The sequence below is a fragment of the Chlorocebus sabaeus genome, chromosome 20 (assembly GCF_047675955.1).
Source record: "Chlorocebus sabaeus isolate Y175 chromosome 20, mChlSab1.0.hap1, whole genome shotgun sequence".
In the NCBI taxonomy this organism is placed as follows: domain Eukaryota; kingdom Metazoa; phylum Chordata; class Mammalia; order Primates; family Cercopithecidae; genus Chlorocebus; species Chlorocebus sabaeus.
The window spans coordinates 3,429,897-3,500,174 of record NC_132923.1 but is presented as its reverse complement, the minus strand read 5'-3'; the positions used below and the strand labels follow the sequence as shown (position 1 = coordinate 3,500,174).

Here is a 70,278-nt window from a genome sequence, read left to right as displayed (position 1 = left end):
AACCCTGAATTCCTTATATTGCTTCCTTTCCTACTAGGAGAGCACAGAATGGTTTCTCTTTTCCTAATTGAACACCAACTAATATAAATAGGTAATAGGTGATCATTTTTAAAATTTTGCATGTGTATATATTTTAATGCTTTTACAATAAACATATTATTTTATAACATAGCAATAAGAGCTTTAATATGTGTTTAATATATAATGTCATAAATATTCTAATACACACACTGCAGAAGCTCAGAACAGGGACACAAAACACGAATTGGAGCAGGGAAAGCTTCCTAGAGAAAGTGGTCTGTTTCCAAAGTGAAACTTAAGGAAGCTGAGGTGTTGCTGCAGGCCAAAGCAGGGCAGGAAAAAAGCACAGCATGGGCACAGGCACATAGGAGAGCTCTGCTTCTCTGACTGACTGCACATTGTTCAGTGTGACAGGAAAAGCACTGCTGCAGAGGAATGAGGTAAGGTGAGGCTGACGGAAAAAGCAAGAGGCCTCATCTTGGAGGGCTTGATATGCCAGTCTGTAAATCTTGGGGGTTTGTTCTTGAAGACAATAAGGAGTTATTGAAGAACTGGAAAAGTAACTTCTGTGCTCTATAAAAGTCTGCGGATGCACAGAGGGGAAATGTGTAGAGGCCGAAATAGAGTAGGCCAGTCCAGGGATCCACAGAGATGAAGGTCCTAAGGAGGTTTTGGGGGGATGGGATTTGGGTGGGAAGAAGGCCTGTTACAGAGGGGAAAGGAGGGGCTTATGTGAAAAAAGGTTGTCCATGGTGCCTTCTTTCCCCTAAACTACAGGGAGGCTAGAGACATTTAAATTGGAGGATAATGACTGGGGCACTTTTTGCCTTGCCTGGAAAGGAAACTGATGTAAAGGTAGGTAGAGTAGGAAGCAATGTTTCAAGCATTCCTCTAGAAAGGAAATCTGGAAACCAAGCGCTTCCTTGGAACAAAAAACAGGAAAGGTACATGTACATTAAGCATGTTTTTCTTGGACATCTTTCTAACCTGTAGATAAAGCCAATGTTTTGTTCTAATCCAGGATTCTTAGGTGTTTCTAATTGACCTCAAGTTTTCACCCAGGCCAGTTAGGCCCCTTTGAGGCCTCTCTCTCTGTTGACCAGATCCTCCGCCCATAGCCCTGCTCAGCTAAAACTTCTCAGCTCCAGAGAAGAGACACCTGGAGATCTCCAACTCACCACCTCTGTGACCAGACCACTTTCTGGGTGCTACCGACGACCAAAGGAAAAACAGAGCTGCAGGACAGACAAGCCTTACACCAGGGCTTCTTAGTCATAGGTGTGCTTATGAGCCACCTGAGGATCTCATAGGTTGGACGGCCTGAGATTCTGCATTTATCACAGGCTCCCAGGTGACATCAACTGTGGATCACACCTTGAGAAGCACTGGTCTAAAGGTGGTGGAGGGAGCAGCCAGGAGTTTCGAAGGTGCCAAAAGGAAACCAGATGCTGACAGTTTGTGAGCTCCACTGGTTCATCATATTTGTTGCATCTGCACTGGAAAATGAACCTATGCGGCCTATAGTTTCAGAGACTGCAAAACTTAAAACAAAGGGGAAAGAAAAAAGCAATACAGCAGTTTAGAAACTTCAAAGGTTTAGTGCTGTGGTGAGCATATTGAAGATAAGAAAACAAAGTAAATAAAGGCAACTGTATTGGTTTTCTATTGCTGCATAACAAATTGCCACAAACTTAATGGCTAAAGAAACACCATTTATGATGTCAGTTCTGTAGGTTAGAAGTTGGCCACAGGTTAGCTGAACCTCTGCTCAGGGTCTCCTCAGGCTGATATCAAAGTGCTGGCCAGGCTATGGCTCAGCTGAGGCTCAAGGCAGCATGAACAGAAGTGAGAGAGTCCACCAAAATGGTTTTGATCACAGAAGTGCCTCTCCCCTAACTGAGTGCTCCCTCTTGATTCCACTCTCACCTGCCTTTGTTGAATGGCTTTTCAAAAACCAAAGCCTAGTCCCCACCTCCTTCCCCATCTGCAGCTCCCATGATGATAGCATCTGATGCAAGGCAGCATTCCCAACACCCCAACTTAAACTTTCAATGCGCTCCTGGGATGATCTAAGAAAAAAAAAAAAATTTTAAGTGCCATAAAGGCAATTGGCTTGTCAAAAGTACAAGAAATCAACTAGTAAATTGGGAGATTTCAGTTATGGTATGTTCTGCAACAGTATACGAATCACAAATTTTTCAACAAAAAAAAGAGAAACAAGGAAAAGCTATCAGTGCCATCTTGTGGAAAGACCTATATTAAAATGTCCAAGGTAATCTGGCCACACCCCAGACCATTTCAGAGCCTCTACTCTGAAGGCTGACACACATCCAACTGACATGAGGGTAGCTTCACTGTTTGTTTGCAGGTAATGGTTCTGGTAGAGGCTCCATTCTAATTGCTTGCTTCTTGTGCCGTGACCAATTGTTAAATAATTTGTATATCATCTCTAACCATACAAATACCACAGCAACCTATACCTCCAATACCATACACATACAAAACTCATGCCCAGACTACTCTGGTTGGTTCCCCCACAAAGCATGGTTCTCCAAATATGGAAAATTTGTATTAACCTATCACAACATCCCTGCATACACACTTAGACCACAACTGCTTACAGCATAATTCTTCCTTTTTGAATTAACCTTATTTTAATTGTATTTTACTTCTTGAGTTTATTGTAAGTTATTTTTCTTCTTTCCTTCAAATTGAATATTTTTATCTATATTAGCTGCATATTGCCGCATAATAAATTACCCCAAATTTGATGGCTTACAAGAATAAATATTTATTATCTCACAGTTTCTATAGGTAAGGAATTCAGGAGAGGCTTAGCTGGGTTGTTCTGGCTCAGGGAATCCATGAGGCTATAATCAAGATGATGGGTAAGTCATCTAAACTCTTCATGGGCTGGAGAATTCACTGCAACAATAGTGAGCCACTGACTTGATGGTTGGTAGGAGGCTTCAGTTCTTCACCACATGGATCTCTCCACACAGCTGCTTGAGTGTTCTCATAACATAGCAGCTGGCTTCTTCCCAAAGCTTCCCAAAGCTTCCCATGGCAGGTCTTCTTTCCAAAAGAGAACAAGGCAAAAATTAAGTATTTTTGATGCGGCCTAGGAAGTCACACACCACCATTTCCACAATATCTTACTGGTTACAAAAATCAGCCCTATCAATGTGGAAAAGGACTACGCAGGCATGAAAAGGCTCATTGGGTGCCATCTTGGAAACTAGTTGCCATGTGATTTCTTCTTAGGTTCAATCTCCAGATCATTGAATCTTAGGTGTGAAGTGTGTTTAGACATCAAAAACTCAGAACACTGAGGGCACTGAGAATTCTGACTGTAGTCCAAGGGCCACAGGAACCTGGACCCAAGCAATCCTTTGCATTGGTGGAACACAGGGACCTACCTGGAGGAATAAAGTCTCTGATTCCAATTGCACCCCTAATTGCCACTAGCATCAAGCCAATCAGGGAACTGGGGCTTCAACATGAACAAGAACTAAGTCAAAACATTCTTATCAGCTGGAAAAAGGGAAGCTGGGATACCCTAAAAATGATCTGTTGAGCCTTATTTTTTAAGTTCAGGGGTACATGTGAAGAATGTGCAGGTTTGTTACATATGTAAAAGTGTGCCATGGTGGTTTGCTGCACAGATCATCCCATCACCTAGGTTTTAGGCCCAGCACCCATTAGCTATTCTTCATGATGTTCTCCCTCCCCCAGTCCCCACCCCAGACAGGCCCCAGTGTTTGTTGTTCCCCATCCCCATGTGTCCATGTGTTCTCATCATTCAGCTCCCACTTGTAAGTAAGAACATGCAGTGTTTGGTTTTCTCTTCCTGTGTGAGGATAATGGCTTCCAGTTCCATCCATGTCCCTGCAAAAGAATGATCTCATTGCTTTTTATGGCTGTATTATATTCCACGGTGTATATGTACCACATTTTCTTTATCACTGATGGGCATTTAGGTTGATTCCATGTCTTTGCTATTGTGAATATGCTGCAATAAACATACAGTGCATGTATCTTTATAATAGATGATTTATATTCCTTTGGGTATATACCCAGTAATGGGATTGCTGGGTCTGCTGAACGTTTCATTGGACAGTAGACAAAATGGAAAGAAAAATCCCTCTCTTCATAAGACATTTCTGGTAGTTCCAACTCAAGCTTATCTTCCCCCCACTGACTTCTTTTGCACTTGTTTTTACTGCACAATTGGCTTTTTAATATGTATTATCTGATTGTCTTTGATGAGCAATTTAATACTTTATTATATGTCCTAAGAATAATTACATCAGAGTCTAAATCCCCCCCAAGGATGTTGTAAATTCCTTGAAGTCAGGGAAATTTCTTAAGCTTATTACTCAGCCCACTATCAGTGTCAATAGATTGTTCTCCAGGAACATAGCCCCTCCAACACACTCACATACACATGCCATCACACACATGCACACCACAGGAGCAATGCTCTATAAAGAACAAGCTTTATTTATCCCATTTCACAAAAATACTAATTAGACATAGCCAAGATCATACTGACACAGCCATTCTTTATTTAAAAGCATAGTCAAGTAAAAAATACACTTCAAAGAGATACTATCCAATACTCAACAGGGTCCTCAAACTTGTGCATTTAAAAAGAATTACAAACGCACATTGCCACGTGGTCTGACAGACTCACATTCACTCCTAGAAATGTACCTTCCCAGTCTTGCCAATGCATTCTACTTATTAATTTCCCATTCATTTGTTTATTTAACATTCTGAGCCCTGTGGTTCGGGCTCCATATTAGATGTGTGGAATTCAAAGATGGAACAATGCATTCTTGCCTCCTGTGCAAACAAATATCCTCAATCCAACGAAATTACTATACTGGTAAGACATATTTATACAAGGTGAGATGGGAGTACAAAAAAACAAAAACAAACAAACAAACAAAAAAAGCCTAAATCTTCCTGAGGGTCAGGTAACTCTGTACAGAGGAGAAAATGAAAGCAGGTCAGTATCATGTATGTGGGCAGACAAGGAGGTGGTTAGTTGCAGAAGTCCCGTTAATTGCAGAAGTCCAAACCAGGAAACCATCAGAGAGGGTTTTTCCTTACAGTTTGAGGCCCCCTGGGCCCAAGACAAAACATCAAATGGCACCCGTGACAATGGGACACAGCTTAAGGCAGGGACCCTGGGCCCTTTCCATCTGGGTCTGCTGGAAGGGAAGGGCAGAGCTTCCTAAAAAGGGAGCCAACTGGCCTGTCCACAGGGAGGCCCCAGTGGTTTGATGGGTGCACTGCTAGCCCTGCAGAAACCCACAAGAGGGAGAGAATCACTATTAGGGGACTCAGGGAAGAGGAAGATCTAGGTCTCCCAAAAAAATTTTCTCCTTCTGGAGAAGATGGGCTTTGAGCTGAATATCAAGAAGGCAAAGACGGGGCACATAGGAGGGCAGGGAGTGAAGTGGAAAGCTCCCTGATGAGTAGGGGAAGCAAAGAAAGAACAAGGCAAAGGGACTAAGAAGAGGTTAACTTATAAGAACAAGTGCGACCAGAAATCCTGAAGAGCAGTTGGATAGGGAAGAGAAGTGGGAGGTCAGGGGGTGGGGGGAAGAGGTGACTGGTGACTGAGAGGCCATGGCTAGGAAACAGAGAAAGGAATAAACTGGGGAGGGCCGGTAAGATTGATAGGAATTTATGTAGGAAATGAGAGTGCAAACAGGAAGGGCTTAACTAGGGCTGTGATTGTCTGGAAGGAACAAAAGGGGAGATCTGGCAGCTCCTGGAACCTGGGGAAAGTAGTTGTCTGGGTAAACGGTAAGTGTATTTCCCACAGGGTCAGAGCAGGCTTTGATCTTTAGGAGAAGACAAATTCCTTTCCATCTTGCTGAAGCCAAAGGCTTAAATGGTCAAACGTGTGTCATAGGTAGGTGCAAAGGGAAGGAAATATAATACACCCTCATGGCCAAGTGCCCTGGGCTTGGATCACTGTGTCCTTGGCCAAGTTAACCAACTTCTTTAAGCTTCCAATGATTCATGTACAAAAAAGATACAAAAATGCGCTTTCCTTCCAGAAAGCGCTTGGCACAGGGCCTGGTACATAAACAAATTCAGTAAGGGTTAACTATTTTCATAATTACAGTTAGTCTGCATCGCTACAAGCACATTACTCAAATGAGGATATGGACTGGTCAGATGACAGCGGAAACGGTGTTCAGATCTAGGACCCCCCACCTTGTAAGAACACCACTAATCAACTCTAGCCTGCTCAGGGGGCAGTGACCCAGAGAACTAGAAAACCTTCAAAAATGAAGAAATATGAAATACTAATAAAAATTAAGAAAACTCACAAGCGTTTAACCCAGATAATATTTGGGGACATGAGGGGGTTATGTGAAGAGAAAACAATGTTCCATTTAACTTTAGGAAATGGCGGTGTTATTAAAGATTTTGGCGGCATTAGTCATCATCCTTTGGTCAAGTTTATTAACCTCTCCAGTGCCTCTGTTTTCTCATCCATAAAATGGGATTCATTAGATCACCTACCTTATAAGATAACTGTGGCGATTAAATGAGTATGTGTTAAGTGCTTAGAAGACTATCTGGCGCATAATAAATGCTCAATAAGGCCTGAGGAGCAACTGGATTGACAGAAGTGGGGGTTGACTGTTGGTGCTAGTTATTATTACTATAATTATTACCCTAGGTAAGTTTTTAATAGTTCCAGCAATGAAAAAATGAGAATAGCCTCCTGCGCAGCAGTAATTCCCTCTCACTGGAACAGTTCAAAAAGTCGCTGATAACTACCAGTCAGTCATTAGAGAGCAGACTCCTCGTCCTGGGAGAAAGCCGATTTGTCATCTCTTAAACCCCAGGGCATCCAGCGTGAAGGAGGTGGAACTAGGCCGGCCCGCGGGGAGCCAGGGGCAGGCACTAGTGACGCAATGACCGCAACACGCCGCCAGGGCGCAGCAGAGACCGACCCCGGGTTGCCCCATCCGCAGCAAACAATTCCTAACTCGCTCCAGGTCTTCCTTCTTAGCTGAGTGGGTTGAACCACGCGGAAGTAACCCCGCCCATTATGATGATCCAGCCAATCACCGCGTGACCTGCTCGGGCGGGGAGGTATCGCGGCGCTTCCCTCGGTCGCTCAGAGCCTGGGTTCCGCGTTCCAGCCCCGCCCCAGGGTCTGGGCCAATCCCCGCGGCAGGGCAGAGCGTCCCGAGGGCGGCGCCCCGCAAACCACGTGGCCCGGGAGGCGCCGAGGCCAGGTAGGGGGTGGGTTACCCAGCTCGGAGCGGGCGAGGAGACGGGTAGGAGGAGCGGGGCTGGCCAGCCTCGCCCCCCATGACCCGCTGTTCTGTGCCCTCTCCCAGCGATGGGCGTGCAGCCCCCCAACTTCTCCTGGGTGCTCCCGGGCCGGCTGGCGGGGCTGGCGCTGCCGCGTCTCCCGGCCCACTACCAGTTCCTGTTGGACCTGGGCGTGCGGCACCTGGTGTCCCTGACGGAGCGCGGGCCCCCTCACAGCGACAGCTGCCCCGGCCTCACCCTGCACCGTCTGCGCATCCCCGACTTCTGCCCGCCGGCCCCCGACCAGATCGACCGCTTCGTGCAGATCGTGGACGAGGCCAACGCACGGGGAGAGGTCAGCGGGCGGGGTCAGCGCAGGGAGGGAGGGGCCTGGAAGGTCATCCGGGGACGCGGGCGGAGCTGGGGAGACCCGGCCTGGAATAACTTAACTGGGCTCGGGGAGGTACTGGGGGCAGACAGTAGGGCCGGGAGACTGGGAAGCCAGTGCGGGGGAGGGGGGCGCCAAACGGAAGGAACTAAAGAGAGGGCGAAGCAGTGCGAACTGGGCTTGAGGAGAGGCGGTGAAAACCAGCAAATACTGTGAGTTGAGAAAGAGAAGGTTGTGGACAGACACCTGAGAGAGGTGGGGGTTGAAGTCAGGTGGCGGCTGTTTACCATTTTTTTTTTAGAGTAAAGCTGCCCAAATATAACGAAACGTAAGTGGCTCCATGTAATGTTAATTTTTCTAGCAACCGCATTCTTAAAAAGCAAAGAAGCAGATAAAATTAATTTTGGTGATCTTAATGAGATATTTTCATTCTTTTTTCCACTACCTCTTCATACCCTGTTGCGTTTTTCACACTACATCTCAATTTGGACTAGCCACATTTCAAGTACACAGTAGCTACAGTAGCGGTGGCGAGTGGTTTCTGTATTGAACACCACAGGTGGAGGGCTGTGCGGAGGCGGGCAGCTCTTGAACCAGCCACTGCAGAGGCCTCCTAGCCACCCAGTGCAGGGACAGCCCTCCCTGACTTTGCTGCAGAGCCCTGGACCTGGCACAGAAGAAGGAGCTGTGGGGAGAACCAAGTGAGGGACAGGAGACAGTTGGGGCTGGGGGAGTTGGGCGCACCCATCGAGCTCCCTCTTCATAGGCTGTGGGAGTGCACTGTGCCCTGGGCTTTGGCCGCACTGGCACCATGCTGGCCTGTTACCTGGTAAAGGAGCGGGGCCTGGCTGCAGGAGATGCCATTGCTGAAATCCGACGACTACGACCCGGCTCCATCGAGACCTATGAGCAGGAGAAAGCAGTCTTCCAGTTCTACCAGCGAACGAAATAAGGGGCCTCAGTACCCTTCTACCGGGCCCTCACTCCCCTGCCCCATGTTGTCGATGGGGGCAGAGATGAAGGGAAGTGGACTAAAGTATTAAACCCTCTAGCTCCCATTGGCTCAAGACACTGAAGTAGCCCACCCCTGCAGGCAGGTCTTGATTGAAGGGGAGGCTTGTACTTTTTTGTTGAATAAATGAGTTGTACAAACCAGGGCACGTTGCATGGTACTTTATAAAGCATTCCCACACATCAACTTATTTCAGCCTCACTGTAGCCCTGTGATACAGGAAAGGCAGATGGGCCGTCTCTGTTCTTTGGATGAGGTGGCCAAAGCTCAGAGAGGCCCATCATCACACTTCTAGAAAGTGGAAGGATGGGCCAAAACAGCAACACAAGTCTTCAATCCCTTGAAGATGCTGAAATACTATGTATCTGTTCCCTGACAATATTCGATGTGTTTTCTGGGGGAGCTAGTCAATGAAAAGGATTCAGGTCCGGAGTAGCCTGGCCTCCTGGCATTCCCGGGTCTCTGATGCTCACAGGCCAGGGGGCCCCTCCGTGTAGGCCCACCTGCTGCACACGTGTCACCCTTGTTTCTCTGGGGGGAGAGACAGCCTGGATATCACACTCACAGATAACCACCGTCTCCACCTCCTCAGGGCTGGGCGTCTCTTACCAACCTCAGGTGCTGCTCAGCTCATCTGGGCTCTCTGGCCCATTCTGCTGCCCCACAATCTCAGACCAAAGGACTCAAGAACAGAGCCAATCTAGGCAGTTACACAGAGCAGATATTTAACAATTAAATGAAGAGTTCTAGGGCTCTAAATCTTGCCCATGTTTCTCAGATGTTATCTCCAGTTATCCCCTATTGGACCCCATTCTGCCCTCCTGTTGGGCCCTATTTTGCCAGCACCACTACACTTTTGACTTATGAGAGATGGGAAGAAGGGCATACATCCACCCCATGGACTCTTTGCTGTAGGTCTGCCTGAATCCCTGTGCTCTTTTCTGCAATAGCAGGCCGAATAAGATAGAAATACACCGTAAAATGTGTGAATTCCTGTATGTACCTGTATGAGTCCTGTTCGATCTGGAGGCCACACAGTGGAATGAGACATGATTCCTGCTCTCAGGAGCTCAGGCTGCTGGAGAAGGTGGGCACAGATAGAGTCCACCACAGACAATAGATGCTATTGTAGACATGTATTCCAGTTCCAGTAGAGACACAGAAGAGAGGGGAGTCAAGGGCTCCCCTGTAGATCTCATCTTTTGTGTCATAGACCAGAGACAGGCCTAGCCACCTGGTCCTTTCTGCTGCTTTCCACCTTCCACTACTAACCACCCAGTTCATCCCTGTCCAACTCAACCTTAACCAAGGGATATCAGCTGAAGTCTTGCCAATCTAAGGCCATAAGATACCCTCTCCCCAGTTTTCCTTTATTTGTCAAATCTGAGTGATAGTTCCTTGAAGCTTAGTCCCCACCTAGCTTACTCAGGTGAGGATGTCTCCCAAAGAGAAGAAATGCACACATTCCAGGCATTCCAGCTGCAACAGAGGAATGAGAACGCAAATAGAGGATGCACTGAAACCCTTACCCTCCTGTCACCAAAAGTTCTGTCTACCCTGCTCTCCCCCATCCACCCCTCCCCCAACAGTATGGCCCCATTCTGTTTAGAACATCTTCCAAAGGAGTGTGTGTGTGTTTTCGTGTGAAGGGAGTAGGGCATGAAGGGTGTGAATGGGCCACTTCCTGAACCCCTCCCCTCCAGTCAGGGATTACCAGGATGGAGAGAGATTGGGGTGTGAGGCACAAAGCTTCCCTGAGTTCCTGTCTCTGCTCTGATCCTCACCTGTTAGGCCATACAACCAATCCTTGCCCTTTCTGCCTCTTTGTTCCTGTGTCACTCCATCCCCCCCACATCTCTGCATTGTGGAAGAGGAATATACCCTTCCCTTCCTCCCAAGGCTCCTTCAAAGGAAAAAAATTGTTCTAACCCCATTAAAGCCCTGTGTACTGCCTCCATCCCCATAATTTAAGCAAGTCTCCTCTGCCTCAAGAGTTCCTTAGGGAAATACACATATAATTAAGTGCTTATGGAAACTGCTTTTTAAGTAAGTAAGAGTTGCCTTGAAATGAAAAACTCTGCCCTTATCCTTCCATCTACCTGGGAGGTTAGCCTGAGGCTTCCTTTAGGCTCATTTCCACTCCCAATTGTTTGTCTTCTCACCAAGGCCTCTTATGTCTATGGCTACCAATAAGGGGTAACAGACTAGCTATGTCCCCATTCTACACCGAGATAGATGAGATAGATGATCCGTGCCACCATCTAAAAAGAACATTTGCCTCAAACCAGGATTTCTCAAGTACTGACGTTTGAAAGTGGGTGATTCTTTGTTGTCGGGGCTGTCTGTGCGTTGTTGGATCTTTAGCAGCTTGCCCAGCCTCTATTTACTAGATGCCAGTAGGATGTCCTTCCTCCCCCGAGATGTGACAACCAAAAATGTCTCTAGACATTGCCAGATGTCCCCTGGGGGAGCAAAATCGACCTCAACTGAGAACTACTGCATCAGACCAACAAGCACTGGATGCGGTCATTGGCTTTCCTTTCCTCTGGGAGTGGACTTGGGAACATACTTGGTAATGTCTCCTGTGGATGCACACATTTTAATAGGGCAGAAAGGACCAACTCAAACCTCCTACCTTTTCAAGCAATGTCTCGTAGCCATCCCTGGTCCCTCAGCCTTTTTCCTGGCTGGTTTCCCAAGACAGTGATAGACACCACTAACTTCCCATATTCAGGAGACTTTGATTCTCAATGAGCTGCTGATGGGCACAGCTGCAGTAACATCTACTCCCACCCCCATGGTTTTTTACGTTTAATTCATGTTTATTCTCCGGTACATGATCAGAGTTCTCTGCTGAACAGAGGCTTCTCTTATCTGGAAAACATCCCTTCAAATCATATCTGCAGTAGTCACCTCTTGGGTTCCTCTTTCAGAAAATTGTCCAGATGCAGAAACAACTGGAAGCAGGTCAGAAGGAGCACCAGCCACACTCTTCTTTGAGAAGATTCCTCCTCATCCTTCCCTGACGGGGGCCCTTTTGCTCTCTGGGTTCTAGATTCCATGACTGCCTCACAAGTCATGTATCCCAACATAGGCGTCCTACTGCAGAGAGGACTAGAGTGGGGAAATAGGCCACACGCTGCATACACTGAGGCTGGCACACACCTCCCTTGGAGCTATACTTAGTCATCACCCTTACATCCTGACCATTCATAACACGTGGGGCTCCTGTCCACAGGAGGCTCATCACCACTCTTCCTCTGGCTGAGGAGGTCCCAACTGCCCCCCATTATCCCCAAGAGCCAGTCTTCCCGGGGCAATGGTGAGCACATTACCTGGGGCAGAGATGTGATCCAAACCACAAACCATTTCCCAGAATGAACTGCACCTGTGTGCCAAGCTTCAACTCAAATATTCTGCTGTCGGTATCCTGACATTCTTTCTGAGAATCTGGTCTCGCAGGATTGCTTTGTCACAAAACAATGTCAATTACCACAAATGCATTTTGCATTTTGTCACGACTGTGCTTGTCTTACTTATAGGATCATAATTGCCATCATTTACAAAGTGCTTACCATGTAGCAGGTGTTTTACATACATTGTGTTATATTATTTTATCCTTACAACTCTGCAATTCATGTATTTCCCCCTTTTTATAGATGAATGGACTGAGATTTAGAGAGATAAGTAACATGCCCAAAGCCACACACTGTTGATGGAGCTGGGATACAAACTCAAGTCATAACTTCAGAGCTCATGTTTCTTTGGCCAGGCATCCCACTTGCCAAGACTTTTCCTGGTTTCAGCCCACAAAGGAGTCTGCCTTCACGATTAGAGCTTGGCCTCATGGGCCGTCTCATCAACATGGCTTCCAATGACCACCCTTTTTATTTTTCTTAGGAAGCCAAAGAACAACGCTGCATCTGACACTGACGTCAATAGCACCTGAATTATGTGCTTCTCCTTAAAATGTGACCCAGTGACATTTTGGGCTGGATGATAAAAAATAAATTAAAAATGTGGCCTGAGTATTTAAGAGCAAAATAGTGATACTGATTTATCAGGGTGGTTCTGTCACTTCCACTGTTATCTAATTCAAAGCAAACAGATACCCTTATCTGGCATAACAGTCTTAAGGCATATGTGTCTGGTATCAAGTCCTCAAAAATGTCTTTTTATGTCTGATGATTTACTGAAAACCCTAATACCCTTTCTGTTTTCTTGTTGCTTGAGCCCTTAATGCATGCCAGGCACTATGCCAAATGCTTTATAGACATTATCTCGTTCCATCCTCAAAAAAAAAAGAAAAAGAAAAAACAAAACAAAACCCCATGAACAAAGTATTACAATAACCAGTGCACAGATGGATAAACTGATCCAGAGAGTTTAGGTGATCTGCCCACAGTCACCAAGTTGAGCAGGATTCAAACTGAGGGCTATCTAACTGTAAACCGCCTTCCCTCTTGGGAGCAGTGAGAATAGACTTTGTTGTAATTAGAAAATATGTAACAGCATCTCGTGTTCCCCAGAATGGAGTCATCTGGACTCACAGGGCCATCAGTGGAGCTCTCCAATCACACGACTTTCCCAGCCTTGCTGCTCAACGTTCAGTGGCATAACTCTGACTTGGGAGCGTGCAGGCTGCCAGCACAGTCATCATTTCTAACAGGCTTCTGCCTCAAGCCTCCAACGCCATCTAAAATATAATCCCCTGTTGACTTAGAAATGAATTACATAAGCACTTCTTCCATTACTTTAAAATTTTTCTCAGGTTATTATGGATTTGAGGCATGCTCTTGAGAAGTCAGCATGCTTGTCCAAGCAAGCAGAAATTTAAGAAACACGTTGGTGCATGTCCATGCCTGAAGTTGATGACTTATTTGCAACCTTGATAACAGAGTTTCTTGTGCCAATAAATTGCTTAAATTGCTTTGACAACTCTTTCACCCTATTTTTCCACTGACTTACTCTGTCACCATGGATATATAATCATGAAACAAATTAGTGATGTTTTCAATGTGTGGCATTCAGTATGGCAAACAGTTCTGAGATTATTTCCCCGCTAGCTTTTGTCAACGAAAAGAGTCAAACTCTAAAATATTTTAAGAGATTTACTCTGAGTCAAATATGAGTGAGCATGGCCCGCGACACAGCCCTTAGGAGATCCTGAGAACATGTGCCCAAGGTGGTCGGGGTACAGCTTGGTTTTATACATTTTAGGGAGGCACGAGACATTAATCATCAATCAAATACATTTAAGAAATACATTGATTTGGTTCAGAAAGGTGGGACAACTCAAAGCAGGTGGGGAGGGGGCTTCCAGGCTATAGATAAACTTAAACATTTTCTGACTGACAATTGGTTGAGTTTGTCTAAAGATCTGGGATCAATAGGAGGGAAATGTTCAGGTTAAGATAAAAGATTGTAGACTGGGCACAGTGGCTCATGCCTGTAATCCCAGCAGTTTGGGAGGCCAAGGCGGGCGGATCACGAGGTCAGGAGTCGAAGACCAGCCTGGCCAATATGGCGAAACTGCATCTCTACTAAAAACATAAAAATTAGCTGGGCATGGTGGCATGCGCCTGTTATCGAAGCTACTCAAGAGGCTGAGGCAGGAGAATTGTTTGAACCTGGGAGGTGGAGGTTGCAGTGAGTGGAGATCACACCATTGCACTTCAGCCTGGGCGACAGGGCAAGACTCCATCTCAGAAAAAAAAAAAAAGAAAGATAAAAGATTATGGATACTAAAGTTCTTTTGAAATCTTATAGTGGCTGCTGTTAGAGATAATAGATGACAAATGTTTCCTATTCAGGCTTTTAAAAGGTGCTAAATTCTTGCTTAATCTCTTCAGGATTAAGGGGGCCTGGAAGAAAAAGATCTAGCTATGTTTCTAGAGATTCTTTACAGATGCACACGTTCCCCGACAAAGGACAGCTTTGCAAGACCATTCCAAAATATGGCAAAGAAACATGCTTTTGGGGTGAAATAATTTGACTTTCTTTTTTGTCAAGTAATGTTATGCCAGAGTCACACTGGAAAGTAAGTCACAATATATAGGGTTAAATATAACCCATCTGATGAGAATTTGTGGTTTGGAGGTCATGACTCCCCAGGCCCCTTAGATAGGAATTTGGGCAAGATAAAAAAAAAAAAAAAAAATCAGAGCTTAGTCCTCACTTTTTAAATTATTATTATTGTTTTTATTTTTCTTTTTTGAGATGAAGACTCACCCTGTCGCCCAGGCTGGAGTGCAGTGGCACGATCTCAGGTCACTGCAACCTCCGCCTCCTGGGTTCAAGTGATTCTCCTGCTTCAGCCTCCCAAGTAGCTGGCACTAAAGGCACCCACCACCATGCCCAGCTAATTTTTTGTATTTTTAGTAGAAATGGGATTTCACTGTGTTAGCCAGGATGGTCTTGATCTCCTGACCTTGTGATCCGCCTGCCTCGGCCTCCCAAAGTGCTGGGATTACAGGCATGAATCACCGTGCCTGGCCAGTCCTCACTTTTACAGTAAACACACCACTGTATCTTCTTTAATAATACACATTGAGCATTAGTGACTCTACTCCAAACTCAAGGGGACCCCATGGGAAATATTCATCCATGCACCATCCCACAGGTGACACCACTTACCTTCTTCACTAGATTTTGTGTGCCCTTGGGCTCCCCCACCCCAGTGAAATTCACTGGTTTGCATGTTTTCCGTAGGTACTCTTCATGAGATCTAACTGGGGCTGGCTGCAGCCTAGAGCCATGGAATAGAATTAAAGTAGCCACACTGGGATCAAGCCTACAGGCAGAACCATGCCATTCTTGACCACGACCTGTAAGGACCTAAAGAATCCAATCATTTTCTTCATCTCCTTCTTCAGCTCGTATACTCCTCTCTCCCACAGGCTTTGTTCTCTTCTCTCTGTCTGTGTTGGGGGTCCCCAGAACCACTCTCAGATTGGATATTTTGCTAGAAGGACTCACAAAACTCAGAAAAGCTGTTATACTCTTTTTTTCTTCTCAAAATATTACCCTGTCTTGATATACTCTCGATTATAGTGTATTACAATGAAAGGGAGTGGGTTAAAATCCACAAAAAAGAAAGGTACGGTCCAGGCGCAGTGGCTCACGCCTGTAATCCCAACATTTTGGGAGGCCGAGGCAAGTGGATCACGAGGTCAGGAGATTGAGACCATCCTGGCTAACATGGTGAAACCCCATCTCTACTAAAAATACAAAAAATTAGCCAGGGTGGTGGCACATGCCTATAGTCCCAGCTACTCAGGAGGCTGAGGCAGGAGAATCTCTTGAATCCCTGAGGTGGAGATTGCATTGAACCAAGATCACAGCACTGCCCTCCTGCCCTCCTGCCTGGGTGACAGAGCAAGACTCCGTGTAAAAAAAAAGAAAGAGAGAGAGAGAGAAGAAAAGGAAGGAAGGAAGGAAGGAAGGAAGGAAGGAAGGAAGGAAGGAAGGAAGGAAGGAAGGAAGGAAGGAAGGAAGGAAGGAGGGAGGGAGGGAGGGAGGGAGGGAGGGAGGGAGGGAGGGAGGGGAGTGAGGGAGGGAGGGAGGGGAGGGAGGGAGGGAAAAAAGAAAGAAAAAGAAAGAAAGAAAGAAAAGAGAGAAAGGAAGGAAGGAGGGAGGGAGGGGAGGGAGGGAGGGAAAAAAGAAAAAGAAAGAAAGAAAGAGAAAGAAAGAAAAGAGAGGAAGGAAGGAAGGAAGGAAGGAAGAAAGGAAGGAAGGAAGGAAGGAAGGAAGGAAGGAAGGAAGGAAGGAAGGAAGGAAGGAAGGAAGGAAGGAAGGAAGGAAAAGAAAGAAACAAAGAGAGAGAGAAGGGAGGGAGGGAGGGAGGGAAGGAAGGGCAGAGTTCAGAAGAAACTAGGCACAAGCTTCCAGTTGTCCTTTCCCAGTGAAGTCACATGGACAGTGCTTAATTCTTTCAGCAACAATGTATGACAACACATACAAAATATGGCCAAACAAGGATGTTCACCTGAGCCTTAGTGTCCAGAATTTTGTTTTTAGTTTAGTTTAGTTTTGTTTTGTTGGGGTAGTGGGGGGTCAGTCACATAGGCATGGAGCATTCACATAACTCAGTCTCCAGCCCCAACACAGGTCAGACTGAAACAACAGGGCCCAAAGCAACCTAGGCATATAGAAACAGGTGTTCACCATAAATCACATTGTTGGTAGAAATGATCTGGCCTGGTTCACGGTCTCAGGTATACAAAGACACTCTTACCATTGAGGATATTTCAAGGGTTCAGAGGTCTCAGAAGCTAATCAAGGGCAGTCTCAATGACCCTTGGAATGTGCAGGGTTTGGGCAATCCGGGCCTGCTGAGTTTATCTTTTACTGCACACTACTCCACGCTACTTTTCCTGCACACTCTTTCTGCCCTCTCCACATGACAGTCTGGGTGCCTGGGATGCTTCGCTCTCCAACTCTTTGCCTAGTTCTCAACTCCTACTGACCCCTACTGGTCATCACTTTTTTTAAAAGTTTAAACATCACTTTTTCAGGAAAAGGTTTCCAGCAGGACCCCATGTATTCCCAAAGTATCTCTCCTACTTTGAGGCCTTTTGCTCACCAATAATAATTCATTTAGGCATTTAATATTTCTCTGTATGCTGCTACAGTCTAAGGGCCATGTGTGTACCTGCAGCACAGTACAATGCCTGGCACATAAATACTCAATAAACAGATGATGACTGACAAACGGACGTGCTGTCACTTACCCGGGTATCTGCACATAGGTGAATAAATGGGAAGAAAGTAATAAACCTAGGGAATGGATAATCTAGTGGAGGAATACATGACATATGTACCCTCCGAAGTGTAAATGCAAAGTTGGATACAATTAGCCAATATGAAATGCATAAATACTTAAGCAATGGAATAGTGATTAAAGAGATAAAAGGAGTGAAATTCGATAAGTGGAACCTTCAAAGAGATGTGGAGAGTGAGGTTGGATAGCCTAAAGGGATATACAAATGCCGGATGTTATTAAAAATACCAATGTTGTGTGTTGGGTGCAGAGTCCATATGGGAAGCCTTAGACAGAGGGACAAATAGGTATCAGTGAGGGGAGGGAAAAATATGGGGAGTCGATTGGCATAGATGAAGTACAAACCTCATTCAGTGGGTAGCAGGAAACGCGTGGTTAGGTGAAGATAGTGAAAGGGCAGCAAAACTCATGCCAAAAGGTTTGGATCATATCTGATCAACAGTGTGGAGTCACCACAGTTTTCTGAGTAGAGGACATGTCACTAGGTCCAATTTTTCTTAAGTTACACTCTGACAGAATGGCTCCGTTACTTAGCCACAATATGGTGCATTATGATTTAACGTTGCCAAAGACAGACAGGGTCTCTCAGCTGCTGATTTTTAAGGCTTTTCAGAAGGTAAGAGTTAAGTAAGAACTGCTTTTTCCTGCTTGCTGGAAGTTAATGACTTTAATGCTTTGCAAAAGAAAGTAAAAGGGTTGTTAAGTCAGAGTGCTCACCCTCTGGGCCTGCAGGTTATGATTTTTTAATGCTTTTCAAATGGGAAAGGATCTCAAGTGAGTGTCATCCCTGCATGCTAGAAATATATGTCTTTCAGACGGCAGCTGGCACAGCCTCCTGCACACCCACTGCTCTGCCTGATTCACTGCATTCACATTTTAAATCTTGGAATGTTGCCACATCTCAGTTGACCCAATTCACAGGTCCACAGAGGCAGTGACCCCAGGGGCTGCAACTCAGCCCAGCCTTTCTTCCTATTGCCTCAGATCAGGGGGTGTCCTGGGCCTTCAAAATTTTTGCCTCAGTTACATCCCTACTCCCTCCCCTTCTCTGTCGCTACATCTGTCCACTTACCCTCAAACCTGTCTTCTCTTCTCCAAATAGTGATCAATTTGTCAAGTACTAAAAAGCCACACAAATCAGGTAGTATGTTTTTTCTGTAAGCAGAGGGCATGGTGTGTGCTGAGGAGGGAAGAGCTGGGGACTGCAAAGACAGCTTCCCACAGAGGAACACCCCCGGTCCTGGAAAAGTCAAGGCAGCTGAGTCTGGCAACTCAGGCATCTCCTGGTCAGCACTGTTCACCTGAAGACCTAGAAAATCACAGACCAGCACGGGCACCAGGGAGTCCTCTCCTGTCCCTCACAGGGAACTGCAGAGCCCAAGATGGGACTGGGCGTGGGGACAAGCCTGGGTCTCCACATGGTGTTCTGCAATCCTGTGGTCCCAGATCTGCCCTGGCACCGGTGCTCAAATCCCTCCAGGGATGAAGGAAGGCTGGGAAGACATGGAGGCTTCCAGGTCCATGCAGGAGTCAGGCCACACTCTTGAGAGGGACCCTCAACCCACCCCAATCCACCTCTGCTCCTTTAATAACCTGGAGGCCACAAAGGAAGTCAATGGGATCCCCAGGTGACGCAAATCAGAAAGAAACCAGGACGTTACAAATTAAAATAAGAATAACAACAATAAGATATGATTTTATATACAGCAGGATTGGACACACATATACCCACCCCCCCACACACAGACACACGCACATCCACACACACACACACATTCACACACACCAAATCTCAAAATACTAAAGTTGGCAAGGCTAAGGGGAAACGGGAGCTCCTAAACTACTGAGGATATGTAAATCAGTATAGTAACCTTGGAGAGTGATATGTTGATTAGTTCACCCCAAAATCCAGCCACTTCACTTTATATGTGTGTGTATGTATATAATATATACTATATATATTTATATATAATAATATATAATATGTATTATATATAATATTTTATATATATATATATTTGCAGACAAATTCTGTATTTGAGTAAGTTAGCCACGTGTATGAGGCTCCTCACTTATTCACTAACCCAATGCATATTGTATTGAGCACCTACTATATGCCAGGCACAATTCTAGGGTCTAAAAATTGAGTGTTAACAAAAGCCAAAATGTCTGCCTCCATGGAGTGTATATATAGTCTTGTTTAAATAGCCAAAAACTGAAAACAACCTGAAAATACATTGCTAGGAGAATAGACAAACACTGAACTAGAGACACCAGTATCAACACAGATGTATTTTGGAAACAATGTTGGGTGGGTAGGAAAGAAACTTGCAGATACAAAATACTATTTGTATGAATAAAAGCAAACAATACTGTAAATTGTGTGTTGATACATACATATGTTACACAAATAAATGGTTTGGATACCTATCAAACTCAGAATCTTAGCTGCCTCCCAGAAAGGAGAGAAGAGACCAGGAAGGAGAACTTCAAGTTTAACTGAAATGTGCTTTGTTTCCTAAAAAGAAAACATCTGAAGCAAATGTATACATGAAAATGTTAGCCGTGTGTATTTAGGATGTTAAGCATACAGATGTTTGTTGTGGCATGTTGGGTCCTTTTTCATTTTAGTTCAAGATAGGGAAGCTTTTGTTTTGTATTGCTTTAAAATTTTAGAAAAGAATTAGGGGAGAGGAGGATTAAGACCCCATCTCCCGACTCAGGTGCCGGAGCCTGCTCTAAATGCGCCTCTGGGATCCTGACCTCCAACCACCTGACCATTGGACAGGACGACTGGGAGAGAGAAGAGCAGAGTACCCCTCCTGCTGCTGCTGCCCTAGATCTCAGCAAGCTGCTGGGTGCCTGCTGTGTCCCCCTCCTCACCACCAGCTAAGTCAGTGAGAGTGTGGAGCTCCGTAAATTCACCCACACTGCCGTGGGAGTGGAAATTTGCCAACCACTTTGAAGAGCAATCTGGCGCTATCTAGTAAAGTGGAAGAGACACATACTCTATTATTCGGAAATTCTGTTTTTAAGGTTTTACCCTGGAGAAACTCTCAAACATGTGCCCAAGGAGACATGTGCAAATATTCTTTGCAGCATTGGTTATAATGGCCAAATACTGAAAATGGCACCATTATCCATCATTAGACGAACAGATAAAATCAGACATGTATATCCAATGAAATACTATGCCACTGTGGAGATGATGAGAGCCACACGTGTCAGTGTGAATTCATCTCACAAACAAGGCTGAGGAAAAGGGTGAGTTGCAGAGTCCTCCACAGTGAAATACCATTTACATAAAATTGTAACTGTTCCAAACAGTACCATATACTGTTGATCAGTGCAGGTGTATGTAGTGAAAGTGTGAAAATTCACTTGGAAGGGACGAATACCAGGTTCAGGTGTTACTTATGGGAAGGGAGAAAGAATAGAATTGGGGAGGAGTATATATGGGACTTCAGCTGATAATGCGCTATTTTATTTCTTTAAGAGAAACAAAAACTTGAAGCAAATATGGCAACATTTTCTAATTAAAAAGTGCTGGGTGATGAGTACCCGAACGTTTCTTATGTTCTTTCATATGCTTTTTGCTTTTGAATATTTAATAATATTTATTTATTTATTTAGAAAGGGCAGGAAGAGAGGTGGTGGGTAGCGGAAGAGCCCCTGAGACAAAGGGAAGAGCGGCCAGGTGCAGTGGCTCATACCTGTAATCCCAGCACTTTGGAGGGCCAAGGTGGGTGAATCACTTGAGGTCAGGAGTTCAAGACCAGCTTGGCCAACATGGTGAAACCCTGTCTCTACATAAAATACAAAAATTAGCTGGGCATGGTGGCAGGTGCCTGTAATCCCAGCTATTCAGGAGGCTGAGGAAGGAGCTTGAACCCGGAAGGAGGAACTTGCAGTGAGCCCCAGATCGTGCCACTGCACTCCAGCCTAGGCAACATAGTGAGACTCCGTCTTAAAAAAAGAGAGAGAGAGAGAGAGAATGAGAGAAGAGCACCTAAGAAAGAAAGGTAATCCCTGTGTTGGCAGATCTGAAACATCAGCCAGAACATAGTAAGAGGGGGGCATAGCCGCAGGGCAGGCCAGAGAGACAGGGCTGGGCATGCAGGGTGCTATAAAAGAGGTGATGATTTATTCTTAGTGGAATGGAGAGATAGGGAGCTAGGGGCTTTAGCCAGAGGAGTATTTACCTTGATCTGTTTACACTGATTAGGTCACTTTTGTCTGCTCTGTGCAAGATGGAAAAAAGGAGGGTAGGAGCAGAGGCCAGGAAAAGAATTAAGAGGCCTTTACAGTAATGTAGGCAAAGGACATTGGGAACTCCATTGTCATGGTGGCAGAAAAGATGGAGAGAATAAGGTGTATCTGAGATATATTTTGAAGAGGAATCAGTAGAACTTGGGAATAGGTTAGATGTGAAGTGTGACTCTGAGGTTTGGATTTGAGTAACTGGTGGTGCTGTTTACCGGCTGAGAAGACTGGTGGGGATGAGAGCAGGAACCATGACAAGGATTGTTTGTGCATCTGTTTACTCATTCCCAGCAAGGAGGAGAGGGACAGAGTTTTATTTTGGGTATGTCAAGTTCAAGATGATTGTGACCCACCCAAGTGGAGGAGTAGAGCTGGGCAATTGCATATTCAGGTCCAAGATCCTCGGGAGAGGTTGAGTCAGATCAGGAGATATAAATTTGGGTGTCATCAGCATATGATTTCGAGCCATGAGAATAGGGAGACAGTGTAAATAGCAAACTCTGAACATCCCTACATTTAGTGTCAGGAGAAAGAGGATGATCCGGCAAACAGACTAAGGAGTGGCTGGTGAGGCAGGAGAATCAGGAGAGGGGACGTGATGCATGCCAAGACAGAAAAGCATTTCAGAGTGGAACATGAAATGTCAACGGTTCAAATGCAGAGTGGCCAAGTCAGCAGAGGGCAGAGAATCCCCTGTTGGAGCCAGCAACACAGGAGCCTTTGTGTCTTTAGCAAAAGCAATTCAGTGGAGTGGTGGGAGCTAAGGCCAGATCACCCACTATCAGGGAGTGAGTAGGGATTACAGAAGAGGAAAGAGTGAGTGTGGGTGAGTCTTCTGGCCCAAACGGAAGGGAGGAGAAAGATGGGGAGGAAGCTGAAAAAGATGAGTGAGGCAAAGGAGAGGTTTAGTTTGCTTTGGATGTTACTGTGCGTGTCCATATACAGATGAAAAAAATCCAGTGGAGAGACAAATTGATGGTGGGAAAGAGTGGAGGGAATGAATGCAGGAAGGAATACTTTGAGAAGAGGAATGAGTAGGGAATCCAAGCCATGCAGCCTCATTCAGCAAAGTCAGGATTTCTAACTCAAGCCTGTCTGATTCACACACCATGCTCATTCCTAGGAGCCTCTTTCACTCACCCGTGAGTGTCCAACTCCCAGGGTCCAGTGCACTAAATCCTTTACCACCATCTCCTCTAAAGACACAAGTTTTATAGTCTTCCCATTTCCATCTGGGTTCTGCATCTACCCAAGGAACTGGAGGAGAAAATAAGCAAACTGAAGAAAATTAAATCTGACCTATTTTATGCATTCTATATAAATGCATGAAATAGATTATGTTTGACAGTGGTAAACAGAGAACCCAAAATAATCCAATTTATCACTTTAATTATATATGCTTTTCTTCCTCAATCTCCAGCCAAAAATGAGCCTCCAGTCATTTTCAGTTCCTTCTGTGGAGCCATTCCCTAATTTCTAAAGCTGTTTTTGGTAACCACAGACTTCCAGTCAAGGATGTTTTATCTGAAGCACACTGAAAACATAACATGCTGCCTACGATGGCACATGGGAGGAGGAATGGGGTGGGTATGTAGGAAATTGAAAGTAAGGAAGTAGAGGGAGTGTGGAGTTCTGATTCAAAGGAACAGCATGGATTAAACTGATGTCCCTCCAAAGAAATTGATATTCTCCTACTGCCACGAAGGAAAGTAATAGGTGCTGAGTTGTTTGGATACGAAGCTAATTCAGAGTCAACCAACCACCTTTAGTAAAGTAATCTTACTCTAAAATCTACTTATTCATGAATAAGAGAGGGTAAGAGGACCTGAAGGAGGGCAGGTGAGAAGGCAGTTAGCAGCCATCACACTGCAGGGAGAAGGGGACCTCTGCCTTATTGCAGTCTCCATCTCACACATATGTGTCGAACACCTGCTTCCAGGCACTGAGGGTACAGCAAAGAGCAAGACAGAAATGGCCCTTGCCCTCAGAAAGCTTGCAGTCTCTTGGGGGAATGCACACAAGAGGCAATTACAGTGCCAGGGAAAGGTGCTAAATCCTCAGACAGGGGATGTATGTGCACCTAACTCAGCCTGGGTGGGGAATGGTGGTCAGGAAAATGTTTCTGCAGGAACGGTTAAATAAACTGATTTTTTTAATTTGTTTGTTTGTTTGTTGTTGTTGTTTTTTGGTTTTTTTTTGTTTTTTGTTTTTTGTTTTTGAGATGTAGTCTCGCTCTGTTGCACAGGCTGTAGTGCAGTGGCACCATCTCAGCTCACTGCAAGCTCTGCCTCCCGAGTTCACGCCATTCTCCTGCCTCAGCCTCCTGAGTAGCTGGGACTACAGACACCCGCCACCACGCCTGGCTAATTTTCCTTCTTTTTTTTTTTTTATTTTTATTTTTATTTTTTTTTTATTTTTAGTAGAGACAAGGTTTCACCATGTTAGCCAGGGTGGTCTCGATCTCCTGACCTCGTGATCCGCCCACCTCGGCCTCCCAAAGTGCTGGGATTACAGGCGTGAGCCACTGTGCCTGGCATAAACTTTTAAATCTAAGACATGACCGGGATTTAGCCAGACTGGCCATGAGGGCAGGCAGTCAGGAGATAATAAACAAGAAAAACACAAAGCACATGTGTGTGCCCACAAATACACAGTATCTATTATCTTAAAGGGTCAAGTGAATGGGAACATTGTTGCTGCTTTATTTTGCACTTTGGGGAAAATCAGAGTCATGACAAGCCGTTTCAGACTCACAATCAGGGTTAGTGGTGCTGTTGGATAATGTAGGAAACAGAAAAGGACCAGGTTAGGAGGTCGAGGCTGGGTTCAGCCTTGACAGGTTGAGTAAAAGGAGCTTCTGAGACCTCCACATGGAGCTCTCAGGTAAGCAGTCAGATACTTATATCTGAAACTCAGGCTTATGGCTTGGGCCAGAAAGATACATTTGGGATTTATTGCATTAGAGGTAGCAAGTTATACCATGGCACAGATGAGCATCCTCAGTGAGAGAAATACTCTCACTAAAAGGGAAAGTGAAAAGAGAAAAGGGCATGGGGCCGGGGGATGAAGAACTTCTTCACAGCCACTAGAGGAGGGAGGCTGAGCCTGCGGAGGAACACGGGAAGGTGTTACTGGGAGTGATGGTAGGAAAACCAGGACACAGTTGCTTCACAGTGGTTTAAAATGGAGGGAGTAACCCACAGTAATGACATTAGCATGTACCCAAACAAAATGAGGACAAAACCCATCCATTGGATGGGCCAGAGATGTGAAGGAATCACATCTGAAGCCAAATTGGAATGGGTTGAAGATGAGTGAGGAGTAAGCTAACACACACCAGTGCTTGCCAAAATCTACTGCTTTGTGAAACTTATAGAAAGTTATATCTCAGTGGACACTGGCCAGTTGCATAAGGCTGCTCCCAGCTGGAAGTGCGGTCCCACACAGATGCTCTGAGGGCTAAGGAAATCAATATTTTATAACACCTATAGCCATTTGAGATACACCAATGTGTCTCGGAATACCAACTGGTAAGGTCTGCTTTGACCTCTTTCTCAACTAGAGTGCCTATGAATTGGGGCTCCCAGGGGGGTGTGGAATCAAGGTGAGCTTGCTGGCTTAGTTTGGTTTGGTTAAGAGTTTTTAAGACCTTAGCATCTTTCAGAAGCATCTATGGAAAAAATCCAGTTGAGATGGGGGGACTGGATTCATGAGAGAGAAAAGGGTAGTATAGCATTGGTGGTATAAGGCTCCTCAGAAGATACAAAAGAATCCAATTTCAGGTGAAGGGTCAAATGTACAAGATATAGTGTGTGCAAAAGTGTAATTCTCCCCACAATACTAAAAATTGAATGTCATTATTACCGCGTTACAAATTTAGAACCTGAAGCTTAGTGAGATTAAGTCACTGCCCCAGGTTCCTTGCCTAGTAAGCTGCCTAGCCAGGACTATAACCTGTATTTCTCTGACTCCAAAATTCCTAACAATTATACTTAGGTGCTAGGCCTGGAGACACAAAGATGAGCTAGATTCAGTTCTTGGCTTTGAAGAAGTCATATACTGAAAGTATAGAGAGACACTAAAATAAATAGAACACAGTGTGATAAATTGAATAACGGAGACATGGGGGGAAATAGGAACCACGAAGACTACACCCAAGTATATGCCCATCACTTCCTGAACTCGTGGAGGCAGGGGTGGACTAGACATACAGCAAGGGCTAAAAAGAAATACAAATACCTGGATGGATGGATGGATGGATGGATGGATGGATGGATGGATGGATGGACAGATGGATGGAGAATAATAGTATGAATAAAGATTCCCTCCTTAGGGCAAGTGTTGTTCATGTGGCCACAAGAGGTCGCTGCAGACCTGACACAAACGAAGTTTTTTTTCCACTGGCGCTGCCATGCTGTCTCCAGTAGCTTTCCAGAAGGAAGGGGTTAGGACGGAGAGAGGAAATGAGGGTGGTAACCAGATGCCCCATAGCATTTTCTGCCCTCTGTAGGCCAGACCCAGAGCTTCATGCCCAGTCTGGCTCCATCTTCACCCGACTCCTGGTCATTTCCACTCCTGTCTTAAGTTCTAGGCTTTTGATGTTTCTCCAACGTGTTCTGTCTTTCAGACCTAACTCAGAAATGGTCTCAGGTTTCTCCATGGGCCTGTGGTTCCAGCTATGGATGAGACTCCAATCGCAGCAGACTTTCTGGCTGAGTGCCTTTGCACAAAGTACTTATCTTTCTGGGCTTCACTCAAAATACTAAGGTTGAGAGGAAGGCTCTGGTAGTTAAGGCTTCCTGGCCCACACTTCTTACAATAGCTCACCTTCACCGAGCACTTCCTACTCGCAGGCATTGGTCTAAGTCTGCAGTATCCAAGGAGGCAGACACTTGTCACATGGAGCTATTTAAATTTTTTTAAATTTCAACTAAAGTAAAAACAATTAAAACTTCAGTTTCTCCATCTCATGAGTCGATTTCAAATGCTTAATAGCGCTACGTGGCCACCAAACTAGACAGCCCAGAAAACATTTCATCATCACTGAAAGTTCTATTAGATCTTGCTGTCTGAGTGCGTCTCATGTTTTTAATCTTGTTTAACCTTCATAACAACCCTATGAAGCAGGTATAATTATTTATCCACTTTAAAGATAAGGACCCTGAGGAACAGACTGGTTAAAAACTTACTCAGGGTCTCTCACCAGATTCGTATCCAGAATGAGGATTCAAGCGCAGATATTGGGCTCCAGGGCCTACCATGCAGAGCTGTCCCCTACCCCAAGCTCTCCTGCTCTCCCCTCTCGCCTCTGGGAGCTGCAGTGACTTATCCTATTCCCCAACGGCCATTGTCCCTGACTAATGCCACCCTGACAACTGACTCTGAGCGATGAGAGCACCTGGGCCTGGAGCCTCTTCTGGATCCTCATCCACACTCTATTTTCCTCCCACCTCCTTTTAGCCCCTGAATTCCCTTAGAGTATTAGTGTTAGTATCATGGGTTTTAATATCTCCGCTAACCCATCCCATTATCAGTTCAAGGTCAGCCTGAGTCCTGGAAGATTCCTAACCTGGGCAGCAGCCCTGTTGCTGCTCCCCGAGGGTCACCTTCATCCCCAAGGGAATGACATGCAGCCAGCTCAGCTCAGAGAGCTGGTTTCACCAATACCTCTGAAGGCGCAACAGCATCTCACTCTGCAAGGGAAGTGTGAAAGGTCAGATGCAGTTCATGCTCTCATGCCGCTAGAACCCAGAGAAAGCAGAAGTTGCCAGGGCAGAGGTGTCAACCATTCTGTGTGCAAACCACCGTAGGTGTTTGCAAGCTAGACCACTTGCGGTTATCCCCTCTCTCTCCTGCCCCAGCTGCTGCCCTGCAGGGCCTCCACACAACCACAGGACCTGCAACTGAATGAAGCTGGAGACAACTCAGGAGATCTGTTGGAAAGAGAACGATAGAGGAAAATGTATGAATGTTGCCATCTTTAGGTGAGTGGACAAGAGATTTTCTTCCTACTTTACTTCCTCACTACTTTTACCTCTTTCCTAAACAACTGAGTCACCAAAAAAAAAAAAAAATGCCTGGCAGTGTCAAATTAGTTTTCCACTTCCACTGAATCAGATAATCTAGGGCAAGAAAACTTAGAAAATTCTCTCTCTCCATCCCCGGCCTCAGCAATAAGCACATCAAATTCCATCAGACTGTGTAGAACTTCTCACTTAAAGATTTCCAGGAATAACTTTACCATAAGAAAATGCTTAGCCGGGCATGGTGGCTCATGCCTGTAATCTCAGCTACTTGGGAGGCTGAGGCAGGAAAATCACTTGAACCCGGGAGGCAGAGGTTGCAGTGAGCCAAGATTACACTGCAGCCTGGGCAACAGAGCGAGACTCCTTCTAAATAATAAGGAGAAAGAAAAGAAAAGAAAAGAAAAGAAAAGAAAAGAAAAGAAAAGAAAAGAAAAGAAAAGAAAAGAAAAGAAAAAGAAAGAAAGAGAAAGAAAGAAAGAAAGAAAGAAAGAAAGAAAGAAAAAGAGAGAGAGAGAAAGAGGAGAGAGAGAGAGAGGGAGGGAGGGAGGGAGGGAAAGAAAGAAGGGGAAAGAAAGAAAGAAAAAGAAAGAAAGAAAAGAAAGAAAGAAAAGAAAGAAAGAAAGAAAGAAAGAAAGAAAGAAAGAAAGAAAGAAAGAAAGAAAGAAAGAAAGAAGGAAAGAAAGAAAGAAAATGCTTCCTAGTATTTTGCCTGACTCCGTGTTTCACCGCAAACTCTCATGTTCTGTCCCCAGGGGAGATGGGAATGTGGGACCTCTTTCTTTGTTGAGGGAACATTGAATAATTTCCAGTTTGTATCTATTACAAATGATGCTGCTATGAGCACTCGTGTGCAAGTTTTTTGATGCCTGTATGTATACATTTCTGTTCAACATCTACCCAAGAGTGAAAATGCTGAACCATCAGGGATCCTTGTGTTTAGTTTTGGTAGATTCTGCCAAGCCATTTTCTAGTGACTGTACCATTTATATTCCCACTGGTGGTGTACAAGAGTTCTAGTTTCTTCACATCCTCACCAATACTCAGGAGAGGATTGCATGGGGCGGGTCACTGGGCTCCCCCAGACCCAGCTCAGTCTCAGCCGGTATCACTCCCTTATTCTTACGGAAGGTGTAGTGGTATCTTTACTGTGATTTAAATTTGCGTTCCCACAGTGATTTATGATATCAAGCTCCTTGTGCTATGTTGATTTGACACGTGGATATCTGCTTCTGTGAAGTACCTATCCAATTATTTTTGCCCATTTTTCTAGTATTTGTCTGTCTTTTTCTTATTGACTTGCAGAAATTCTTTTATTTCTTATGTGGGCCCTTTGTCAACCGCATGTATTTAAACTATCTCATCACACCACAACTCGTCTATTCCCTTTCTTAATGGTGTCTTTTAAGGAAGAATTCTTCTCAAAATAACACCTGACAGTCTTAAAAGCCTCAGATTCCGAAGCTCCATCTGTGTTCTACTCCATACTCATCGATGCTTGATTCCTTCTTGAACTGAGGATCCTGTGAACCGTCCTCAGGGCTCCACTTCTCCGTCGCATTGCAGCGTCCACAAACGTTTACCGCTGGAGACAGGAGCGCCTGGGAAGCTGGGAGGTCGCTTGGGAGTCAAGGGGTGGATGATCTTAGTTTTCCAGTGCTGCGCTGCCTCCCAGGCCGAATGATACTGAGGACAAACAAATTCGGGCAGTCTCTGGATCTTTCTAGTGGAGGTGTCCCGTAACCATGTTCCATCCTAGTTCCCTGGCATAGGCTTGTTGAAGCCACAGAAAATGTCAGGGATTTATTAGTGACTTACTGACTCCTTCATGTTTAGTGTTCAAGAAAATTTATTCATGTAATACTTCTTCAGCCAAAGAAGAAATACCAATTAGAGCTTTGTAAGTTTCTTTCCCACTTCCTATTTCAATTATCAAGCTATAGCACCACCCAGCTTAGGTCACTTACCCACCTTCGATCCTGAGGCCTGACTGCTCTCTGCCAGCTTCACCCAGCCTGTTTCTGACCTGTGTTCCCTCCTCTGTGCCAGGACAGGCCCCATGCTGCTCTGGACGGCTGTGCTGCTCTTTGGTAAGTCAACCAGCTTGGGCATCCCCTCCTAGAGCACTAAGGACCATAAGTCATCCCTGAGACACCTTTTCCAATTCCAGTGGGTTTGTGGCTGGAGCTCAAAACAGGTGCGTGCACCTGGGCATGCTTGGGAGAGATGGGCACTGGGGTAGGAGAAACTCCTCAGTGTTTCCTATCCCATTGTCCTGGGTCCTTGGCAGGGCAGCCCTTTGATACGTTAGAGATAAATTAGGGAGGCAGAAAATCACATTACAAGATCCCCTAACTTCCCAATGACATTTCTACCTTGTGATATCAGGTTAAAATACTAATAATAGTTGTCTCAAAAGGAAATTGAAGTTACAGAAGGGAAAGAGGCCGCTGGGGGCAACACGGCAGGAGTCAGGGAAATGAGGGATAACAGTCCCAGACGTTTTGCTCAGCAATGGGAGGTGGAATTTTACAGGGTGACATATTTTTATGGAGCCTCAGCATTTTCTTAGAACCACTTAACAATGATCAGACCTCTCACCTGGTTGAAAGGCCTGTGCCCTGAGTAACCAAAGCCCTTTTCAAATTGACCGTCTGTCTTCCGCATACATCTTCTCTCTGTTGGAGGCTGTTTCAGACCCATGGGGCTGGTTTGAAGAGTCAGCTTCATTATCTGATCCATGCCTCTCTCTTTTCTCTCCATTTCTCCTCATGCAGGTTACTTGTAACTGAGGGAGCTGGTCTAAGGGTGGAGGATTGCATGGGGAGGGTCACTGGGCTCCCCCAGACCCAGCTCAGTCTCAGCCAGTATCACCCCCCTTATACCTAAAAGAAATAATTTGTGCATATATTTTGTTTCACTTTACAGTTTCCAAGTGGACCTACTTTTTAATTCTTGGTCCCAATAGCTTGTTTGCTGTTTGTTTTCATTGAACTAGAAAAGCAAAACTGTTCCTAAATATAACCTCTTCCTGGACAGAGTTTGTGAGAATTTGACCCTGTGAGGAAAATGCCTGTTCCACTCAATGTTCCTTCTCCAGCGTAGCGTGTTACTCTGTGTGTTTTATGAATGGCCGTTTGGACAAATGGAAAGGTCTAACGCTCACACTGAGGCAGTGCCTGGATATACTCCAGGCACAAGACTCACAGGAGCAAATGGCACTACCTTGTAAAAGGAACAGCCCTTGGAGTTGTCTAGATACAGTCAGAGAGTGTTCCAGCTTGGAACCCAGGACAAGGATGACAGACAGCCAAGGAGGAGAGGAAGGGAGTCAGTGACAGGCTGACTGGTGCACAGTGTAATGGAGAACCCAGCACCAGCACATTTGGTCCCATGTGATGCTCAGGGACCCCAGAAAAACAGCCTAAATCACAGGCCCTGCGGCTGGGTGTGTAGAAACATGTATCATGTAGAGCTGCTATTTCCTCTCTCAAGAGCAGGGTGTGGTCATAATAAATTGGTGGCTATTACTATTATTGGCTGTCAGGACTCCAGCAGGAAAGGAACCCTGACATTGAGCATGCTGGGACCTGGCTGATTGTGAAATATGTACTTAAAGTTTGGGAAATTAAGCTTAATTTTCTTCTGAGCTGAACATTAGCCAACTTCCCTCCTACCACTGGAGCCTGCTCCCTGCGTACTCCCACAGCATCCATAGGAGGTGTCATGGGGTCCCACACAACGCTCCCAGCAATGTGACTGCTGCGGCTTGGCACAGCACCCTGTTCCACAGTGGTAGAGCTCAGTAGTGAGAGGGTTCTTCATGGTGAGCTGAAATCTGCCTCCCTGATCCCTCTAGTTTCCATTTCTGTCCTATAAAGTAACTCAGAATAAGTCACTCCCTTCTTTTAAGCTTAGCCCACCAAGTATTTTGTGTCTCTCCTCTGTTGTATCTTTCCCAGATAAATATCTCCCGATCCCTCAGAAACTCTAAGAGGAAATTATCCTGCTCCTAGAGTTGGCAGGGGCTGCTGCCTTCATTTTTTGGAACTCTATTATGGAACTTGGTTTGACAGTAGCTCTCGGCCACCTCATTATACTGTCACCTCATCTTTGGCCTATATGGCTGATGGAGGTCCCTGGGCCCTCATTGCAGAAACTGCTGTGAGCAGGTGTCACCCTCTGTGTATGTTCCCAGTTGGCTGCTGTTTTGATTGTTTGTAATCCCACCTCCAAGAAAACAAGTTTGTAATCCCACCTCCAAGATCTTGCAGTACCATGGGCAGCAGGTCATCGGGATTTGGGGGCATGAGCTCATTTTAAGTGCATCTATGCTTCCTGGGTGCCTTCTGTCTTGTTTTTGACTTCAGTGGCCTCAACCCTGCTTGTTTAGCACTTCGTAGCTGCAAAATTGTTTTCCAGTGAGGAGGGGGAGGGAAGGAAGACATTACTACAGAGTAAGGTCTCTGTCACTCTGAGGTCAGGCCTTCTTTCTGCCTTCAGTTAGTGTAGTAACCACTTTCCCAGGCAGTGGGTCAATATAACCTTCACAACTACACTGTAAGAAAAAAAAAAATGACTATTATCATTTCTATTATGTGATATGACAGAACGAGATATTGAAGGCTCTTGGAATTTAGACAACTTGTTCAAGGTCATACAGAAAGAGTCACATTCATGACTCAAGTCCAGGTCATCTGATTCCAAATCCTGCATGCTTTCCACTGCACCAAGCTCATAGATGGGGGTTAGGGGTGGAAATGGAGGGATGATGAGGAAGAGACTCATTGTTCTGCACACTCTTGAGAACTTATGACTGAGCTGACCCTGAGCTGAATAGAGAATGGAGCTGAAAGATTCCATCTGTGTCCAAAGTATTGTAGAAAACAAAGATGACACCATGTGACAGAGCCAAACATCTGCTCTTAGAGGGTTTTCACCCAGCCCTCCCAAGACCATTCTTGCATTTTCTTGGTGTTAAGCAAAATACCTAGGACATGTCAGCAATGAAGGACACAAATAAATGTATGAGGATTGGCTGGACTGACTGCACTCAGCCCTACATTCATTCATTTTTTCACACCTTGCCCCAAAGTCCGGAAGATTCTTTACTGCTTCATATCCAGCTGTGACCTTCAATTTCGAGTCTTCCATTACTTGGGTTATTCAAACCTACCTAACCATATCTGTCATCATTTTGTGAGTTGGCCTCTCTTCCCAGGTTACTTATTCTCACACCACTCATTTAAAAGGATGAATGCAGCACATCCAAGATGCAAGCATGATGTGGGATGCATCCAGTTTATTTGTAGTTCTCTTATTCATCTGTGCTGCCTGACAATGTCTCACATCCTTTAATGATTACTCTTTCAGGGGACTTGGCCTCCTCAGTCTGATAACTTCTGTACCCTTTTCACCAGAGTTCTGTGGACAGATGGGAACACAAGAATCAGGCCGTGCCCTTGCTATATGGGTTCTCTGGCACATTCGTGCAAGAGTCTAGTCCTGTGTTTTCTACTTTTTGCTTCCCACCTCATACAACCGGATGCAAAGGAAAGCATTCGTGCATTTATTCAGCACTTTGGGAGGCCGAGGCGGGTGGATCACAAGGTCAGGAGATCGAGACCATGGTGAAACCCCGTCTCTACTAAAAAATAGAAAAAAATTAGCCGGGCGCAGTGGCGGGCGCCTGTAGTCCCAGCTACGGGGGAGGCTGAGGTAGGAGAATGGCGTGAACCCGGGAGGCAGAGCTTGCAGTGAGCCGAGATTGCGCCACTGCACTCCAGCCTGGGCGACAGAGCGAGACTCCGTCTCAAAAATAAATAAATAAAATAAAATAAAATAAAATAAGATGCTTACTGAACACAGACTGTGTTCCAGGCACAGGTCCTAGGCATAGAAAATATAGCAACGAGTAAGATAGGCAGAGTCCCTGCTAATGTGGAGCTTACATTCTAGACAGACAGACAGGTGATAACATGTAAGCAATTTAATGAATAAGATAAATTCAAATAGTGATAAGTGCTTTGATGATAATACAATGGGGCAGTGTTTTAGTGACTGGGGAAAATTCTTCTGTTTGGAGTCTCAGGGAAGACGTGTTTGAGAAGGCAATATTTGAACTGAGATAGAGCAAAGAGTTCTAGGGAGTAGATCCACCATAAACATTGAATAGTCAAATGGCTGACTGGTTGGGTGGTTGAATAGTTGGATGGTTGGGTTGTTGGATGATGGGATGACTGGGTGGCTGGGTGGTTGGGTGGCTGTGTAGTTGGACGGTTGGATGGCTGATGGCTGGGTTGCTTGGTGGTTGAGTGGCTATGTGGCTGGATGTTTGGATGGTTGAGTGGATGGGTGGATGGGTGATTTGGTGGCTGGGTGGTTGAGTGGTTGAATAGTTGGATGGTTGGGTTGTTGGATGATGGGATGGCTGGGTGGCTGGATGGTTGGGTGGTTGGGTGGATGGGTGGATGGGTGGTTTGGTGGCTGGGTGGTTGGGTGGTTGAATAGTTGGATGGTTGGGTTGTTGGATGATGGGATGGCTGGGTGGCTGGGTGGTTGGGTGGCTGTGTAGTTGGATGGTTGGATGGCTGATGGCTGGGTTGCTTGGCGGTTGAGTGGCTATGTGGTTGGATGGTTGGGTGGATGGGTGGATGGGTGGTTTGGTGGCTGGGTGGTTGGTTGAATGGGTGTAAGTCCCAATTGCTGAAGTGACAGGCCTCCTTGTCAGAAAGCTCTTTTTGCTACTTAACCTAATTATGTTACTTTGTTATCTTGCAGTTCCCTGTGTTGGGAAAACTGGTAAGTTGTGTCCATGTCTCTTCTAATTCAAAGTATGTCTATGGGCCACAACTTACTGGATGGGAACAGGACAGTGCCATGGGATCCCCCAGAAACATCTGCACAGCAGCACCAGACGAGGCCCCTTCCTCAGGTGTCTTGGCCAGTTCCCAGGAAAAGGAGGAACCTGGAACTCTACCAGTCTAAGGCCGAGGGTAGTCCCAAGGTGACCCAAGCCTCAGCAGTGGGGCTCTAGGTCTCTATCCTATACCCTTAAAAGTGGTTATGGCCTCTGTCTTCTCTCCATGTGGTTCTGGAGCTCTTATATTCTCAACTCAACAAGACTGGGACTCTCTTCCTTCCTTTTATGTTCAGAGAAGCAGGTACCTTTGTCTGCTGATCAGCCTTCCTTGCTTCCTCAGATCCCCTTCCCTCCAGCCCATTCGGTGACACTGACCTCCATGGAGCTTTCTGTCAAACAGGAAAAAATTCTGATCTATGAAATCTTGACCTCCAAGGACATTCCCTGTGATTCCAGGGGGAGATAATTCAAACCAATACTTAGTGCTGCTAGGAAAAGCAGTAGTGGAAGCAAGGCTTGCCATTCAGTAATGCGGTAAGCATCATTTCTTCCAGGGTGAGGAGAGTGGGTCCTAAGGATCCAGAAGATCTAGACAAGAGCAGGATATGCTGAGGCTCCCTAACAGTTACTCTTCATTAGTCTCAAGCCATCAGGACGGCTCAGAAGGCTGTCTGGGAATGGGGGTGTCTGGCTTATCAAAGATATGATACAGCCTAGGGACAGATACAGACTGAGGACAGGCTCAGCCTGCCCTGCAGGCAATGATGCTGCTGCCCTGCAGGTGATAGTGGATCCCTGGGAGCTCTTCTCCTGCTCACATCAGGGCACAGAATACATTTTAGGAATAGAGACAGAGAGAACAGATCCTTTCCATGAGAGTGGTGGAAGATGAAATGCCCTGCTGAGGTAGAGATGGAGGCTGGGCCTGGAGAAGCCCAATGAGGAAGGCAGGAAGGAGAGAGCTCAGGCTGTGGCACCTCCAACACTCCCCACCAACTGCTTTCTGGTAGACACAGATGCTGCTATTAACAGCAGTGAAGGTTGCAGAAAGTGTCACATTAGGTAGCCAGAGGAGGAGAAGCCAATCTAGGCTGGAGGGAATTGAATCAGGAGGAATGAGGCAAGACAATGAACAGAATGAATGCAATTAAGCCAAGCTTGGCAAGGCAGAGAGGAAAGTGCAATATAAAGGAAGACAAGGAGGGTGGGTGGGAGGAAAGCCAGAGAGAAGACACAGGGAGAGGAGAGAAGGGGAGGGGAAGAGAAAGGAATAAAGAGAAAGAGGGAAGAGGAAGGAGAGAAGAAGGAAAGGAAGGAGAAGGAGTAAAGGAAGTCCAGGTCCTGCCCTTCTCTGGTCGGCATGAAAGACTGGAGACAGTGACACTGCACTGGTGCCATCCAAGGGCCTCCATCCCCAGAGGGAGGCCTTAGGCTGGGAGACAGAGAGAGAGAAGTGACCGATGGGACCTGCAACTCCAGGGCTGCCCTGTTTCTCTGTCTCGCAGCCTGGCTGTACCTCCAAGCCTGGCCAAACCCTGTGTTTGAAGGAGATGCCCTGACTCTGCAATGTCAGGGGTGGAAGAATACACCACTGTCTCAGGTGAAGTTCTACAGAGATGGAAAATTCCTTCATTTCTCTAAGGAAAACCAGATTTTGTCCATGGGAGCAGCAACAGTGCAGAGCCGTGGCCAGTACGGCTGCACTGGGCAGGTGATGTATATTCCACAGATATTCACACTAACTTCAGAGACTGCCATGGTTCAAGTCCAAGGTGAGTCACCAGCTTGGGAGTTTGTGGGGCAGGAGGTGCCACTCAAGGATCCCGTATCTACAGGCGAGTAGCTCTCTGGACAGGACCCCTGTCACTGGCTGCCCCTCATGCTGGGCCAATGAATGGGGCCCTGAGGTTTCCCAAGATGTTGTCTCAATACCCCCCTCTCCCCACTGTGGGGCACATATGGAGCCAGGGGAAGGAGTGGGGAGATTCCTTGAACGGGGGCACTGGAAAGAGCCAGGCTCACCCTTCCCCTCTGTGGACTAGAGGACCTCGAAGGGCCCCTCTGCCTCTGACTTCTAAGATTCCAGAAGGACCTGGCTGTGTGGGAGTCATTTCAGAGCTTGTAGATGAGGACAAGAGGACAGGTCCTGGGGATCAAACTGCCTCTCATCAGTGTGCCCAGGCTGCAGCCCGGGATGAGTAGAAGCTCAGGCCTCAGCCTTCTGGGGCTTCATCATCCGGGACTCCCCTCCTGAGCCCTGGGCCTGCATCTCCCCAGAGCTGTTCCCACCTCCTGTGCTGAGTGCCGCCCCCTCTCCTGAGCCCCGAGAGGGTAGCCTGATGACCCTGAGATGTCAGACAAAGCTGCATCCCCTGAGGTCAGCCTTGAGGCTCCTTTTCTCCTTCCACAAGGACAGCCACACCTTGCAGGACAGGGACCCTCACCCAGAACTCTGCATCCCAGGAGTCAAGGAGGGAGACTCTGGGCTTTACTGGTGTGAGGTGGCCACCGAGGGTGGCCAGGTCCAGAAGCAGAGCCCCCAGCTGGAGGTCAGAGTGCAGGGTAAGTGTGCGAGAGAGTGGAGACGCCCCCAGGGACCTGGGCATCAGGCAATGGGATCCCCTGGGGGGAAAGGAGTTGGGGAAAGGTCCCCAGGAGAGGAGGGAGCCAGGGTCCTGGGTGGTCAGACTGAGCCTCCCACCCCACGTGCATCCCAGCTCCTGTGTCCCGTCCTGTGCTCACTCTGCACCACGGACCCACTGACCCTGCTGTGGGGGACATGGTCCAGCTCCTCTGTGAGGCCCAGAGGGGCTCCCCTCCAGTCCTGTACTTGTTCTACCTTGATGAGAAGATTGTGGGGAACCACTCAGCTCCCTGTGGTGGAAACGCCTCCCTCCTCTTCCCAGTGAAGTCAGAGCAGGATGCTGGGAACTACTCCTGCGAGGCTGAGAACGGTGTCTCCAGAGAGAGGAGTGAGCCCAAGAAGCTCTCTCTGAAGGGTGCGTTTTGTCCTCCAACAAAGCTTTGAGCCCCAGCAAGCTGACGGGGGTCAGATCTCACCCTCTGTGTACCTCCCACCACGCCTGGCACAGTGCTGGACCCATGGCAGCCACTGCATGACCGAGCATGGACCTTAATTGGTCCATCTGTCCACTGAGCCTGGCAGAGAAATATTGAAGTCCATGGAGTGGGGACCATTATGGGGAGAGCAGTTACCTGGTCACTCATGGTGTCACCATCATCCTTGCTGCCATCCCCTGAGCCATCCTTCATGCCCATCTATGAGGCTCCCACAGGCTAGATGCTTCCTCTAATACCTCATTCTGCCTCTTCCATGCCAGGCTGAAATGCATTTCTGAATTTTATCCTCAGTGCTCATGGCCAGCTTCTTCTCCCCATTCCCAGGTTCTCAAGTCTTGTCCACTCCCACCAGCAGCAACTGGCTGGTTCCTTGGCTGCCTGCGAGCCTGCTTGGCATGATGGTCATTGCTGCTGCACTTCTGGTTTATTTGAGACCCTGGAGAAAAGCTGGTCAGTAACACTTCTTGGCTTTCTTAGCTGCTGAATCCCTGTGCGAGGCCCTGCCCAGCCTTTGGAAAGCCAGAATCTGACAGGGCCAGCCACTCTCTTCTCCTGGGTGTGGGGTGGGAGGGGGGACTTCTCTTCCTGTGTCACACAAAGGGGCACATGGAAGGACGGTTAATGCTTCCAAGACATATACACACATGCACTCGCTCACATGCTCACAGTCATCCAGAGATGCACACAAACACACAACTGCACACTCAGCATGAATAGAACATAAACCAAGGAACTATTACAAGCCAAACGTGATGTATGTCAGTATCCTTTACATTTGGAAGACAATCTGTGGCTAGGAATATGACAAAAAAAAAAAAAGAAAAGAAAAGAAAAGACCTCCTCCTTTCTCTCTCATTGAGCTCTGCTAAGCAGAGCTCTGATCTGCTTAGACTGGCACATAGTGGGTGCTCAGTAAATTCTCATTCTCATCTAAGCAGATCGCCCCAGCAGGTTCCCAGGCTGCCCTTTCTCCTCTGTGCATTCTCTAATGCTTCTAATCAAAGTCACTGAAAATAAAAAGGTAGGTTAAAATTCTGACGTAGAGGAAAACAATCAGATAAATGATATTTCAGGTTATCTATTTATTTTGCTATTCCAGACTTCCTTCTTCTTCCTGTCTCAGTCGTGATCATAAGAATGAATGATGGCTTTCAAAGCAATTAGTTTGGGTGGCCACACGTTTATTCCAACTCTAACCTTTGCTCGACTCAGGCCACATGTAAGGAATGGCTACCAGTGTCAAAGCTATCTGGTGTTGGTTCATTCCTAGGGCTTCAAATCTGCATACAGAGGTTCAACTCAACACCACTTCCTCCTCTGCAGGGGCAATGTTTTTACTTTCTGCTTGTCTGGGACAAAAGTGATTGCTCTCATAGACCTCCAAAGACAGATGTACTTATTTAAGTTTGCAGCTCCCTCTGTTGAGAAATTTGGGACGAGTTTTCCAGGAGCTAGGCCATCCTGCTAATTAAGGAAGACCACCCAGTCATACGTTCAAAGCATTCCTTCCTGCATCCACCAGGGTACCTGAAAGGGTCTCTCCCCAGCCCTAGTCCCAATACCCTGCCTCACCGGGCACCTAGTTAGGGCTTGGACCAGACTTCAACTTCCTCTCCCCTTTTGAATTTATAGTCTTTGTCCATACAACTTCCCATCCCCACCCTTCTCACTAGTCTTGAGTCTGGATTCACTACAGGCTAGACTTGCTTTAAGTATCCCTTCATAGTGGGGGAAAAGGAGAGGAGACCCAGAGCTACTGGGGAGACAGCTGAAGTAGGGAACCACACACCAAAGATCTGTGAGTTCTACTGTCATTGTGTCTAATGAAGTCTCCTCCAAATGGCCTAGCCTGGCCTCAGTAATACAGGTGTTTCTGTTTCTGTCCACTCACCTCTGAGTCAAAGCATTAAAGGCAGAGTAATGGCAGAGTAATGTAGCACAACTGCCTCCCTCCCCAGCCCCAAACAAGATGGTGAAACAGTGGCCACTATTGAAAGATCCTCAAGAAGAAGATGCCTTTCACAGAGAACAAAAGAGCATCCTCTTGATGTAGAGGTTATAGACCATCACCACCACACCCACTGCCAACCTTGGAGCAGGTAGGCTTCATTTTACTAAGGAGCCTGTCTCTCATGCAAACAGGACTGCTGGTGGTGATCTTAACATCTCAGAATCTCAGGCGCACAAAATATTCTCTAGAATATTGCTCAGAAAGTCACTTTCAGGACCAATTCCATAGCTACGCAGGAAAAACAGCCAGATCAATAGCCTTATTCTCCAAATCCAGCTCTGGGAGACTCACAACCATTTCCAAATATCATAGCTGTTCTTTAACAAAGAGAAATATGCCACCACCAAACACAGTCAACAGATGTAATGTCCAAAGTCAATTTTTAGAACATTTGATGAATGATGGTGTTACTGGAACAAGGATATGGTCATGCAAGGGGTCCACTTCAAAGTAGCACTCACCTGCATGTACAGGTTCTGCTGTGCTTGTTTAAAAGCATTCCTTTTACTACCTGTTGTCACACATCACATAAAATAAAGTTCTATCAAACTCATGGAACTCTTCATTGAATGGAGACTCGGAAACTGAGGCTCATTTCTTAGCCCTGACAAATAAGCACTGGAGAATGCTTAATTGCTGGGGATCTGTCTAAGTCTCCATAAATCCCCTCTTGATTTTACAGGAGAAGCCATTTCCACATATCCTACCTGCTGATTCTGATGCTTTCTAGCTGTTAGTGTAATGAGTATTTCTTGGGCACCAGGCATGACCCAAGTGTTCTAAAATCTACATGTGACCCAATTCCTATCCCAAGAGTTACCTTTAAAGATCTGGAAGCACCTGCTGTTCCAGAGGCAGTGTGCTAGTGGAGAAAAGGCATACAAACCTGGATGAAGATTCTGTCTCCACCACTTACTGTGACCTTATATAAGTCACCTCTCCCAGCAGCAGTCACCTCATCTATGAAATGGAGATAAAAATATCAACCTTTGCAAGATGGTTGTGAAAAATATTAGATACCAAAGAATTAGGAAGAGAGGTGTTTTTGAAATCCAACTATGTGTTGGTCACTGGTCAGGTGCTTTACTAGAAAGATTATATTTTATTTGGATTGCCTGCCCCCATGTCTGGCATATAGTGTATGGTCAAAGTTATTAGCTTTTCTTCCTTCTGAAAAGCACCTTGACTTGTAAGCCTAGGCCGTCTCCTAGGAGGAGAGCAAAAATGTGATCCATTCTTGCTCACCTTACTTTCTCCTAGTTTATGATTCCCATGGAGCCATCTAGGGTATTTTTTCAAAGGAAACATCCCATAAAAATCAACCGTGTCCAGACCTGTGAATTAGCCCTCCTAATCAAACTGGCCTCAAACCTCCAGTGGCCTCCCTGTCATTCTTGTTTACAGCTTTCCTGTCCCCTGTCCCACCTGCCATCTAAGGGACACCCAGTGAATCATGCCTTTGTATCTCCTAGGGCCCCTTCCATCCCAGATACCTCCCCCAGCTCCAGGTGGAGAGCAGTGCCCACTATATGCCAATGGTAAGGACTTCCAGCAGGACGGTGGTCTGCCCATGTGGGCCAAGAAGAACTTCTTAAGGGAAGTAAGAAGGGAGCTTTCCTGAGCCCTGTGTCTCAGGAATTGGAGGCATCTGGGGAAGGAAAACAAACAGCTTCTAGAAAGGGCGTGAGGAGAGAGTGCTATGGAGTTGGTGGTGGGAGAGGGAGGTGGGAAGGGAGCCAGGGCTGCAGGAGACGGGGCAGGGAAGGTTTGGACCAAGGGTTGGCAAACCTATGGCCCATGGGCCAAACCCAGCACACTGCCTGTTTTTGTAGATAAAGTTTTACTGTAACACAGACATGCTCATTTGTTTATTTTGTTTGAGGGCTTTCATATTACAGAGTTGAATAGTTGTGACAGAGATTATACAGGTCACAAAGCCAAAAATATGTACTACCTTTTTTACAGAAAAAGTTTGTCAACCTCTGGGTTAAACAGTGTCAGGGCTAGGGAAGCTGCAAAAAAAAAAAAAAAAAAAAAAAGTGCTAAAGGGTCCTGACTCCTCTTGCCATGATAGCTATCCCCACATTAGTGACCAACCCCCATTGCCACTTATCACCATAACAGAGCCCCTAATGAGCTTCTCTCCATGTCTTCAGGACACTTATGGCATGAAGTGGTAGATCAGGTGGATCCTATTTAAGCCTCATTCCTTCTTTCAGTGCATCACCAGAAAGAGAAAGATGAAGGTGTTGTCTACTCTGTGGTGCATAGAACCTCAAAGAGGAGTGAAGGTGAGTGATCTCAGACCAAACTTGGTACTTTTACGAACAGAAGTTTTGGACCTACAATGAAAGTATCACTACCACTGTCATTACCACTTTTATCATTACTGTGACCACCACCACTATCACCAAGACCATCATATTTATCTCCATTATTGTCATCACCATCTCCTCTTTCACTACCACCTTCACCTTCACACCATCATCAATGCTACCATGACCACCACCACCTATCTCCTCCACTACCATGCTCACCACAGACACCACCATGACCACTACATTCACCATTCTCAACACCATCTCCTCCACCACTGTTACCATGATAACTGCAGGGAGTTTTTTGCCCTTTCCTGAGCAATGTGAAGGACAAAGAAAAGAGAGAAAAAATGATGTAATCTTCCTTTGCTCCAGAGTCTAAATCTAAGCAGGACAGCCCTCACTATAAGATGGAGTCAAGAAGACCATGAGCTCCAGCCACAGCTGTCAGAGTCAGGTGGCAGAGGTGGGGGAAAGGCTGGTCCTTTAACAGAGAAATAGGCCATGTGGCATCATGGGAAGAGTTTGGGTTTCTGAGTCTCAGAACTGAGTTTGAAACCTGACTCTATGTACTTACTTACTGTGGACTTGGCAAGTCAGGTGTCCTCTCTGAGCCTAATCTATAAAGGGGAGACAATGCCTGCTTTGCATAAGTTGTTAGGAATGGAACCTAGGTTCTAGAAACAAACCTTAAAAATTGTCTACACGTAATAGATGTTCAAAACAGGGAGTTTTGTTGTTGCTGTCGTTTTAATGTCTTACCTGCTCTGCTAGTTCAATTCCTAGTCTGCAAAAATGGGTTTGAATTGGCGTAGGGTTTCTGCTCCTTCCCATAAATGGCAGTAGGGGAAATGAACAATCAAAGAGTCTCTTAACTGAAGGGCAGTTCCCCCAGGACCTGAGGTCACACAGCTGGTGTGTAGTCCAACTGGAACTAGAACCCAGGTCTCCCCATTCCAGATTGAGGAGGAGTGAAAGGAATTTCCCCCGCTGGCTTCCCTGGCTCTCTAGAGGAAGACAACCAGCCAGGAGGGGTGGGAAGGAGATGTACTTGCTGTGAAGCACAGAGACCTGACCTGAACTCACTCTTTCCCCACAGCCAGGCCTGCTGAGTTCTCCGCGGAGAGAAAGGTGAGCTGGGATCCCTGCTCCTTTCTCACCCTCTGTCTTACATCTGTTTCCTCATCCTAAGTCAACTCTTCCACAGGACAGTTCTATCATCTATGCAGAGGTGAGATGCCTGCAGCCCAGTGAGGTTTCATCCAAGGAGGTGAATATAAGAAACACCCTCCAAGAATCCCTTGGTGACTATGAGGAAGTTCTCTGCTAGTGACGGTGTTCTCCTATCAACACACACCCACCCCCAGTCTCCAGTGCTCCTCAGGGGGACAGTGGGCTCCTCGACTCTTTCTGGGGCTCCTTCAATTCCCAAACCCAGCATCACAGAGCCCCTGAGCCCTTGTCCTGGTCAGGAGCACCTGAACCCTGGGTTCTCCTCTTAGCAGAAGACCAACCAATGGAATGGGAGGGGAGATACCCCCACCAACACACACACTTAGGGTCAGTCAGTGACACTGGACACAGAAGCCACAGAAATTTTATTTCCATACAAGCATGTTACTTCCCCCCGATATATATATATCTCTCGTCCTTCAGGAAGTATCCAGAAGGAGGACTTGTTATCATAGGAGATGACAGTTCCATGTGTGTTGTTGTCCCCGAAGACCTTCCAGTGGGACAAGATGATGTGGTGGAAGACAGTAATATTGATGATCCGGACCCTATGTAGACCTAGGTTAATGTGTGTGTTTATTTATGTCTTAGTTTTTAACAAAAAAAGTTTAAAAAATTTTTTTTTTAATTTCAAATAGGAAAAATATATATATATATATATAAAATAGTTATATGCCACATAACAGCATTTCAGTCAGTGATAGACTGCATACACAACAGCGGTCCCAGAAGATTATAATGGAGTTGAAAACTTCCTACTGCCTAGTGATATCATAGCTGCCTTAACATCATAATACAATGCATTTCTCACACGTTTGTGGTGATGCTGGTACAAATAAGCTACAGCGCTGCTAGTTATATAGAAATATAGCACATACAATTATGTACAGTACACTATACTTGATAATGATAACAAACAACTATGTTACTGGTTTATGTATTTACTATTTGCAATGGTGCCATCGAAGGTCACTGCAACCTTTGCCTCCTGGGTTCAAGTGATTCTCCTGCCACAGCCGCCCGAGTAGCTGGGATTATAGGCATGCACCACCACATCCTCCTAATTTTTGTATTTTTGGTAGATACAGGGTTTCACTATGTTGGCCAGGCTGGTCTTGAACCCCTGACCTCAAGTGATCCACCCACCTCAGCCTCCCAAAGTACTAGGATTACAGCCATGAGCCACTGCGCCCGACCTGAAGAAAATACTTTCATGAATTTAGTGTGGTCTAAGCATACAGTGTTGATAAAGCCTGCAGTAGTGTATAGTAATGTTCTAGGCCTTCACGTTCACTCACCACTCACTCACTGACTCACCCAGAGCAACCCCAGCCCTGCAAGCTCCATTCACAGTAAATGTCCTATACAGGTATATATTTTTTTCATCTTTAATATTGTATTTTTACTGTACCTTTTCTGCGTTTAGATATGTTAACTACGAAAATACCATTGTATCATAGCTGCCTACTATATTCAGGTTTGTAGCCTAGGAGCAATAGGCTATACCAAAAAAAGAAAATGAAAAACAACAACAAAAAAAGAATAGGCTATACCATATAACCTAGGTGTGTAATAGGCTATACCATCTGGCTTCGTGTAAGTACACACTATGATGTTTGTACAGTGATGAAATTTCCTGACAACGCATTTCTCAGAATGCATCACTGTCATTAAGTGACTCATGTGCGACTTGGTACGTGTGTGTGCACGTGTGCTTCTATGATGGTCCTCAGTCCCTTTGAATATGCTTACCTTGACCCTGAAAAGAAAGAGCATCTGCTGCCCTTTCAGAGCACTTGGCAAGTCAGAAATGCTTCTAGATGTATTTGCATGCACTTATTTTAAAAAGAAAAAAAAAAGCCAAATACACTTTCTCACATTGTAATTTTGCCTTACTGTCTGTTATTTCTCGTTGCTGGCCCCTTTCTCAGTCCAAATGCCAACTGGTGGAGAGGGAAAAGAAATGAATGAAAGGGGCACTGTTGTCGAGTGGTTATGCCAGCAGGAAATATCACCAGATTTACCCTAAAACATTGTTCTCTCAGAGGAATAGGAAAACATTTCGAATCTCTCTCTATTTTGTTCTTAAAGGTCAGTTCTTGGGATATTGACGACTACGGTCTGAGAGATGCTGTGGGGAGATTTTCAGGATTGCGTGGTCTTTGAGGCGGGTGTTTTTTTAAGACAACATTGACCACTGTTCCGTGTCCACATGATCATTGTAAGGTTGCAAGGCCACATGCTAGTTGGTTACATAAGACACAATTCCAGTGATTGAAGGTGGTTATACTATATGGTGGTGTGTTCAAGATGGCACTGGCATCCTTGAGCGGGGCCTGGCTGTGCAGCACCATTTGATTTTTTTAAACACCCTAGAGGTCTGGTGGTTGTTGCTGTTGTCCTTTCCTGTGAAAGTCACAAGAGAAGTTACAGTCCAGGTGAACCTGGAATTTACAGAGTTGGTTTTATTTCTGTTTTATATTTTGCTTTGTTTTTTAAATGTACCTATAGCTGTTGATACTATTGCCTGCATGCTATTTCTAGTGAGCGCTAAATACAGTGTGGTCCAGCGACAATAACAGCCCGTGGTACTGCCAGGACTGCCCATGGGCTTATCAGTGAAAGCCCCATGAGGGTGGAAGAAACCTGTCATTTCCTTCTTACATGTGTTTGAAATACTAAACGAATAATTTGTTCTTCTTAGGAAAAAATGATACGACAGTAAAAATTTTTTTAATTAAGGGTTTTATATAATGGATACACCCCACCTCTCAAACTAAAAAAAGAAAAGGAAGAGCATCACTGCACACCCCAGAGGGCTAAGCCCAGGGCAGCTCTGAATGCATTTCCAGCTTCCAAGCTGCTGCTGAGCCCATGAGTGACCGCAGGGCTGAGGAGCCTCTCAGAGGTTCAGCAAGACCAAGGTCAGCCAGAAAAGCGCCTGGCCCAGACAATGTCATAGAATCCTGACACCAGAGCCAGAGCCTCACAGGCACTGAGAGTTCTGCCTTTCCACACAGCCCCATTCCTGTTCAAATTCCTTCCAGTTTACCAAAGACAGAACTGAGGCTTGCCCAAAGCCCTGGTGTGTGGCGTACATCAGAAAACTCAGTTACCCCTTACTTGTTTAAAAAGGTATATGGTTGTAGCATCTAGTTTTTTGTTAATAGAGGTCTGTCAATTGGTTTCATATTGTTCATCAATATCAACGATTTGCAATACCTGATAGCTTGATTTGGTTTGTTCAAGGAGTCCTTACTCCTTGATGACTGAGGGTGGTCAATAAAGGATTGGTTGTACTTGTTCCTATGAGGCCCTCGCTCCAGCTTCATAGGCCCCTGCTCTGGAAGCAGAGAAAGTAAGATTCAGCTTACAGATGCTGGACTGCATCAGACCCCACCCAGCTGGCTGATGAAGGAGATGTTGGTGTGATCAGGGATCTCCTGGCACCGTGGAAGCTGCAGGCATCTAGCATCTCCCCTGGCCCAGCTGTGTTGACATCACCTTGGAGCTTGTTAGAAATGCAGACGCCCAAACTCAACTCCGACCTGCTGAATCAGAACCTGCATCTCAATAACATCTCCAGGCAATGTATATAGCCATTAAAGTTTAAAGTTTAAAAAGCACTGGTCTACCTACAAGATATAAACTTCATCAGAGTACATTCAACCCCTCCCCATCCTCATCTTTCTCTTCCTCATCCTCCTCTTCCTCTCTCTCACAGATGTCCAGTCCATGTCCAGAATACCCCAGGGCCCCTCCCATTTGTCAATAATCAGAGACCCCCCTGGGAGGACTGAGAAGCACAAGCCAGGTCGTCTAGAAGCTCAAGGTTCTCACTGGTCAGTCAGGGTGTACCAGCAGAAGCCAAGGCCTTGCCACTTCCTCTATAAAATAATGCCCCCTTATAAAAAGTAAAAACATAGACAAGACAGCTCATGAAGGAAAACTGATGATGGAGACTTGGGAGGAACCAGCCCTTCCAGATGTCCCCATAGTCCACCTCCTTCTTGAGTTTTCCTATCTCTCCACCTTCCCTGCCCCACACCAGTAATACTCAATGTGTGGTCCACAGCCTCGTTCCAGTCTGTGAATTGATTTTTACTAGTCCATGACAAGTTAAGCAGAAAAATTGAAGCAAGAATTGAGAAGCTTTTAGAGCAACCTGACAAAGTAATTTTATGTTTGTTTAATACGATCATAAAAATCAGGACTTGTATTTTGTATGTCTTCTTAATTTCATTTTTCTAGTAGTTTTATTCTATTGTCTCTACAAAAGTATAGGCCTGCAATGAATTGGAAATAAAAAAGAAAAACAGGTCTTTCAAGACAGATAGGTGAGAAGTCCTATCCTACACACAGACACAGACACACACACACACACACACTATTGGCCTGGCCTCTCAAGCACTTTGCTCTCTGCCTAGAATACCTCTTCTCTCCACCCAGCTCTATTTGCATGGCTGAAAACATCCTTTTCCCTTTGTTTAGAAAAGAATGAGCCAGGATTTTTCCAAATGAACAATTACTAAGAAAATTGAAGAAAAATAAAATCTCAAAAAATAACATAAAGTAGAGATTTCAAAGGAGGCCCTGCCCTTCAGCCCAGATTCACTGGTTTCCCCTGATGTCAGCCCATGGAGTCCCAAAGCCCCATTTCCAGTCCTCAGTTGTCACAGCAGGAACCTGCTTCTGCTCTGCAGGACACTGGTGGGCTGGGCCATCTCCAAGAAAGAATGGGGACTTCCACCGTTCTCTAGAGACAGACCCTGCAGACACTGAGGAGGGATGCCCTGGGGAGACCAGAGAGCTGCTTCCCTACTTCCCCTTTTCCATGGCCCTCCTGGCCTGCCACAGCTCCACTGGCCATGCTAGCCACAGGACTCCCCGCCAGTAGCCTCCTCACAGTCTCAAGGGTCTGCCCTGTGAAACATTGCTTCTCGCTTCAAGTCAAAGCTAAATGCAAACACTTATTCAGCCAGAGTGACTTGTCTGTGCCTCCTCTTAGGGACCTGGGTACTGTGGGGTCACATTACCTACAGGGTAAAAAGAGAGAGAAGAACTCTTGCTGGGTTGAGGGTGGAGAAGCAACCTGGAGCCACTCCTTAAGTGAGAGAGCAGGAAAAAACCTCCATCTGGGAGCCTTGTGGCTGCCCTCTGGTGGCGCTCTCAGGTATTTGAGGTCTTGCGCTGGCTTATACTGATCTGACCCACTCACTGGACCGCTTCAGTGTAAGATGTGATTAGACACCGGTGCTTGTTTTGTATGTGAATACACAATCTAGATACAAGCAATAACAATGAAATGTTGCCCTTCTCTAAACCTGGAAGATTGAACGCATTGGGATTTCTTTCAGTTCCAGATTTGTTCTCTTAGATTTGGCTAAGAAGTAAGGCTTTATTTAAATAAGCATCCACCAAATAGCTCTGTGTCCTTCATCTTCATATCGACTGTGATAACAGTGACTACTGACAGGGTGTAAAGATGAGAAAGACCCAGGCTTTTCCCTCCAGCACTGGGATCTTTTGTGTCCTGCCACCTGTTCACATCTCCCTCTACACTGCTGAAGAGGCTACAGTTGGCAGGACCTGCAGCCGACAGCACGTCTGCTCCTTCAGCATTCATCACTTGCTGTGCCTTTGCTCAGAGGGGCCCTTCTCTCAGGTTCTTTGGAAGAAGAACCCATGTTGAACTTGTTCTGGAATTCTTTCCCACATGGGGGCACAGATTCTTATTGTGACTGATCCTCTCAGGAGTATTATGATTACTGGGACCATCAGCTTGAGTTCTTGACCCCATGAGGCTTACACATGCTCGATGCTCTTTAGTGTTCGTTGGATGCATTAGTGTGCACAAGATGGGAACCAGGTGTTCGATGAGTGAGTGAATGCCTGCATGAGCTTCCAGTTTCCCCCTCTCTACCTCAAGAGAGCGCAGTGTGGTTTTGTTTCTGTTTTATGCAGGCTTCCTTCAAATCTCTGGGAAGGTGTATCTTTGCCTCAAAATCAGACAGACCTAAGCCAAAGATCCCTTCCATCCAGACTCCTGCAAGCTGTTCCATCCCACTCACTTTCTCCTCTCTCCTCTCTCCTCAGTTTCTCCTTCTCCAGCTGTGTGCACCATGCCTCTAGTTCATCGAAGACTCCACTCCCTCTACTTCTCCCCAGCAGGGCCAGGATCAGGGTGAGACAAGAGAGGCACCTCAGGCACAAAAGTTAAGGAGGCACTTAGGCTCAAAGCGGTGCCAGCGCCATCTCATGAGAAGTAAGGCCATTTTGCATCCATTTCCCATCTCCAGAGGCTCAGCCACAGTGGGCGTTTCTAAGGAGTGACAGAGACAGGCTCCTTCCAGGGTCTTCTCCCTCTAGACCAGACTTCCTGCCATGTCGTGGCACTGCTGCCTAAGCTGGCTAGCTAGGGAGGGGTGCACACAGGCTCCACTGCCCCAGGCAGCCTCTTGGTCTGTGGCTCCTCGTAGCATGGTGCCTGCAGAAAGCAGACACAAAGACAGGGCTTAGGTGGGGTCCTACCTTCCCCTTTCAGTCCCCATCCCACACCACCCCCTCAAAGCAGTGTCCAGAGGCCTCCCCACTCCCTAGTAACACCCCTCCTCTTTGGCTTCCACCTTTGGCTCCCGAAAAGCCTGCTAAATGCCCGCTCCTGCCAGCTGCTTTGCCTCTGCCTCCTTTCCTGCCTGGCTCCCCTTCTCTCTCAGCTCCTCAGGCACCCCACCTTTCTTTCCCTTCTCCATCTCTCCTCCTGGGAGAAGTGTGGCCCCATTCTGCCTGCAGGCACAAAGCTTCACCCAAATTCCACCCCGCCCTGCGGTTCAGGGTTAATGGTCGAGTTCTGGCAGCTTATGTGACCTTGGTCAACACCTGCTCCCTCACCCCCAGCCTGAAGTGAAGGTGGGCTAATGGTGGGTGCAGGCTCTTCCACATGGCAGATGGAGCTACTATGCCTGCCTCGGCAACCAACGCAGCAGATGCAGCTGAGAAAGGCCCCAGGGAGTGGAGTGGCAGCACTGGCTGCCAGCTGCTCTCTTAATTAAGAATGTGGGGAGTGGCCCCTTTGAACTCACCAGCTAATTTACTCCTGTGCACTCCCCTCTGTGGCTGGGTAATTAATATGGTGTGAACCAGTGATTAGCAAGTAGAGAGAACCTGCCTGCCGCAGACTTAACCCTTCCCTGCTTCTGGAAAGAATCACCGCCTCAGTTTGTCTTTCTCCGGTGGTCACATGGGCAGTGAGTTTTTCCCTTTGGGGAGGTGCGATATTTTTCAGTCTTCCCTCCACCTCCTCCTACCCCCTTTCTCAGCTTCCCCAAAACTCCCCTCAAGGAAAAGGGCTTCAGGTGGGGGGAAGGACTGCAATTCATTCCTTGCTTGGATGGACAACTATGGGTGACCAACTCTGCTTAGTGGCAATGTAACTGCCCACTGCCTTCTCCAAAGGAATTCAGGATCTGGCTCCACGTTGACCCCATACCTGCATCCCAAAGCCCTCCCAGTCCCAGGCTTTGATATTTTAGAATCATTCAATCCAATCCAACAGATGCATGGAGGGCTTTGCCTCATCGAAAGCCTGTCCTTGGCAATATACAGGGTGCAGAAATGAAGGAGATCCCTCCCCTCATGCAGCTCCCAGTCTGGGAGCAGAGAGTCAGAACAGGGGACTGCCCAGCCTGAAACATGCCTTTATCTGATTTACCCAGATTTCCCTGCTTCCCTCTCCCTGGCCATTTAGTAGCAACAGTTAGTATTTGAGTGCTAACTGCATCCGACCCCAATTTAAACCTTCACATGTGTTCATTGGCAATACTAAGAGGTAGGTATTGTTATTGATTCCCATTTCCCAGGCGAAGATACTGAAGCACAGGGAAGTTACTTTGCTGAAGGTTTCACAGCCAAGATTTGAACTCAGAAAGTCTGAATCATGCTTGAGTTCTGAACTCCTGCCCTCATCTGATTGTATTCTTAAGTCTCACCTCAAACACCACCCCCTCCACAGAGCCCTCCCCAGCCCCCCGCCTGCCCTGGCAGGGTCAAATCTGTCCTCTGGCTCTCACAGCCTCCAGGGCATACATCTGACATTGCTCTTGCTACACTGGTTATAATTATTGGCTTATATATCCCATCTTCTGTGAACTCCTTAAGGTCAGGGGCTAAGCTTTCATCTTTGTGTCCCTAGGTCCTGGCACCTAAGTAGATGCTCAATAAATGCCTGATGAATGAATGATGGAATTGGCAATGGAGTTGTAAATGAGTTCCCTCTCTTGCCCTCTCCACCCCCACGCCAGGCAACTTCCCAGTTCTGCCCTTTTCTCGGTACTCCAGACATTTCCTTCATATGCAGACCCTTCTCCTTCTCACAGGAGAAAAGGGCAGACAGTAGCTGCTGTTCAGGTTCCCCTGCCCCTTTGTTCTCTCCCAACCTGCCCTGCTGCTGCCCTCCCACTCCCACTTAAAACATGCAACAGCCCCTCCCTTCAAGCAGCGCTTCCGGAGCGTTCCCCCCGTCCACCAGCCACAGACTCACCCTGAGTGGGGTGCTTGTTACAACCACAGATTTCTGGGCCCTAGCTCACCCTGATGGCACCTCTGAGAATCCAAGTGCTGAACACGGTTGAGAGCCACTAGTCTCCAGAATAACTTAACCCAGTTTTCAAGGCCTCCACAATCTGCCCCCAACCTCCTTTTCCATTCTTCCCACCCAGCCCTGAAGGATTCCTGTCTGCTGTCACTTGTCCTCTGTGGAGCCTACTTGGTATTTTCCCATGGTCACATCCCTGTACGCTGTGCTCTCCCCTCCTGCCCAGAGCCCACCCCCAACCTCTGGCTCTATCCTTTCCTCATCCTATCTAAACCATGCCCATCTTCAAGGCACAGCTCAAATTCCACCTTCTCAAGAAGGGTCCCCTGCCCAGATCCACGAAGCCCTCTTTCCCACCCACTTCTGAGGGCTGACCACCTGTTTGCACAAAGTGGTGTCTGTCTGCAGATAAGCCTTCACTTTCCCTGGTGTACCTATCTCTACATTTTGGTTGTGAGTGCCTAGAGGGCAAAAACCTTATCCCCAAATCCTCCTGCTCACCACCACCCCCGCCCCATCCTATATGCCTAGTTCCTGGCTGAGTCCAAAGCTCAGTGTCTAGTTTGATTGACAGGTGAGAGCCTGTGCAGGGCCAGATACAATAAGCCGCACTCCAGACTAGCAGGAATTTTCCTTAGGGGCAACACGTCCTCTAAAAACGTTCCCTTACAAGAAACCAGGAAACTTGAAGTGAGAAGAGAAACAGGATGAGGAGTGGGTGACTGTGGCAAAATAGACCACACTTCAAAGGTTGAGGTTTAAGTTCCAGCTCCGCACCTCTGTGACCTCTGCAAGGGGCTTAACCTCACTCTGGTTTTCACATTTTCCCATTTCTAACTGGATAACAAGATGATCCTCTCAGAGAAGAGGTGCAAGGCTTACATAAAGCCAAACGCGTAGCCATGTCTAGAATGTACTCACTCACTTAAATACTCAGAAACATCTGTAATGTGCCGAGCACTGAGGGCAACACAGAAAGGAATAAAAGACCGTGCTGGCTAAACAGTCTGTGAAGACCAGAAAACTGTCATCAACAACACGTCAAGAGTAAAGAGGGAGGTGTGGGCATGCACAGGGCACAAGGAGAGGGCCTCTCACCTGCCTGTGGTCAGGAAGCCTGGAGGGACATCCTCGCTGACTGCACAACCACGCTCTGTTTGCAAGGATAAAAGGAGCAGCAGGCCTAGTCGGGGGAAGGGGGGAAAGTACCACACAGGGAAGTGTGAAATCAGTAGTTCTGAGAAGGAGGCCTTCTGGCTTGGGATGGCCAGAGGGAAGAATAACTGTGGGTGACCAGCCTGGAGAAGAAGGCCTGACTCAGGAGGGCCTGCATGCAGAGCAGAGAGTTAGTCCTCATTCTCAGGGCCACGGGAGGCCACAGAAGGATTTTAAGCTAGATTGAGGGGGACAGATCGCAGTAAGGCAGGCTGGGATGCAGGGAGGGCAGTGAGATCCAGCAAGGAGGATGTGGCTTGTGTGGGGGCTATTGTCGCCATGTGTTAGCCAACCATGTGCATGTGAAAGAGGCTGACTTACAAGAATCTGCTCCTGAAAGCCCAGCGAGGCCCAGGGCCAACTTCCACTTTATTCTGGATGTTTTCACTTTTGGGGCATCCTGTTCTGAGTCAAGATTCCTCCTTCTGAACATGGGACTTCCCAGAAGGACCACAGCTCCTCCCGTGCACCCACTCAGCCCGGGAGGTTCTGGATTTTGGTTGTTGAAGGAGTTTACCTGCCTCACCAGAGAAGGATGGCCATGAGGCCCCTGTGGAGTCTGCTTCTCTGGGAAGGTAAGTGGGGCAGGCAGACAGCCTGTCCTTGGAGAGCTGAAGGCCCCTCCCCAGCTGCCTTCACCAGACGTCTGGGCAGGGCTCCCTCAACCCGAGTGAGAACCCAGAAGCTGAGGGTGGGTAGGGAAGACTAGAACAAGCTCTTGGGCAACATTTTAAGCTAGGCAGATACAAAGAAATGCAGGGTCGTGGGAGGGAGGAGGTGGCAGCTTGAGGGGTATTCTTATCTGTGAGACATGAGCTATTTTGTGGCCCAGGGCAGTAAAAACGGAGCCAGCGGAAGTCGGCTGTGAGAATGGTGAGGACCCAGCAGTGTTAGCACGCAGAAACTCTACAGAGTTTGAGGAGAGAAGCAGAGGGCAGGGCAGAGCAGGGTTCCCCACAATCAGCAGAGTGTGTCTTCAGCAGCCTGTGGGAGAGCTGAGGTCCCTCCCTGCAGGTCTTCTTAAGGGGAGGCAAGTACTAAGTAGGGATGAGAGAGGCTAAATACGGCCCACGTGGACGTGGGGGTGGCTGATGGTGGCGTGATGTTGGGATGGCTGACACACGGGGTCTCCTCCACACTGGGCGATCCCTCTATCCATCTGATGCCCGAGTTCCCTTCCTTGGTCAACAAGCAGCCAGCGTGGCATGGGTCAGCACTGCCAGGCCATGGATGAGGGTTTATGGGGTGCGGCAAAGATTAAGATGCCATTGTTTACATCAGAGGCTCATAGGGACTTTGGGTTGCTTTGTCTCTTCTCCCTGCCTGGGTTCCCGGCCCTGAGAGCTCCAAAGCCTGCAGATTTCTTCAACATTTCTAAACGTGTGCAGGAAATCACACCTTAACCTCAAAAAAGGTCTGTTTGGCTCACAAAATCTTTCAAATCAGCGGACATGGGAGACAAAAATAATTTGCCTTGCCTTTTTTTTTTTTTTTTTTTTTTTGAGACTGAGTCTTGCTCTGTCGCCCAGGTTGGAGTGCAGTGGTGCGTCTTGGCTCACTGTAACCTCTGCCTCCTGAGTTCAAGTGTTTCTCCCGTCTCAGCCTCCCGAGTAGCTGGGATTACAGGTCCCTGACACCACACCTGGCTAATTTTTGTGTTTTTAGTAGAGATGGGGTTTTATCATGTTGACCAGGCTGGTGGTCTCAAACTCCTGACCTCAAGTGATCCGCCCACCTCAGCCTCCCAAAGTGCTGGAATTATAGGCATGAGCCACCACACCCAGCCCAAAAATAATTTTTCAAATGGCCCTTAATGATAAAAGATCTGTGTGACTGACCTGGTAAAGACCCCTTATTTTTCAGTGGTACTGAAGCCTGGGCGGTGGGGGGTGATGTGCAGAAGGCCACACAGCTGATCGTGGCAGCACCAGGAGCGGGTAGAAGCTAGGTCTTGGTTGACATCCAGTGCAATGCTCTTTGTGTGTTACATTCCTACTCTGCGTGAACACTGAAGCCTTCTCCAGTGTGAGAGGAGGTTGTTGGGCCTGGAGGACAGTGAGGCGGAGGAGGGACTGGAATTATCATGGCCGACTGAGCAACCATCCAGAACACGGCTCATTGACCAAACCTTCGTCACCTCTTATTCTTCCCTACACGCTGTGCCAGTGACAGGCATAGGGTCAGTCCTCAGCAGGGTAGGTGATTTATTCAATACCATTTACTAGGCTTCTCCCACAGTCTGTTCCTAAACAGTGGTGGGCCCTGGAAGCACAACCATGGGGAGAAAGAGCTCACAGTCTAGTGGGAGATGCTGACTCATAAACAGGCAATAATAATAGAGGGATAAGGGTAGTCAGCATGGTGACCCCAGGCCACTGTGAGAACACAAGAGAGAATACGTAATCTCTCTTGGTTACATTACCTATGAGGGATAGGGGAGGTCAGAGGAGGCAGTGATGCTACAAGAGTGGGCAGAAATTAGTCAGCAAAGGAGTCAGAGGGGCATTTCAAGCAGAAGTGTCTCCTATACACCCCTGACTCAAATACAGTCCCCAAAAACAGCATCTTGCCATCTCGACCCCTGTCTGTTTCTCCTCCTGTTCTGGATCACAGAGAATAATATCCAGTGGATCCCAAGGACCTGGGAGCCATCCTTGACTCCTTTTTCTCCTTCACTCCCCAGAGCTAATCTATTACCAAATCTGACTGATTACACCATCTTCATGTTTCTCAATTCCTCCCACTTCTTTCCATCCCCGTTGCTCCCTTCCTCAATTCAAGTTGCCATCACTTCTCCGTTGGACTAATGTGAACAGCCTCAGTCCTGCCCACCTCCAGTGCATTCTCCACATCTCTGCTGGAGTGATCTTTCTAACCATGCGTCTAATCCTGTTATGCTCCTGCTTAAAACCCACCTGAGACCCCCCATTGCTCTACAGATAAAGCTCAAACTCCAGTATTGCTTTCAGGGCCCTGCATGATCTGACTCCCACCGACTCTGCAGTGTAATTTCCTACTCCTCACACAGAGAACTCCTCTCAGTTCCCCTAGGCACCAACTCTCCCCCTCCAGGCCTTTGTCAGTACTGTGCCCTCTGCCGGTGACACTTCCCCATCCTGCTCCAGGCCGCCCTCCGCTTGGCCTGGCTGATTCCCATTCCTCTTCAAGGCTCAGCTTAACAATTTGTTTTCTGAGCCCATCAAGGCTGGGTGAGGTCCCCTGTCACCCTACCTGTGTTCTCCCAGGGCATCCCATTTTTCCCTTCATGGTATTTAACAGAATTCATTTTAATTGCTTTCTTGAATGTCTGGCTTCCTCTGTAAGCTCCATGAATGCAGACACTGGGGTTATCTTCCATATGTTTTATCCCTGGTACCTGGCACAGTGTACCCTCAACTTGAGTGGAGGGAGTGTCAGTGGAGGGGCCCCAGTTCACCCCATAGCAGCTCAGATGCATGCAAAAGTAGGATGAGGAGCGTGGGGCAGGCAGAGTGATCAGGGGCTCTGTTCTTTCAGCCCTACTTCCCATTACAGTTACTGGTGCCCAAGTGCTGAGCAAAGTCGGGGGCTCGGTGCTGCTGGTGGCAGCACGCCCTCCCGGCTTCCAAGTCCGTGAGGCTATCTGGCGATGTCTCTGGCCTTCAGAGGAGCTCCTGGCCACATTTTTCCGAGGCTCCCTGGAGACTCTGTACCACTCCCGCTTCCTGGGCCGAGCCCAGCTACACAGCAACCTCAGCCTGGAGCTCGGGCCACTGGAGTCTGGAGACAGCGGCAACTTCTCCGTGTTGATGGTGGACACAAGGGGCCAGACCTGGACCCAGACCCTCCAGCTAAAAGTGTACGGTGAGTGTGTCTGACACTGGCTGCCTGACCCTCTTCTCCCACAAAGCACCAGACAAGCATCCTGAGTCATAGCAGCCAGGGAGAGCTGGGTTCCAGAAAGCTCTGGTCTCTGACCATGTTGCTGACTCAGGGAACAGCTGCTCCCTGGTAGTGGCGTCTAAGAAAATTCCTCCTGGCTGCAACAGCCAGGCTTTGCCGTTTCATGGTGCTTGCCTGAACTCCAGCTCAATCTTTTCTTCGCTCAGGGGCCTTAGACACAATGCTTAGCCTCCCTGGCCTTCACCTTTCTCCTTTGTAAATGGGCATTGTAATACTACCATGTAGAGTACCCACAGGGTGAAATGCAGTGGGATTTGCAGTGGCATCCAGGACAGAGCCTGGCCTGTGCTTCCTCAGTTCTAAAGGATCCTCATAGACTGTAAGATGTGCCACTAGTCTATGTACCACTATAAAGGAAAAAAAAAATGATATTACATACTAAACTATGACATAATGGATTTATTTAAAAATCAAATTATAATGAAACTATGACTGAAAGTATAGAATTTACACATTTCTTAAAAGGGCTTCTTAGAAAGATTTTAACTATATATGATTCATGGGTTCTCTCAGTCATTCATCATTGCAAAACAAACCATCCCAAAACTTACGGACTGAAAACAACGACGATGTTTACTTCTCATAATTCCGTGGGTTGGCAGGCCCAGCTGGGTGCAACTTCTGCTTCACATGGGTCTGCAGAGTCCTTCGCGCAGCTACATTCAGCACCTCAGTTGGCTGCATGGACTGGGGGCTGGCTGGACCTTGTTTCCAAACAACTCCACCTCCACCACAGCCACCTCCACCACCTTCATCATTTGTCTTCTGGTCAAGAAAAAGGGGCTTTCAGCTCTCATTTATCTACCTAATGGCTTAGAAAAGAGGCATGGGTGACCCTAAATCACTGTTTCAGTAAAACCTTAGAAATTTAGATAGAGTGGAAGAGGGGGAAGTCCAGCTTTAAGAATGGAAAGCAGAGGTAGCAGCTTGGAAGAGGGTAGTCATGAGGGAGATAAAGGCTGTAAGCAAATTGGGAAGGTGTCTTGAATTCCCCCGGGCCAGCTAACTGGCTGTCCTTGGGCGAGACACGCAGGGTGCCAATGCCGTTGCAGGTGTCTTTCTGGATGCACACAGCCCTGAGCCTCATCTTGGCAAGCAGAGTACTGGCTGTATTTCAGCACCCCCACCCCCTGCCACCTGTTACCCTGTGACCCCCTTAGCCCAATGTCCTTGTGCAGTGAATAACCTACCCTACCATACAGTCAGCCCCTGGAGCCCCTCCTCCGGTCTAAGTCTCAGCTGCCGCACATGTGAAATGAGGACATTGAGTGTGATAATACACGCGGCACCCACACCACTAAGCTCTAAAATGCCTTGTTCTCAGCATCTGAATTACAGATTTTAAGGAAATTGCTGTTTTATTGCTTCCAAATACATAGCGTGATTAGAACTAATTGCACGAAGCTGCCAAGCAGCCATCCTTAGGAGCTCTGCTTTGACAATAGCTAAGAATGATTTGAATTAGCAGATCAGTTACTAGAAATGTCAATGGGTGTTTCTACTGTGCTTGATCGTGTTTGGAAGCAGCTTGTCCTCTTAAGTGATGTAAATATCCCCCCTGTAATCTTTGTTTATACTATTAGTGTGCCCAGCAAATCATTTCTCTTTCATATCACAAATCCCACCAGACTGAACTGGCATTAACGAGGTTTTTCTCTGCTTGACTTTGGAATGCTGTCAGAGACTGAGCCCTCCCGTTGTTACCAGAATGCTCTCCCACTGGCCTCATTTCCACTGAGACTCAGGATTTACTCATCAACCTGTATAGGAAGGGGGATCCGTGGCCTAGGACACCAGGATATCAGTTTGTTCAGTGACCAGGTATCCAGCACCCACTATTCGCCAGCACTAGACAGCTAAGGTTACTGAGCTAACAAGACAGAGACCCCACCTCTGGGCCCCTCCTTCACAGCATTTTGCACCCTCATAATTATTTTATTAATTATTCATAATCATTTGTCAGTATTTGTCTTTCTCACCAAATTGTAAGCTCCAGAAGGCTAGGAATGTGTTTGTTTTCTTGCCTGACTTAACAAATGCTTGTCATCTCTTGTTGACTGGCTGACATATTGTGAGATAAATACTACAGAAAGAGATAGAGTGCTTGGAGAGCTCAGAGCCATGCTTGGGAGGGCTTCACAGTCAAGGCTTAAGCGGTGTGTTCAAGCCGGGCCTTGAAGGATGGGTAGGAGTTTTCTGGGAGGACAAGAGGTGAAAGGCATCTATGTGCACAGATGAACCATGTGAAAGCATGAAAGATATTTAAGAGCATGACATATTTGGGAAAACTGCAAATTAATTAGGATGAGCAGGGAGAAGCAGCAGGAGGTACAGCTGGAGAGATGGGCATGAATCATTTCCTGAAAGGTTTTGAATATCAAGCTAAGGAATTCAGCTTCTGTCCTGTGGGCAGTGGAAAGCCAGACAAGATTTTGGAACAAGAGAGGCCTAGTCAGAGGTGGCATCTAACCCTGGTGCATCCCAGAGCCAGAGATATGGGCCCTGCCCAGCATCCCTGGGACCCATACCTGTTGTACTTTTCTTTCCCAGATGCAGTGCCCAGGCCCGTGGTACAAGTGTTCATTGCTGTAGGAGGGGATGCTCAGCCCCCCAAAACCTGCCAGGTTTTCTTGTCCTGTTGGGCCCCCAACATCAGTGAAATAACCTATAGCTGGCGACGGGAGACAACCATGGACTTTGGTATGGAACCACACAGCCTCTTCACAGACGGACAGGTGCTGAGCGTATCCCTGGGACCGGGAGACAGAGGTGTGGCCTATTCCTGCATTGTCTCCAACCCTGTCAGCTGGGACTTGGCCACAGTCACGCCCTGGGACAGCTGCCATCATGAAGCAGGTATGCCAAGGGTCAGCAGTCAATGGTTGAGGGCTTATGAAGCATCAAGTCCACCTCTGACTCCACCCCTCCATGTTCAGCACCAGGGAAGGCCTCCTACAAAGATGTGCTGCTGGTGGCGGTACCTGTCTCGCTGCTCCTGATGCTGGTTACTCTCTTCTCTGCCTGGCACTGGGGCCCCTGCTCAGGTAGGAATCCTGTAGGTGCAGGAGGTAGGTGGAGGAGGTGGAGTTCCTGAGGGGGAGGGGGTCTTGGACCTCCTCCTATTTAGGCTTCAGATGGTCTGCCCCTTCTTACCTCTCCCACCTCATCTCTTGGCCTTCTCTAGCTCATATCTTGGTTTCCAACCAGACTCAACTACTTGAAGTTTCTTTTGCGGTTCTCCAAATGAACTGTTCCCTCACATCCATCTGCAGACCTTTGTACATAATATTCCCTCTGCCTGGAACACACTTTCCATGATTTCCCACCCAGCCTCCCCGCTTCATGTGGCTAACTCATACTCAGTCTTCAAGGTGTGCTTGCTCCAGAAAGCCTTCCCTGACCTCCCCCACACTCAGGCTGATTAATGTCCTTCCTTTAATCTCCATTGCTTACCCCAATCAGAGAACTACTTACATTTACTTCCCCACTGAATTCTGAGCCCTTAAAAGGAGGATGCTGGGTCACCACTGGGCATGTCAATGGTTCCTAGAACACAAGGGTTCCTGAAACATAGCTGGCATCGACAAACATTGTTGAGTGGGAGTCTAGACGACTCCCAACCCCTTCTTGCCTGAGAGTTCTACAAAATGTCTCCTTAAGAGAAGCTACTCCCTGGCCAGTGGCTGATAGGGCTGCCTTCTTGAGAAGAGGAAGGAAGAGGAAACTCCGAGATCAGACCAGGTTCTAAGCTCTACATCCAGCTCAGTCCCTTCCTCTGCCCCAGGATGCCCTGCCCCTGAAAGAACTACCCGACTGACCAGGGCTCTGTGGTCATTTCCATCCCAGGCTGTCGGAGCTGGCTTGTCCCAAGGTGGAGAAAGGGGGTCAGCAAGGAGGAAGCACTGAGGCCTCATTATGATGGGTGTGTCCTAGAAGGCAGGGTCTGGGTCTAGCCTGTAAGCACGGGGACAGGCAGTGCTGATTCCTGTTCGTTCTCTCCAGCAGGGAAGAGGGCAAGAGGGATCAGCTGAGGCTGCACTCCATCTGAAAGCCCCATCTGCTGTGGGAGGGTGTGGCCCTGGCCCCTGCCCCAAGAGTCCCCAGGATTTGTGATAAGAAAATGGAAGCCAGGAATGAGCAGGGAAAAAATAGCTTTATTGAGATATAATTCACATAGCATACAAGTCACCTATTTAAAGTATGCAATTCAATGCCTTTTAGTGTATTCGCAGAGTTGTGCATCCATCCCCACAACCAATTTTAAAACAGTTCCATTACCTCCCCTAAAACCCCACAACCCCTTAGCCATCACCTCCCAATTCCCCCATTCCTCCCATAGCACTAGTCTACTTTCTGCCTCTATGCTTTTGTCTTTCCTGGACATTTCATATAAATAAAACTATACACTATGTGGCCCTTTGGCCAGGTTTTTTCCACCTAGTGTCATGTTCTCAAGGCTCATAAAATAGCATCTTTGGCCACTGAGAAGGGACCCAACCACCTAGGATAGTGGAAAGCTCCACGCAGGGAGTCCAGAAGCTGGTTCTGGCTCTGCCTCATGGCTTCTGTCCAGTTATTTAACTGGGTCCACCACAGCCCTAACTTTCCATACCTTCTGCAATTAAACGTACGGCATAGTTGCAGGCCAAGGTTAGACATTAGGAAGAATTTCCTATTCTTGAAAAGCCTCCTTTTCCAGGGTGTTGGAAGACCGGGAGAAATGTTCCTTTCCCTAAGGTGACCTTGGGCTAACACACTGAGGATTCAGAGGCCTGCAGGCAGGCCAAGGATGCCAAGACTCCAAACATTGGAGGGGTAACTTTCTTTCTGATGTCCTTACCAGGGAAAAAGAAAAAGGATGTCCGTGCTGACAGGGTGGGTCCAGAGACAGAGAACCCCCTTGTGCAGGATCTGCCATAAAGGACAATATGAACTGATGCCTGGACCATCAGTAACCCCACTGCACAGGCACGCGATGTTCGGGGACATAACTGGTGCCTGGAAATCACCACGGTCCTTATACCTCCCATGGGAATCCTGTCCTGCCTCGAAGGAGCAACCTGGGCAGCCATCACACCACGAGGACAGAAAGCACCAGCACATTTCGCACCTCCCCCTTCTCTCTCCCATCTTCTCATATCCTGGCTCTTCTCTGGGCAAGATGAGCCAAGCAGAACATTCCCTCCAGGACACTGGAAGTTCTCCAGGATCCAGATCCATGGGGACATTAATAGTTCAAGGCATTCCCTCCTCTACCACTATTCATAAAGTATTAACCAACTGGCACCAAAGAATTTCCTCCAGCCTGAGTCTTAGGCTCTAAAATATATTAGATATTTGAACTAATAGAGGAACTCTGAGTCACCCATGCTAGCATCAGCTTCAGCCCCAGACCCTGCAGTTTGAGATTCTGATGCTTCCTGATGGCCAAAGCATTGCTATAAGAAAAGGTCTAGAAACAGGTGAAAGTGAGAGGTGGCGGACAGGCATTTCTCTTTCTGGCCTAAGGACTTTCAGGTAATCAGAGTTCATGGCCCCTCAGAGGTAAATTGCAGTTGTAGACACCAAGGATGTTTGACAACCCATAGTTGAAATGGGCACCGTTTTACAGGAAACACCATATTAATAGACATCCTCACCATCTCCCTCCACTCTCACGCCTCCTGCAGGATCTGGGAGTGAGGGTGGAGAGTCTTTCCTCACGCTCCAGCACAGTGACCAGGAAAAAACTATTGAATTTGCCCCAGTCAGCAGGACGTTCTTGCACAACTTCAAGAAAAGCAGCTCAGCTCAGCTCAGGATGAGTCTTCTTGCCTGAAACTGAGAGAGCGAAGAGCTACAAAACGCTATGCAGAAGGAACATTATGGACAGAAAGGGTACTGAGGCACTCTAGAATCTGCCACATTCACTTTCAATGCAAATGCAGACCTACCTTAGTTCAAGGGGAGGGGACAAAGACCCCACCACCAAACAGGAGGACTGTAGAGGTCACTCTGACTGCATCGAACTTCTTATTGTGGCCATCTTAGGAAAATACATTCTGCCCCTGAGTGATTCTCTCTAGAAGAGCTCTGGAGTATTGATTGCTACTGGAAAAACACTTAACGAGCTAAACTTACCCTTGGGGATTATTAGCCGTTAAGGTTCACAGTTTCTCTCACCCAGGTGTAACTGGATTTTTTCTGGGGCCTCACTCAAGTCTTGATAACAGAGAGGAAGGAGGTATTGAAGAAACGGGGGGGGGTGGTTTGAAGTACTGTTTTCCCAGGGTGACTTCAATCTCCCCACCTAGGATGTTAGTCCTGTCCAAGGACCTTCCCTCTTCTCCCCAGTTCCCAGGCAATCACTTCACCTTGGACAAAGGATCAGCACACCTGGCCTCTGGATCCACATCACCACTCCTCCACTTGATTGTTCCCAGATCCTCCCTGCCTGGCCTGCTCAGACGTTCCCTGCTGGTAATCTGGCTTTATCAAAATCTCATCCTTTTCCCACATGTACTTCTTTCCTATCACCTTCCCCCAAGATTACCTGAACAGGGTCCATGGCCACTCAACCTGTCAGCTTGTGCTGTCCCCACCTGCCACCTACAGTCATGCCATATGCCTGGTCACTGAATCATGCAAAACTGGCCTCAGCCCCTAAAAATGAGTGAAAAGGAAAGCCCAGGATCTGACAAGGAGCCCTGGTGGGTTTCTGGGGAAAAACAGCACTCCCCACCTTTCTTCTGTTCATCTCCAGGGCCCCACCTCAGATCAAAGCAGATCTGGAGGAGATGGGATCCACAGCTCTCCCTCCACAAGGTGACCCTTAGCAACCTCATTTCCACAGTGTTTTGTAGTGTGGTGCACCAGGGCCTTGCTGAGCAGATCCACACTGCTCAAATAAACTTCCCATCCTCAATGACTCACTTGTCAACTAGTGGACTAATGAACCCTCCGCCAAAAAAACACAAAGTGCTTCCGTGAGACCAATTTTGTGCTAATAAGCGTTGAGACTGATGCTTAAAAAGTCACACCACAACAAATACTGATTGAGGGTGCTGCATGTGCTGGGTACATTTCTTGATACTTGGGAATCAGTAGTGAAGCAAAACCCTTGCCTTTGAGAGTTTATGTTCTGGATAATATAAATAAACAAGTAAGCATATGTCAGATGTTGTTAGTTTCTGTTAAGAAAGATAAGGCAGAGTAAAGGGCTACAGAACAATGTGTTGGGGAGACAGGGTCTGTCTTAGATAAAGCAATCAATGACACCTTCAGTGGGGTGCCATTTGAACAGAGGCCCAGTGAAGTGGAGGAGTGAGCGTGCAGTGGCAGAGTGTTCCAGACAAAGAGACCAGCAAATGCAAAGGCCGTAAAGTGACAGCATGGTTGGTGTTTGCAAAGAAGAGAGTGGAGGCCAGAGGGGCTGGATCCAAACAAGGGAGAGAGAGGAGAAGGACAAGAGTCCAGAGAGATGGCCCGGGGCCGCATCATACGGGACTTTGTCGGAATGCCGTTTGTTGGAGTGACAATGACAGAAAGAACCCCTCAAGAGTCCAGAGATCAGACTCCCCGCAGAACACCCTCTACTTCACAGCTCCAGGATGCCTGTGGTCCGGCCAGAGCCCTCTCCAGATCTGCTTTGGCTTTTCCTTGTTTTCATTTTATTTTCCTTGAGCAGTAGTTTTTGCATCTGTTCTCCTGTACAAAAGACAAATACAAGAGCTGCTAGGGCAAAGGACTCATGAGACATGATATCAGAGAGAATGGGAAAGGGGCATAGCAAAAGAAAAGGGTTAGAGAGGACATTTTTCTCATCAATGGAGACATGAACATTCAGTGCCTCATTTTTTAAAAAACTGCTGTATGAGCTGAGATTGTGCCACTGCACTTCAGCCTGGGCAACAGAGTGAGACTCCGTCTCAATTTAAAAAAAAAAAAAAAAAAAAAAAAAAAGCTGCTGCAAACATTAATGACACCTGTAGCAAATCTTCCTTCCATGTGTATTAAGAACTAGCACTTGTTCAGTTAATCACTCTTGGTTACTTACTGATCTTCAGAGGAAGCACCATCTCCTTCCAGATTTGGCTCCATGGCTACCTGCATCTATTCTGCATACAGCCTGAAGGAAGGGCCTCTAAAATGGCAACAAATAACTATTGCTAGATCTAGGAAAGTTGTAGTGGCTGCCTCCCCTTGGGCTGTGCCTTAGTCAACATTATCTGCCAGGAGGGGCAGGCTGAGCGCAGGGGCAAGTAGTGGGGAGACTCCACAGCGTGACCAGCCCGGGTCCAGGTCTCAAAGCCACATTTCCATGCAGACACTGAAAAAAAGACACAGGCACACGTATGTTTATTGCAGCACTATTCACAATAGCAAAGACTTGGAATCAACCCAAATGTCCATCAGTGACAGATTGGATTAAGAAAATGTGGCACATATACACCATGGAATACTATGCAGCTATAAAAAAGGATGAGTTTGTGTCCTTTGTAGGGACATGGATGCAGCTGGAAACCATCATTCTTAGCAAACTATCACAAGAACAGAAAACCAAACACCGCATGTTCTCACTCATAGGTGGGAACTGAACAATGAGATCACTTGGACTCGGGAAGGGGAACATCACACACCGGGGCCTGTCATGGGGAGGGGGGAGGGGGGAGGGATTGCATTGGGAGTTATACCTGATGTAAATGACGAGTTGATGGGTGCAGCACACCAACATGGCACAAGTATACATATGTAACAAACCTGCACGTTATGCACATGTACCCTACAACTTAAAGTATAATAATAATAAATAAATTTAAAAAAAAAAAAAAGTGCACTTCGAGCACACAGAAAAAAAAAAAAAAAAGAAAAACTGGAGTGTCCCGAAGAGAATGACCAGAATGGTGAAAAGTCTAAAAACCTTACCATATGAGAAATGATTACAGAAACTGGTTATGTTGAGCCTAGAACAAAACCCTCATGGGAGCATAGGTTCTCAAACATTTGAAGGGCTATCACATAAGCCCAGACTGTCTAACTGGGGCCAATGGAGCATATCACTAAAAGGCAGATATTGACTCATATGAATAATAGGGTCTTAAAGCTGGAAGGAAATCTGTAGTTACTCAGTTCAAGTTTTTTTATTTCTCACGTGGAAACCGAAATCCAAAGAGAATGTTACTCCTCTGAAATTACATAATTAGAGGCACAGTCAGAATTACCTTTCGATTATCTAAATCAGTCCAGTCCCTTCCACTGCACTAGATTACCAAGGAAGAATGTTCTGACAAGTGGGAAAATCCAAATATGAAGTAAACTGTTTCAACGAATCTGCTTAAGCAGAAACCATCTCAGAGCAATACTGTAGACTAGAGACTTATAATAATGAATTATAAATGAAAGAAAGAATGGGCAGGCACTGTGATGTACACCTGTAGTCCCAACTACTAAGGAGGCTAAGGTGGGAGGATCACTCAAGGCCAGAAGTTCAAGACCAGCCTGGGCAGCACAGTGAGACCCCATCTCTAAAAGAAATAAATAATTAAAATTAAGAAATAAAAAGAATGAATGAATGAATAAAGAGATGGTCAAAAGAGGCCAATGAAAGGATTCTGCTAGGGTATCAGAAAAAAAGCCATGCTTTCTCTAAAGACAATTTATTCTAGCTTCCCTTCTTGTGCCTTTTTTATAGTATGTTGCTTTGGGAAGGTATCAGAATTGAAAAGAGACGATAGAAAGTAATAATCCCATTACCAGGAAAAAAACCCAGCAAATCAGTCAAATAAGTGAATATAACACATATAGTCATTAAAAATTTTATGTTCTTTAGGAGATTTAAAAATAATAGGAAAACACTTACATCAGTCAAGTTTCTTTGGAGGCAAGCAATAGAAACCAACTCTGGTTTTAACTAAAGTAAAAGAGGGAATGTATTAGAAAGTTGTGAGGAACTTAGAGAACCAAGGAAAATGTTGACCAAGCCTCAGAAAAGACAAAGCCAGGTAGCCTTGTGGATGCAGGCCTCAGGGCCTCCGAAAATAGTTCTGTTCTATCTTCCCCAGTTGCTCACTGAAGATTCAACTCCCCATCAACGGAGCCTGATTGGCCTATTTGAGGCCAAGGGCCCTCCTTTTTGATGGGGTGGGGAGGAGTTGTAGGACATCTTGTCAGAAGCATTAACTGGGTTAACAAAATAAAGTACAAAACAAAGCTTGAACAGGTATCTGTAGAACAGGAAATGCACCCATCTGTTCATTCAATAAGCACTTACTATGCACCTACTATGTGTCAGCACCAACTGGGATACAGGAATTACTAAATAGTAGCACCACAAGCCCTGCCCTCAAAGAGCTCACAGACTGGTAAGAAAACAGTGTGTCAACAAAGGATTCCAGTGAGTTCACAGGGACACAGCCCCTAACATGAGCTCAAAGGCACCTCCTGGCCTGTAAGACCTCAGTCCCCAAAGAGAGCCAGTCAGGGTCCCAGGGGAAATGGTGAAAGGAGAAAGCATTGCCTGGGAATAAAACTTCAGCTGGCAGGAACAGAAGGTGGCATGGTATGGTAGTGTCCTGGGGCAGGCCTTCCCACAGCAGCATCACACTTTTGTTTAACTGTGTTGCCTGAACACCAGGACATCTCATGCTGGTAGCTTGTCTTCAGATTTCCCTTGAGATAGTGTAGAAAAGGAAGAGCGCTCACAAGGGCTGGGGGCTGGTTCCATTCTCCTGGTGGTGGTTGGGGTGGTCGTGGCTGGGACACCTGGATTGAGATGCTGATGCTGTCCTGTCTGCCAGCCCACCCTGTTGGTCTTCAAGCCTGTACCCACTGGCTGGGCCTGCTTAGCCTCCTCAAGAGTCTTCCAAAGTCAGGTAAAGTCATTTGAACTCAGCCTAACCAGAGAGAAAATGAAGAGGTCGGAGCTCTGTCTGCTGGCTGACCCACTCAACCATATGCCCACCTTCAGTTGGCTTAACTGCGGGAGCTCAGAGTTCCAGCATACTCACTGCAGTCCTGCTCCCAGGCCAGGGAGCCACTACCCCTGTTCCCACCCCCCAGCAAAGCAGATACAACCAGTTGGTAGCCTGGACCTCTCTCTTACCTGCTCAAAAATACCTTGGGATCCCTCCTGCCCCTCACTGATAAAAACCTGACAGCCTAACAGTCCCAGAAAATCCCTAAAAATCCCCACACACACCCAGGGTGCTGGATCCCTCCTGAGCACGGAGCACAGATCCCCACACGTAGGGATGCCTCCGCCTGAGGACGTGAGAGAGGCAGATAGCAGAAGGACTGACCGCAGGCCGTCACTCCCAGGAGAAGGACAAGAAATACAAGGGAAGGCCTGAGGCTCTTGGCTTACTTGTTGTCCTGAGGCCTGGGCAGTCAGGAGAAGGTAGAGCTCTCATCTGTGCACTCATCTGAGGGAAGCCTACACCAGAGGCCAGAGTCACCAGCCAGAGCCTCAGCCAGCTCCAGCCAGCTGCTAATGGAGCGTTTATTCTTCTGTAGGCTGCGTCTAGAAAGGACAAGCCTAACAGGATGCCTGTCGGTCCATTCCCTATCCAATTACCCCAGGAAGCCACAAGCACAGACAATATCACCCCTACAGCAAGGCAAGAAGGCTGCTGCCCTGGCCTGTACTGCAGAAGAGAAGCTCTGGCTCTCCTCCATAGGCAAGGAGACAACGGTGCTTTCACCTGTAGCTCCCTCTCCCCCTATTAGATCACATTTCAGATGGGAATTCTGAAGATGGGCTAAAATGCCTACGTGTACCCTGAGTCTGAGGGTAGCTGAGGGGCAGTTTATGGACAAGGCATGGAGGAAGCTGAGGATGTGCCCAGCTGTGGGCACAAGGCTCTTCGCAGTGTGGGCTGGAACTGCAGGTGAGAAGAGAAGGGATCTGATTTAAGGCCTGGGCAAGGGAGCCAGTTCTTCCTATGCTGGGAGTTCTGGTATGAAACCCCAAAGAGTCCAAGGTTTCTGAATCCAAACCTAGCCTTCCAAGGCATTGTGAAGGTATATTTGTCAAGCTAGGAGGGTAGAACATATTTTACGTAATAATGTGTTAACTCAACTTATAATTACAAATGTTATGGGTAGGCCTCAATATAGGGACCCCTCCCCCTGGACTTTTTCCATCATAATTCCCTCCCACCCCCTGAACCTGACACCTCCCCCATGACTAAGAGGAAACCCCCAGCTCTCACTGCAGCTCAAAATGAGCACAGCAATGTGGATCTGGAATCACACTCGGGACAGCGGGCTCTGATTTCCTGGAGGACTGATTCACGGGTCCACGGCACTCATTCTCTCAGCACGTCTTTAGTGAGTACACACTCCATGCCAGACACACTAGGAATAGAGCTGTGGGCACGACAGGCGAGTCTCTGCATTCATGAAGCTTGCCGACTAGTCAGGCAGAGACAGACACTGTACAAATGTACACAAATGTTTAATTAAAACTGTGCTAATCTCTATAGAAGAAAATAGTTGAAAACCAAGAGCCAGAATAACAAGGGAGCAAAATATAGCTGGTGGGTGGACAGAGGGAAGGGCCTCCCTGAGGAAGGAGAGTCAAGCTGAGGCCAGCGGGGAGAGGAGGAGTCAGCAAAGCAAAGAGTGGGGGAGCTGCCATGCTGGGAATGAGCATCCACAAAAGCCCTTCTAGAAAGATCTCTGCCCTTGTAAGCATCTGAGGGACGGTCCCCAGGGACAGAGGGCAATGAGCAGGAGGGACTCTGGGAGGAGAGGATGGCAGAGGTCAGATTATGTAGGGTCTGATAGGACATGGAGAAATTTAAAAGTTAATTATAAATGTAAAAGCCGGCCACTGAAGAGCTTTAAGACAGGAAATGACACAATCAGACTTGCATTTTAAAAGATCATGCTGGCAGCTGCGTGGAGAATGGATTGAAGGTTCTGAGAGTGAAGGCAGGAAAATGAAGTTATTGCAGGAATCCTAGGAAGAAACCATCATAGCTTGTCATAGCTTGGAATGAAGGTGGGGAGAGAAAGGGAGAGAAGTGGGTGACTTCAGTGCATATTTAGGAGCTAGAACAGAATAGACAAGACTTAGTATCCTTGGTTGAGGGAGTGGTCAAGGATGACACTGAGGTCTCTGACATGAGTAAAGAGGCAGATGGAGGTGCCATTTACCAAACCTGGAAATACAGAGTTAGTTTTGGCTGGGCACAGTGGCTCGTGCCTGTAATCCCAGCAATTTGGGAGGCCGAGGCAGGAGTATAACCTGAGGTCAGGAG

General features: G+C 47.0%; 3 protein-coding genes across 10 annotated transcripts; all 3 read left to right on the top strand.

The window, feature by feature from the left end:
• Positions 1–7,170: 7,170 nt before the first annotated feature.
• DUSP23 (dual specificity phosphatase 23) lies at positions 7,171–8,859 on the top strand. The gene is made up of 3 exons (XM_007976560.3): positions 7,171–7,295; positions 7,401–7,669; positions 8,469–8,859. The coding sequence occupies exons 2-3, from the start codon at positions 7,403–7,405 to the stop codon at positions 8,652–8,654; spliced, it is 453 nt and encodes a 150-aa protein (XP_007974751.1). The 5' UTR covers positions 7,171–7,295; positions 7,401–7,402; the 3' UTR covers positions 8,655–8,859.
• An 18,610-nt stretch (positions 8,860–27,469) lies between these two features.
• Positions 27,470–44,872, top strand: LOC103223750 (Fc receptor-like protein 6). 4 transcript variants are annotated; one of them, XM_073008235.1, is made up of 12 exons: positions 27,470–27,743; positions 29,832–29,872; positions 34,563–34,583; positions 36,150–36,416; positions 36,922–37,206; positions 37,362–37,643; positions 38,050–38,175; positions 41,209–41,274; positions 41,956–42,027; positions 43,154–43,185; positions 43,262–43,324; positions 43,711–44,872. In XM_073008235.1, exons 1-12 carry the CDS (start codon positions 27,667–27,669, stop codon positions 43,747–43,749), a joined length of 1,371 nt encoding a protein of 456 aa, XP_072864336.1. In that variant the 5' UTR covers positions 27,470–27,666; the 3' UTR covers positions 43,750–44,872. The 4 variants fall into 4 exon arrangements, with proteins under 4 accessions (XP_072864336.1, XP_072864337.1, XP_007974758.2 ...); XM_073008236.1 differs by having other exon boundaries at positions 29,837–29,872; positions 43,262–44,872; XM_007976567.3 differs by having other exon boundaries at positions 37,551–37,643; positions 43,262–44,872.
• An 8,219-nt stretch (positions 44,873–53,091) lies between these two features.
• Positions 53,092–63,973, top strand: SLAMF8 (SLAM family member 8). 5 transcript variants are annotated; one of them, XM_073008234.1, is made up of 5 exons: positions 53,092–53,670; positions 56,630–56,938; positions 59,588–59,893; positions 59,974–60,081; positions 63,371–63,973. In XM_073008234.1, the coding sequence occupies exons 1-5, from the start codon at positions 53,631–53,633 to the stop codon at positions 63,571–63,573; spliced, it is 966 nt and encodes a 321-aa protein (XP_072864335.1). In that variant the 5' UTR covers positions 53,092–53,630; the 3' UTR covers positions 63,574–63,973. The 5 variants fall into 5 exon arrangements, with proteins under 5 accessions (XP_072864335.1, XP_007974747.3, XP_007974749.3 ...); XM_007976556.3 differs by having other exon boundaries at positions 56,612–56,938; XM_007976558.3 differs by having other exon boundaries at positions 56,612–56,938; positions 61,881–63,973.
• Positions 63,974–70,278: the final 6,305 nt, after the last annotated feature.

Coding starts and splice junctions, on each gene's coding strand:
- DUSP23 (XM_007976560.3), top strand. CDS start 7,403: ATGGGCGTGCAGCCCCCCAACTTCTCCTGGGTGCTCCCGGGCCGGCTG. Junction 7,670..8,468: donor AGGCCAACGCACGGGGAGAG/GTCAGCGGGCGG, acceptor CCCTCTTCATAG/GCTGTGGGAGTGCACTGTGC.
- LOC103223750 (XM_007976561.3), top strand. CDS start 27,667: ATGAAGCTGGAGACAACTCAGGAGATCTGTTGGAAAGAGAACGATAGA. Junction 29,873..34,562: donor GACGGCTGTGCTGCTCTTTG/GTAAGTCAACCA, acceptor GTTATCTTGCAG/TTCCCTGTGTTGGGAAAACT. Junction 41,275..41,955: donor GTGCCCACTATATGCCAATG/GTAAGGACTTCC, acceptor TCCTTCTTTCAG/TGCATCACCAGAAAGAGAAA.
- SLAMF8 (XM_007976556.3), top strand. CDS start 53,631: ATGGCCATGAGGCCCCTGTGGAGTCTGCTTCTCTGGGAAG. Junction 56,939..59,587: donor CCTCCAGCTAAAAGTGTACG/GTGAGTGTGTCT, acceptor TTTCTTTCCCAG/ATGCAGTGCCCAGGCCCGTG. Junction 59,894..59,973: donor CAGCTGCCATCATGAAGCAG/GTATGCCAAGGG, acceptor CTCCATGTTCAG/CACCAGGGAAGGCCTCCTAC.